Here is a 70,644-nt window from a genome sequence, read left to right as displayed (position 1 = left end):
TGGCTGAGACTAACCTGAGAATCAGTGGGGGGGCGGTGAGATTCGGGGCCACCTATGGGGGCAACAGGCTCTTCTCTGGGGGCAGGAGCGGTGGAGGTGGCGGCGGAGGGGCCGGCATGGCCCTCTCCAGGTCTTTTGGAATGGGCGGGGGTGGAAGAGCGGGACTCGGTATGAGAGGAGGGCTCGGGATGGGGCTAGGCATGGGGATGGGAATGGGGGGAGGCCTTGGGATGGGAATGGGGGGAGGTCTGGGGATGGGAATGGGGGGAGGAGGAGGTGGAGGCGGTCTTGGGATGGGAATGGGTGGACGTGCCCTGGCTCTAGGAGCCGGCGGTGGAGGGGTCAGTGCAGCAGGGTTCAGGGCTGGCGTGGCCCCACTCAGGGCTCGCTTGGGCGGCCGGGTCTTCAAGATCGGAGGCTATGGCTTCAACCCGTCTTTCCTGAGCTCCACCACTGCAGTGGGTGGTGACGTGGGTGTCAGCCCTGTGCCAAGCATCGACCCCTCGCTACCCTCGCTCGACACAGTCCAGGTGACCCGCCTAAAGGAGAAGGAGGAGCTGCAGGTCCTCAATGACAAGTTTGCCACCTTCATTGACAAGGTATGTCATGAAATATTACACTCTTCATACAGGCAATATCTTTAATGTCTATAATCAATAATCAGTGAAAATTGTTGTTGGTATTTAGCCACTATGCTTCATTCATTTTAATCCATCTCGGTAATATTTTAAGTGCACTTTAAGAATACAGTAATTAGCTATGCTTCTTATTCATGCATAAATATGGTCCCATGTGTAAACTCAATATTTGTACAGGTGCTTGAAGAACCAAATTAATTAAACTATGTACTACTGCTTGAACAAATTAATTAACATTATGTTGATCAGTATCCTCTACCCATCAACATCCTACACACCATTATCCTCTGAAGGCGTGACCTTTTATAACCTAGGTGGATTTCTCATACAGATGTGGATTGACCTATGCATAATTTATGTTTGTGCTTAAACCAGTTGAGGATAGTATCAGATTGTCCTGGTTTTGAAATTGATAGCAATGCTCATGTAGGCAGTCAACATTGTCATCATGCAAAAACATTATGCATGTATCGGTTGTACACAATGTACAAAACATTAGGAACACCTTCGTAATTTTGAGTTGCACCCCCATTGCCCTCAGAACACCCTCAATTCGTTAGGGCATGGACTCTACAAGGTGTTGAAAGCGTTCCACAGGGATGCTGGCCCATGTTAAACCCAATGCTTCCCACAGTTGTCAAATTTGCAGGAGGTTCTTTGGGTGGTGGACCATTCTTGATTCAGATGGGAAACTGTTGAGCGTGAAAACCCAGCAACGTTGCAGTTCTTGACACACTCAAACCAGTGCGCCTGGCACCTACTACCGTACCCCGTTCAAAGGCACAGAAATATTTTGTCTTGGCCATTCACCCTCTGAATGGCACACACACAATTCATGTCTCAATTATCTTAAGGCTTAAATATAATTATTTAACCCGTCTCCTCCCCTTCATCTACACTGATTGAAGTGGATTTAACAAGCGACATCAATAAGGGATCATAGCTTTCACGGAAAGAGCAGTGTTCCTAATGTTTTGTCTATGTTGTGCATATGATTTGATCTAAATAAAAAAGAACAGGCCCATTAGAATGTTCTGAACATCAATATCCAAAATCAATCAAGCTCATTGAAATTCAGATCCATTCTTGGAGAGGAACAGACCGTATTTCTATGTTGTAAACCCAATAGAAATCTATTTGTGTAGTGTATTCATCGATCTGGCCTCTCTCTCGTTCTCTCTCATGGTCTGTGGTCCCCAGGCTCGCTCTCTGGAGCAGACCAACGCTGTGCTGAGGGCCAAGATCGCCATGTTCACCAACCCGGACCAGAGCGGCCCTGCCAACACCTCCATCCTGCTCACCTCTGCCATCGGTACCTACAAGATCCAGATTGATGGCCTGTCCGCCACCAAGGAGGCCATCGTTGCTGAGATTGAGCACTACAAGAGCATCATCGAAGATGTCCAGAGCAGGTGGGTGGGGTTAGGGTAGATTACATCACAAAACAGTGGCGCCATACTGAAATAAACATTGACCCTATAATACACAATACCACACATTACACAATGCAGTATCATAAAGTGGGGGTCTAGTGTTAAAGTCACTAATCTGTCTGCTGTACCAGGCCTGAGGAGAGAAAGCTCTCAGCCTCGTGTAGATGTGGTGACTTTGCTTTATAATTACCTCGGCAGATCAATGCATTTAATGCTCAGTTGGAGCAAAATCCAGCAGCAGATTCTTGAGCCTTTTGATCTGAAGAGAATCTGCATCCTACCAACACACAGCTTAACATTCAATTGATGCTGCGAAAAAGAATAACAAATACCCACATTTGTTTCAGCCGAGTACACAATATATTACCCTTTAAACTCACGAAGCAGAATTGTAGACATCGATGATATATGAAACCTAATGCATACATTTGACTCAAAGTTAATTGATATAAAACCTTCTATTGGTTTTATGTTGAAAGGTTTGAGGAGGAGACAGTCCAAACCAAGTCATTAGAGATGGACTGGACCACATTAAAAGAGGTATGGATACATCATGGTGTTATCAAACTACCAAAGGATTATTCAAACTATTGAAATAATGAATAACATTCTGTTGTGGCTACTAAAACCACTACTCTCATGCTTTAACAGGAGGTAGACAATCTCTACATGAGCATTTTTGAGCTTCAAACCAACATTGGCGGACTGGAAGATCACATTGGTCTCTCAAAGCAGGTGTATGATGCTGTGAGTACATGATGACAAAATCTTTTACTGGAAAATTCTTGCTTAACTTGCTAGGGGAGGGGTGTTCAGTGCACATTTAAGCTCTATAAAATGAGCAAACATGAAAAATTGTAAACGTTTTTTTCCCCCTCTTGGTTCACATTCGGATTATAATTCTACATATGCACTGTTCCTTGTCTGCTCCTATACTCCACCAGTAAAAGCATTCCTTCCTGAGCCCTCTGGAGATGCTCCCTTGCCCAGGCGCTGCATTAAAATGTCTCCCCATCAATTATGGAGATTGAGACAAGCTGACAGCCAGCACTCAACACTAAGCACTACTGCTTCTCTCTCTCTCACTAAAATCACCCAGATGATCACCGCTGCAGAACCAGACCTTTCATAAGTGTTCACAACATTATGGATTCACATTACACATCCTGTGACTCTCTCAGTATCCTAGCTGCATCCTAAAATGGCATAATTGGTACACAGGAGGGACAATGTGGGCCTATTATTCTAACAACACGGTTGCAGTAGATTATAGTATACATGGGGATCAACAAAGAGTAGGGTACATTTACCAAAGCGATATTGGAAAGTGTTCAAATAAAGGCAACATGCCCAACAGATGTTCTGCAGTGTGTTTTCAGAGTTCAGTTGTGAGTCTCAATACAGTACTACGCATATTTTAAAGCTGTATTTTGTTGCCATAGCCACAAGGAAGATTAAAACAATTGCACAATAGGCATAACACATTTCCTGTTCTGCTTTGTATTGTAGAAAGTGAAGGAGGTGAGGAACATCGTGACGGGCAGTGTGAGGTCAGCCTTCTCCATCTCGGTGGACAACGCGGCCCAAGCCCAGGACCTGACCTCTGCTCTGTCGGACGTCAAGTCCCACTATGAAGCCCTGGCCCAGCGCAGCAAGCAGGACGCCCTTCTTTCTGTGCAGGACAGTGTATGTACCCTTCAGCGACCGACAGTATCTAGTCTGCATTTTCTCAACCAGTCTATTGGTCCATCAACTTTATATTGCATTAACATAATAGTAATCTCAAGTCTGTCAGGTAGTATCTAACGATAACTAGTTGCAAAAATGATTACTTGTTTTGCAAACACCATTGGAATCAGTACATTCATTATCTCTCATTCCTATCTATGTTGCGGTCTCCCCCAAGTGGATGTTCTTAGTATTGCACTCAGAATACACGATTTTAGCCTACATTGCCTTCCAGCATCCAACCCCAAATCTTATGTTTATTTCTCATGTTTGCGTAGACTAAGACGAGTGAATGCACCATGAAAATGTAACCTCCTTTTTCTTATTTCAAACCCCAGCTCTCCATGATGTCCATGACGTCCCAGCCCAGTACCCAGACTCTGACCCAAACCAAAGAGGAGCTGCGCATGTACAAACTGCAGATCGACTCAGTACAGAGGGAGATCGATAGACTCAAGACCCTGGTAGGAACATGACCTTGTCTACCCTAAAGCTCGTCTGAAATTATAGTCTCAAAGAAAATGTTTCATTGATTTCATAAATGACAGTATGAGGGTAAGTATCCCAGTACTATCTCCTGACAACCTAATGCTCGCCACAGTGTGTTAATACGCAGGACTGATCTCTCCCGTTGTAGAACATCCAGATGGAATCTCAGGTGGATGAGGCAGAGTCCCACTCCAGCTCCCACACAGAGACCTATCAGGAGCAGGTTCTGACCCTCAAGTTGCAGCTGGATGACATCAGAAAGGTAATGATGGGGTACAGAGTCCTCCACAAGTATACACCAGTAAAAAAAAAAGAAAAAACTCATGAGCCACTTTCATGTGCAGTTTCTAGGTGCAGCATAACCCATGAATCATGCTCTTCTTACAGCAAATAACACACTATGGTCAAGAGTACCAGGAACTCCTGGCCAGTAAAATGTCTCTAGATGTTGAGATCACTGCATACAAGAAGCTTCTGGACAGTGAGGAGAACAGGTAAGAGAGTAGGGTCTCATATCATCCAGATGTTCACCCATATAAGCGCTGATTGACGCTCTCTGAAGTTCTACGCCCGTCTCTATGATAGTCATGTATTTGTGATGCGTATGGTTTCAGACTGAAGTCAGGAGGAGGCGTGACCGTGCACATGTCTAAGACTGCCATTGGAGGAGGGGGAGGTGGAGCTGGGCTGGCCCTGGCCCTGGGAGGAGGTGGAGGGGGAGGCGGCGGCGGCGGCGGCGGCGGCGGCGGGGCTGGCATGGCCCTGGGAGGAGGAGGCGGCGGTGGCTACAGAATGGGCATGGGCGGAGGCGGCTTTGGAGGGGGTCTGGGCAGTGGCTTTGGAGGTTTTGGAGGAGGTCTGGGGTTAGGAGGAGGTGGAGGGTCCTTCGGAGGTGGAGGGTCCTTCGGAGGTGGAGGGTCCTTCGGAGGTGGAGGGTCCTTTGGAGGCGGGAGCAGCTACATGTCCTCCAGCCTGAGCAGCAGTGGACGTGAGTACAGCTCCCATCTCTATGAACTAGTTTTACTTTTATCTGTAATGCCTCCTTTAAAACAATACTATTACTGGCGCCATCTTAAAGGAATATCACACTCCAAAATCAAAGTTTTCTATCCTCAAAAGTATCATAATGTCAAGATAAGTCCATGTCACAGGCCATCCATGCTGTAGATCCACAAGCAAAAATGAATGGAAAAGAACCATGGAATTTCCAGATTTGTTGTACGTGTCGAGGCTTATAGCTGGGGTGGCAGGTAGCCTAGTGGTTCGAGTGTTGGACTAGTAACCGAAAGGTGGCAAGATCGAATCCCCGAGCTGACAAGGTAAAAATCTGTCGTTCTACCCCTGAACAAGGCAGTTAACCCACTGTTCCTAGGCCATCATTGAAAATAAGAATTTGTTCATAACTGACTTGCCTAGTTAAAGGTTAAATTAAATAGCGGGGTCTACACAACTGATTGCTTGGGACATGGACTCATCCTAGAGGTCTAAAAAGAAGTTAAACTTGGGAGTGTATTGTCCCTTTACCTTCAACCATAGATAATGGGTGGGACTTGCAACTTCATTGGCTGATCCCTCCTGATGTCATGTCCAACTGGATCATCAGGAGGGCTCAGCCAATCGTGAAGAAGAACATTTGCTATTTTAAAATGGATTGCCTCAATGGTGCTGCCCAGGCTGTCACAGACAGCATGGTCATGTGTTTTGTCCTATTTTATTTGTAATCCCCGTCCCCACTGGTGGCCTTTTGGTAGGCTGTCATTGTAAATAAGAATTTGTTCTTAACCGACTTGCCTAGGTAAAGGTTACATTTTAAAAAGACTATAATGGGACAGATAAAGATGAGTTTCTCTATGGGTGCAATGCAGACAACTCCTCATTGGACCACTCTTTTCCTTCCAGTCTCTTCAACAGTGTACTGAGGACAAACAGGACAAACCAGAGAATCTCCAGCGGTTTGAGATGGAACCAGGCTGAGATGAAACCCTGTTTTGGCAGAATTACTAAGAAAAATCAACAGTCTCAGATTCTGTTGTGTGACTTGCCATACTCAATGTAACATGTTTTATATCAATAAAAGCAGTGTTATTTCACCATGTGCAATACATTCAATAGGCTTGAGGTCTACTAGCATAATCCCAAAGACCTGGATTCAAGCCGACTACGTCATATCGGCAATGCTCCCTTGTTCGCCGAGAACGCATGCAAGGAAAATGGCGCATAGACAAAGCGTGATCAGATTGGACATTTCATACAAGACAATGACCAATTATTATTTGAATGCTTGTGAACACTCCAGAATTGTGCATAAGATTCACACTGGTGTGTTGGGAGGGGGTAGGGAAGCAAACGGAACATACAGCCTAAGGCCACAAACAAACCTCACTCTTCCTTTGTATCAATAGGCCTGTATTCCCCCAAAATGTTTTAGTTTTTTTACATAAATTACAGTGCATTTAAAATTGCAAAGTTCTCTCTGCCTCATGGCAAAATTGCAGGATATTCGCTTTAAAGCTGAACAGAAAATCTCTGCCCCATGACAAAACGTGTAGAACTGCAGGAAATTAGCCTAATCTGCAACATTCTCTCCGATGCCAAGAGGCGGGCTTTTAAAATGTTTCTTCCCAGGGCCCGAGACTTGGTTCGTCTGACCATGCACTGCCGAAGTAGTAAAACTCCTTGTATCTCACTCGAGTTGTGTTGTAATTATGAGGGGGTCCCTTATGAATTGGCTGTCACAAAAGGGGTCTCCGGCCCCAAACAGTTTGAGAACCACTAGCCAAGCTGCTCTGTTGGCATACTGGCACAGCAGTTTTCTTACCAATTATCTGAAATAGTGGAAATGCTCAAAGTTTCAACAGTACTCACACCCCCATCCCCCCCAAAATAGCTGACATATACAGTAGGTCTCAATGATATGAGTATTGTTGGTACAATTATTTCCCAATGACATGGCACTGTAACAGTAAGCATGTGGCTGAGTTACTCACATGTTTCATAACAGCCCAGTAGGTGTCCTCATTCTGTCCAGTCTTCCTGAAGCCCAGAACCTCTCTCATGGACTGAATAACCTTTTTGAGGGGCTCCAGATCCACAGACAGCTTCTGTAAAACACAGGAGACAAAAGTAGGTTAAAGAATCTGGAAAGACAAAAGTAATGGGGGGTGTGGTATTAAGTTGCTTTACCTGCTGGTTGACAGTTTTGACCAGGAAGAGACCGAGCTCCAGGGCTTTGACCAACTTCTCCTGGACCACCTTGTTCTTACCAGTCTCAACTACAGTCTCCAGACTCTTAGGAGAACATCCACAACCATATCAGTAACAAATCAGCAGCTCCAGGGAGAGATAGGTAATGTACAGTATCATCCAAGTCAAACCTAGAGATTAAACTGGATGGAAAAACATCCGTTTTTAATGTAACATGCTTTTGAAGAAAGTTTGGGGTCGTACGCACATCCCAGGTGGCACCTTAATTGGGGAGGACGGGCTCATAGTAATGGCTGGATCGTAATCAATGGAATAGTATCAAACATGTTTTCTTTTTTTTCTTCTTTTTTTTATCCCCTTTTCTCCCCAATTTTCGTGGTATCCAATCGCTAGTAATTACTATCTTGTCTCATCGCTACAACTCCCGTACGGGCTCGGGAGAGACGAAGGTCGAAAGCCATGCGTCCTCCGAAGCACAACCCAACCAAGCCGCACTGCTTCTTTAACACAGCGCGCCTCCAACCCGGAAGCCAGCCGCACCAATGTGTCGGAGGAAACACCGTGCACCTGGCCCCCTTGGTTAGCACGCACTGCGCCCGGCCCGCCACAGGAGTCGCTGGAGCGCGATGAGACAAGGATATCCCTACCGGCCAAACCCACCCTAACCCGGACGACGCTAGCCCAATTGTGCGTCGCCCCACGGACCTCCCGGTCGCGGCCGGCTGCGACAGAGCCTGGGCGCGAACCCAGAGACTCTGGTGGCGCAGTTAGCACTGCGATGCAGTGCCCTAGACCACTGCGCCACCCGGGAGGCCCCCCATCAAACATGTTTTCAATGCGTTTGATAGCACGCCATTATTATGAGCTCCCAATTTACCACAATATTATTTCCCCCATGCTTTGCAGTAATGATGTGATATAGAGATTGATTCCTGTGGTGTTTCACACAGTGACATGTTCTCTGATGTCTAAGCTTGGGTGAGGTGTTTGATGCCTACCGCTGCCACACGGCCCACCGCCTGCTGAAGCAGCCCTGCCCAGGGGTCGCCTGCTAACAGCTGCTGTACCTCCCTGCTCTGCAGCCCCCGCAGCACCATGGCACTGGCCTGGCTCTGTGGAACACACACGCATACAAAATTAAACACTCAATGGGAAGATGATTTTGTGCAGATCAGTGGTATTTACCGTCAATCTGAAAGGATCACTGGCTGGGAAGAGTGTGGTCCATCATCACTGTATTAAAAAGTTGGTAGAAGTTTAACCTAACTACAGGGTCAGATGCTTCTTTTTACTGTTAATTGTTGAGGTGGAGCCTGCTAGTCTTACCTGTTGGTGTTCTCTGACTCCTGTTGTGATGTGTTCCACTGCGTTCACCAACAGGTTCACACACAGAACCTACACACAACACAAGATAATCAACCAACAACAGCATCGCGTTACACCAGCCAACAAACTTCTTGACACTAGTTGTGGGGATTCTTAGAGAGCACAGAGCAACAAGAGGAAACAACGCATCTTCAAGTGTTTATGCAGTCATTTGAATCAATAGAGAGCAGTGTGGATGCGGTTGTTGTTGACTCACAGGGAAGCGGGTGAAGAGGTCGACAAACATTAGGCCTGACAGAGGGCTTTTCCTGCACGTCATGAAGGAGCAGAGTGCCCCTTTAAAGAGGGCCGACACCCTCTCCACGTCCACGTTACCCATGAACCTCAGCTGCAACACCGAGATTTCAGCAGGTTGGTTTCATACAAAAGACACACTAATAGTAAATACTCGGCGTACATTCAGGTTGAATGCTAAGGGTTGGTTAAGGAACAATTGTCACTGTAGTCAACTCTGAAAGGTAAAGAGGCTTTACCTCCTCAGTAGAAAGTGTTGTCTTGCCGTCTGCTGAGGCCCCCGGGCGCCTTGACCAGGTACAGAGATGCACTGAAGAAGTAGAGTGACACTGAGGAGTCAGACAGCTTCTGGGTTTTGGTCATGGAGCTCCCCCTGTCTGTCGCCTACGGTCTTACAGTACTGCTTGGCCCGGCACAGCTGGTTCCTGGGGGTAGGAGAGTACGAGGGTGACTGATCAGTGTGGCAGAATAATACTGGAAACTGTTGACATGACATGATAATCTGTCTCCCCAGACAGAATACATCCGTCTTCAATGCACCTGCATATGACAAGTTGTTCTTTCGAGGTTCATAAAGAGAAGTAGAGCACAAATCCTGTCTCACATCTCTAATACATTGCGAGGTGCTTTCAGTATTAAAGGAAAACTCCACCCCAAAACGTTAAGTATTTGTTTCATTAGGCCATTGTTGACATAGTTTCAAAATGTTTTTCTTGTCAGCAATCAAGTTTTCAAGAGTACATGTGTTCCTAAATTGAAAAAATGTGGAACAAAACACATTTGGGAGCACAATGAAAGTATTTGAGGAAGGAGGTTGCCGTGGCAACAGTGGAGAGATGATAGAGCCGACATGACACATTGGGCTGTGCGATATCGTCTTGTAAGGTGATCCACGTACCGGTATGGATCTTTACAATACTGTCTAAAAAAAGGTATTTTGATACAGTTTTACAAATTGCACTACTTCACTGTCAGTTTTGTCCTAGTATGGTTGAATATAAATCAAATCAGAATGGAGAAAGCCAATTAAAACCACTTAGAATGTAGAATTTGTTGCCATCCTAGGGTCATGGCCTACTCATAAAACGTACCAGTCAAAAGTTTGGACACAATTACTCATTCAAGGGTTTTTCTTTATTTTTACTATTTTCTACATTGTAGAATAATAGTGAAGACATCAGAACTATGAAACAACACATATGCAATCATGTAGTAACCAAAAAAGTGTTAAATCAAAATATACAGTATTTGCGATTATTCAAAGTAGCCACCCTTTGCCTTGATAGCTTTGCACACGCTTTGTTGTTTGTCACTGGCCTACACACACTATTCTATAATGTCAAAGTGGAATAATTATGTTTTTCAAAATGTTTACAAATTAATAAAAAGCTGAAATGTCTTGAGTAATCAACCCCTTTGTTATGGCAAGCCTAAAGTTCAGGAGTGCAAATCACATGGACTTACTCTGTATGCAATAATAGTGTTTAACATGATTTGTTAAATAAACTACCTAATTTCTGTACCCTACACATAATTGTAAGGTCCCTCAGTTGAGCAGTGAATTTCAAACACAGATTCAACCACAAAAACCAGGGAGTTTTTTCAATGCCTCGCAAAGAACGGCACCTATTGGTTGATTAAAAAAAGCAGACAATGAATACCCATTTGAGCATGGTGATGTTATTAATTACACTTTGGATGGTGTATCAATACACCCAGTCACTACAAAGAAATAGGCGTCCTTCCTAACTCAGTTGCCGGTGAGGAAGGAAATCGCTCAGGGATTTCACCATGAGGCCAATGGTGATTTTAAAACAGTTAGAGAATGTAATGGCTGTGTAACTGTTTAATGGGTCTGGAAAGCTCTTAGAGACTTACCCAGAAGTAGTCGCTGCAAAAGGTGATTCGAATGTATTGACTCAGGGGATTGAATACTGATCTAATCAAGATATATTAGTGTGTTATTTTTCATAAATGTTTTAACAAACGTTCAAATTTTTCTTCCACTTTGACAGAGTATTTTGTGTAGATTGTTGACAAAAAAAATGACAATTAAAACCCACTTTTTAACAACAAAATGTGGAAAACATCAAGGGGTGTGAATACTTTCTGAAGGCACTGTATGTGTCTGAGGGTATGTTTCTGACCCAGTGTGTGTCTAAAGGCACTAGCATGACGTACTTGAAGATGTCTGCGGCCTTGCGGAGGAAGTCCTGCTCCTGCTGGTCGCTCTCGGAGCTCATACCGCTCTCGATGACGCTGAGCAGGGGCTCCACCATGCCCAGCACCAGAGGGCTGCTGCCCTGCCTGACCAGGAACACCTCCACCAGGTCCAGCACCTGGAACACAGCAAAGAACCAGGGTCAGCACCCCATGAACATAGGGGGACCATCACCAGAAGAACAAGAGAGGCAGTGTTAGAAATAGCACTGCTAGAGTAGTGTTTCGCCTATATTCATTTTGCAGTGAAATCGTTGCCACCACTCCAAAATCCTTGCCACCACTCCATGTAAAAATAATAAATATATAAATTACGTAGAAAGATAATGGAGCTATATATATATATTTTTTTTTTTACAAGATCTATAAGAACTAACAATCACCAAAATAAAAACTAGATAGTCGGGGAGAATCAAAAATTCCAAAACTGTCAATGCATGGGGTCCCCATTGATTTTGTAAAGTTTAAGTCACTCAGATAGCATAACAACACAGCATAAGCCATGGCAAAATGTGTAGAAATGCAGGAAATGTGCTTTAAAACGGCAACATTTTGCCACTGCGGCCAAGAAAATGTGGGGTTGGCCACGCCGACTACCACACCTTTCACACTTACAACTCTATCCAAACAGGCGAGACAGCAATAGTCATCTTGTCATGTGAATACCTTGATCTTGAAGTCTCTGACAAGGGTCTTTTCCTTTTTTAGCTTGTCCTTCTCATCCTTCTTGGCCTGCATCTTCTTCTTCTGTTCAAGGAACAGTGCTACGACACTGCCGTCCAGCTTCATCATGGCTTCATCATCCAGTTCGTCATCCTCGCTGCCGTCCACTTCGGTGGCCTGTGACATGCAGCAAGAAAGACCCGGTCCAGTTAAAAACATCTAGAACAGCGCTGTGTATCAATGTCTCTGCTTTTGACCCCCCCCACCCTCACAGTGAGGATTTCAATGAAACCTGAAACCGCTAGACTAACACAAAATGCATTCAAAAAATTACGGCTAAAAACAATTATTTCTTGAGCACTAAAAGTGAAACCTTGAAAAATAAGAGTAAAGTACAATCCCAGAGCTAGAACAAAAGACCAATCACAAGACACCTACCAGAGCACCCTGGTTCTGTAGGACCTTCATCAGCTCAATGCGGAAGTTCTGATCCACCTCGCCCCCCTCCTCCATGGCCTCATCTTCACCCTCATCAGAGTCGTCGTCTGATGCATCCGACTCTTCCTCATTCTGGAGAAGCAAGTAATACATATATTTACGAAGAGATCCGAGGCACAAAAACATGAACTCACTTGATGGTTTCCCTGTTAAATCTAACGAGACCCTGCTGTAAAACATGCAGACACCAACTGATGATCAACATCAACTCACTAGGGTAATTAGATCCAACGTGGATCCTGGCACAACTGTCTTCGCAAACACCTTTTTCCCAGCACTTGGGCGGTTGCATCGCATACGCCATCACAACAGCTGTTTGTCACTTGACTGTCATTCAAAGAATTCCTTCCTGGATCAGATGATGACATGTGAAAATATCACAGTGTAATTAAACAGCTTGACATCAAATACACATCCAACTGTGTTATGCATAATTATTGAAGAAGCACGTTAATGACAATATCAATTTAGGTTTTAAGTATCAAGGTAAGGTGACTCAGAAGCATTCCATTTTGCAATAGCATACATTTTGGGGGATTTGTGTGCCAATGAAAACTGTTTCACCTCTTAACATAAAATGTTAGGTAGTTACAGTGCATTTCTGAGATCTCTATACAAAAAAACAGTGACAGCTAGATACAGGTTTCTTACAGGGCTCAAGTTCAATGTCTAATTTAACTGATTAATGTTTAATATATGATATGATGACAACTTACACTGCCACAAATGCAAGGACAGAAAAGTAATGTTTTATGTCACACGATTTTGGACAAATCCGTCAAGACACCAACCAAGAGAAGGGGTCGTCTAGCTATATTCAATAAAATGTAAAACCTATGTTCCCCCTTAAATATCTTAATGTAATGACATGGGGAAACAATGGCTAACTATTATCAATGACTTATCAATAGCTGTAACATGTTGTCCAGCCGGTACCCTAGTTTATAGAAAAACCCTGATGTAGATTTGTGAACGTGACCAGGTGTGAAAGAACTGAACTGATCATCTCTTCGTCGTCTTCATCATCATCCTCGCCTTTCTTTTTTTTGGTCTTTCTTCTTTATTTTGTCAGAGTCTTTATCATCCGTCACCACGATGGCACTGTCCTCCTCCTCTTTATCTGGGTCCAGAACCTAAAGACACAATGAGTCAAATTAATGGACATTCCTATAATATATCAAAATTTACTTTCACAAATCAACAGAAGTTTTACCTTCAGTGAACACAACGTAATATTTTTATGCAACATTTAAAAACTACAGCTCTGTAAGAGTACAGTATTCTCTAGTCTGGGAGACTTACATCCAAGATGGCGGTGAGGGCTCTGGCGGTGACGTGGAGACAGATGTTGGAGAAGACAGTCCTGCAGACGTGACGGATGTGTCTACTGGGCTGGGACAGGAGAGAGCAGGATGTCCCCACCTCAGCGGGGCTCCTCCTCTCCTGTAGAACCTGGATTAACACGACACGTGGTTACAGAGACATCCCACCAAAGGCTACCATACTGAACATAGAGGCTGGTATTTATACTAACCTTAAGCCGGGTGTACACTACACGACTTTCAAATTCCTGACATCGCTAAACCTCACAATAAACGACCATCTTCCATGTAGTTTTTTTTGTCACGCAAATGTAGTGGTGCGCACACTAAATGATCTGGCAGACGGGGGGGTCACACACTACAAGATTCTTCACTTGGTGTTGAGGATTGTTGATACCAACCACGCTGTCCGGCGAAAACAATGATGTGATTAGATTTAATGTAGCTACAATGACCTGTGGCTCAAAGCAGCCTCAAACGTTTTCAGTCAGACATTCACACTTGCCCTACAGTTGAAATATCTAGCCAACATTTTTAACATTGCTCAGAGCTGTAACGATTTGACACTTTGGCTTTGATTAAAGTACAAACGCAATCTAGTATTCATCGCTCCTTCTTGAGTCGACACATTATGGGTAATGGGAAACAACATAATCTCACTGGCTTCTTCTCTGGCGAGCTCTCATTGGCTATTGCTCATCACCGTTCTCAAAACTTGGCGTTGCACATCTCACACTACAAGAGCATTGCAGATTGTGCCGAAAAAAACAAACATACTTGAAAATTTTGGGACGTCTGGGACTGCTCAAAGACGAGATTGGTAGCCCTCAGATTGAGTCTCTGACCCACTCACATTTACCGAGCGGCAGTGACGGCCGCACGCCCGAGTTGACAACGATATTGGGATTTTGTCTCCGATTTCAAAAACTTGTCTGGGACAGCTAAATCGGGGCCAAAATCATGTAGTGTAGTGTACACCCGGCTTTACTGTCACTGTAAAACAGTATGGATGGGAAATAGCTAAATAGATGGGTTTTCAATATATGGAGAATGAGTACTTCTTTCCTTGTCACGGATTAAGACTGGGGTGGTTTTGGCAAACTCAACTCTTCAGTAAGATTCGGTTGGCTCTGACACATTCCCTATGGACAGGTGGTCTTACCGGTTACCGCATTCTTCTTCTTCTTGGACTTCTCTTGGGCTTTTTCCATGCAGTTCTGCAGATCCTGCATCAGGTCTACCAAATCCTCTGGAACCTTTACGGTACAAGCAAACATGTATACATAAACGTGGGATAAAAAGGACAAAGTAAAATGATGTATCTAAGAAATCTTACCATACTACTACAATCATTTTCATCTCTCATTTGTTTATTAATTGCGTACCTTGAAGAGGTGAATGCCAACCAGCAGGAAGAGTTGTTGGAAAGCAGAGGTCTCTGGAGTCTGGCCTTTCTTAGATTTCTTCATTGGAGTCCCCACTGACGCCAGCATACTACATCATAACAGGTTCACTATTGGCTTACATTTTTCTTTCCCCAACCTTTAAACCCCCCCCCCCCTCCATCTCTACCTCTATATGGTCCATGTACAGTCAGTGTGGTCCGTACCTGTCCCAGGCCTGTCTCTGCTCGGGGCTGAAGGGCTGGGTGCTCTGAGCGTACTTGGGCTGGTTGAGCAGGGTGTCAGCGTACCGCACCAGACAGAAGATCCACATGGAGCCGTCAGCCGTCACACCCTGTACGTGCCTCTGGTTGCGGGCTGACACCTCAGGGGAGTCGCCCAGCAAAGGCAGGTGGTTGATATGCTGCAGCAATCTGGAGGGGTTGGGAGGTTAGAGAGACATGTTAATTGGATGTGTAGTGTAAATCATGTCTTTTTTTTGGACTTCAGTTTTTGGACAAAACAAATACTAAAATAACCAGGAATTCAGCTAAAATATGTTTAATTTAGGACATTTGTTCCCAAATATTCCCACAAATAGATATGTGATCATGTCTTAATGTAATCAAGGTATGAAATTATTGTATTTGAAAATAATCTATTTTTGGGTTAAGTTGTGGTCAATTTGCAGTAGGGCTGGGTGATATATCAAAGTAATTTGAGTAATATGAATGTATGTTTTAGCGCAATGTTCCAAATGCCTTTATCACAAGAACCTAGGTTTTTATTGTGTTTGTTTTCATGAGCGTCGTCTCTTTTTGGTCTCGTCTCCTTCACTGCTTCTGTGCACGGTGCGCACCTTCCCACTTACAGACAGACACCAAGCCCCCCCCCCCCCCCCCCCCCCTGCCACACAACAATGACGAAAGATCACTTCTTCCTCTCTGGACAACAAGCAGTTTAAACTTGCTATTTGCATTGGAGGTTAGGTCCAACAGAATCGGACATACGGACACCGAAACGCTTAAGAGACATTCTTTTACTGTAATAGACAAGAACTTAACCGTCTAACGATACCCTGTTTATGTCTCAACTCTCAAAATGTAGAACAGAGCAGATCCTAATAAAACCAGAGTATCAATGTTGTAGAAAATGAATGCTCCATTTGTCACGCGCAGCATTTTAGCCACAGACTTATGTGCTAGTCTGTATAAATGCACAATGAGCCTAAAAAGACTCACGTATATAAGGAATTGGCAACTCATTCTCATTCTGAGAAATAAGCTTTTTAGTATCCAGGTAGGCCACTTGATTTCAACATCTAAACAAAGCGGACAGGCTGTTATTCAAACAGTTGGAGACGGACAGGAGGGCCTATTCATAACAGTTTAACCGTTCTCTACCTTGTTAGCAAGAAAATACATCCAAGTTGGCTAGACTTGAAATACAGTATAAAGACTCATTAGCACGTGGGCTTGTGTTAATGAGACCCGTGTTCATTTTCTAGAATGCCTGTCACAAGAAGTTGGTCATTATTAGTGGATGTGCATTGTGCAGGTTCAATTTGTAACAACGGCATTTTCATACAGACTTAAAAGCCAGATCAGTGATTATTGCAAAAATAAAAAAAGATAACTGGTTAAACTATTTTGATAAAATAATTACATTGATTTTTCTATTGTGTTATTGACTGTACGTTTGTTCATGTGTAACTGTGTGTTGTTGTTTTTGTCGCACTGCTTTGCTTTATCTTGGCCAGGTCGCAGTTGTAAATGAGAACTTGTTCTCAACTGGCCTACCTGGTTAAATAAAGGTGAAATAAAAAATATATATACGTGAACACCCCTTCAAATTAGTGGATTCGGCTATTTCAGCCACACCCGTTGCTGACAGGTGTATAAAAATTGAGCACACAGCCATGCAATCTCCATAGACAAACATTGGCATTAGAATGGCCCATACTGAAGAGCTCACCATAGTATGCCACCTTTCCAACAAGTCAGTTCGTCAAATTCCTTCCCTGCTAGAGCTGCCCCGGTCAACTGTAAGTGCTGCTATTGTGAAGTGGTAAAGTCTAGGAGCAACAATGGCTCAGCTGCGAAGTGGTAGGCCACACAAGCTCACAGAACGGGACCGCCAAGTGCTGAAGCGCGTAGCATGTAAAAATTGTCTGTCCTCGGTTGCAACACTCACTACCAAGTTCCAAACTGCCTCTGGAAGCAACATCAGCGCAAGAACTGTTCGTCGGGAGCGTCATGAAATGGGTTTCCATGGCTGAGCAGCCGCACAAAAGCCTAAGATCACCATGAGCAATGCCAAGCGTCGGCTGGAGTGGTGTAAAGCTCGCCGCCATTGGACTCTGGAGTACTGGAAGCGCGCTCTCTGGAGTGATGAATCACACTTCACCATCTGGCAGTCCGACGGATAAATCTGGGTTTGGTGGATGCCAGGAGAACGCTACCTGCCCGAATGCATAGTGCCAACTAGAGGTCGACCGATTAATCGGAATGGACGATTAATTAGGGCCGATTTCAAGTTTTCATAACAATCGGAAATCTGTATTTTTGGACACCGATTTGGCCGATTTTTTAAATTATTATTATTACTATATATTTTTTTAACACCTTTTGTAATCTTTATTTAACTAGGCAAGTCAGTTAAGAACACATTCTTATTTTCAATGACGGCCTAGGAACGGTGGGTTAACTGCCTGGTTCAGGGGCAGAACGACAGATTTTTACCTTGTCAGCTCAGGGATTCAATCTTGCAACCTTACAGTTAACTAGTCCAACGCTCTAACCACCTGATTACATTGCACTCCACGAGGAGCCTGCCTGTTACGTGAATGCAGTAGAAGCCAAGGTAAGTTGCTAGCTAGCATTAAACTTATCTTATAAAAAACAATCAATCAATCACTCATAATCACTAGTTAACTACACATGGTTGATGGTATTACTAGTTTATCTAGCGTGTCCTGCGTTGCATATAATCGATGCGGTGCGTATCGTTGCTCCAATGTGTACCTAACCATAAACATCAATGCCTTTCTTAAAATCAATACACAGAGGTATATATTTTTAAACCTGCATATTTAGCTAAAAGAAATCTAGGTTAGCAGGCAATATTAACCAGGTGAAATTGTGTCACTTCTCTTGCGTTCATTGCACGCAGAGTCAGTGTATATGCAACAGTTTGGGCCGCCTAATTTGTCAGAATTTTACGTAATTATGACATAACATTGAAGGTTGTGCAATGTAACAGGAATATTTAGACTTGGGGATGCCACCCGTTAGATAAAATACGGAACAGTTCCGTATTTCACTGAAAGAATAAACGTCTTGTTTTCAAGATGATAGGTCATTAATATGGTCGAATCCGGAAACTAAGGCACGTATTTCTGTGTTATTATGTTATAATTAAGTCTATGATTTGATAGAGCAGTCTGACTGAGCGGTGGTAGGCACCAGCAGGCTCGTAAGCATTCATTCAAACAGCACTTTCCTGCGTTTTGCCAGAAGCTCTTCGCTGTGCTTCAAGCCTATCAACTCCCGAGATTAGGCTGGTGTAACCGATGTGAAATGGCTAGCTAGTTAGCGGGATGCGCGCTAATAGCGTTTCAAACGTCACTCGCTCTGAGACTTGGAGTAGTTATTCCCCTTGCTCTGCATGGGTAATGCTGCTTCGAGGGTGGCTGTTGTCGTTGTGTTCCTGGTTCGAGCCCAGGTAGGAGCGAGGAGAGGGATGGAAGCTACCGGTATACTGTTACACTGGCAATACTAAAGTGCCTATAAGAACATCCAATAGTCAAAGGTTAATGAAATACAAATGGTATAGAGAGAAATAGTCCTATAATTCCTATAATAACTACAACCTAAAACTTCTTACCTGGGAATATTGAAGACTCATGTTAAAAGGAACCACCAGCTTTCATATATTCTCATGTTCTGAGCAAGGAACTTAAACGTTAGCTTTCTTACATGGCACATATTGCACTTTTACTTTCTTCTCCAACACTTTGTTTTTGCATTATTTAAACCAAATTGAACATGTTTCATTATTTATTTGAGGCTAAATTGATTTTATTGATGTATTATATTAAGTTAAAATAAGTGTTCATTCAGTATTGTTGTAAACATTTTTTTTTAAAACAGCCAAATCGGTTTCCAAAAATACCGATTGTTATGAAAACGTGAAATCGGCCCTAATTAATCGGCCATTCCATTAATCGGTCGACCTCTAATTTGCAATGTACAAATGATTATAATTATGTCCTGGTCTCCAGACCATCCACTCCGACAAATATCGGCCAGTGGCTTTAATCTAGTTACCTACCCCCGGTGTAGGGCATCTAGAGTGTAACGTAAATGAACACTCACGCTATGGAGTTTCATGCAATTGCCCCTTTAAAACCATACATGTTTAAAACTTAACTGACTATTCCAGCCACCTACCATTGTAGCCATGCTCTTCATCTTTGACTACCCCACAGCTTGTTTTTGGAAAGTGATAAAGAGTGTAAAGTAGTCTTATCTCACCCAAAGAAGGAGTTGATGATGACGACTCTGGCCTTCTCATCCAGGGGCACTGTCTCAAGTATGTCTGGGGTGGCCTTCTTAGCATTGAAGAACGCATGGAAAAAGACAAACCTGGCGCGATGGAGGACAAAACAATGGGTTAGCATCTATGCTACATTATGACTATAAAGTGCCCCTCAGAATACAATAGTTATAGAAATGTTGGGAAGATTATTACACACATCCAACTTGGCACAGGAAAAAAAAAATCACCCTTTGCTGCTCCCAAAAGTAATATCACCAAGGCATAATCTAAAATCACTTGGGGTAGCAGCAAACAGTGAGCGTCATGACATTTTCCCTGCAGTGAGATCTCTCACCTGGCTACATCCATCACTAGAGCCTCCTCTCTCTTCACCTGGTTGTTCTCCGCGATGGAGGTTAGGCGTGGAATGATCCACTTCCTCAGGCGGAATATGCAGTTCTCTCTCCTAAGGATAGAGAGTCAACAATTCAATGGGATACTTTTAGTTTAGAAGCCAGAAGGCATATATTAGTCATTCTAGGACATGCTCCAAGAGTTCTACTCACTGGACTCCGCCCTCCTGGTTCTCCTTCTGCCTGCGGGTGCTGAAGTCCAGGCAGCTGTCCAGCCGGGGGTTGAGGAACATGTCTTTGAGCCAGTCCACGTAGCTCTGCAGTGCTGTCGGCTGCAGGTGCTGCACAACCCTCCAGAAGGAGGGCACCACGGGGTAGCCCTGGTTGGTGAGCAGGGAGAAGGCCACCATCACCGCCAGCTGCTTCTCCGGGTCATCGCAGCCCTGCAGGAAGTCGCCAATGTACGTCTCCATCTCGGGGGCAAACTTAAAACGGTCTGGGAGCTGAGGGGGCGAGATGAGTGCATACTTGTAAGTCAATATATTTTAAAACATTTCCTTTTTGGATAAGTGAGCATCTTACTACATATTTTCTGTGACCAACTAAGATGCCAGCAGCTTCACTATGTATTTTCTATAATCTTGTGCAGTTATGAGTCGACAGACATTTGTAGGGAGACTGACCTGTGCAGAGACCACGTGTTCCCCGTAGGCCCTCATCACCTCTCCATTTAACACCTGTTTTAGCTGGGCCAGGGTCAACAAGGGCAGGGCACTACCCAACAGCCGGTAGCTCAGGTAACTGGGGCACAGAGAGAAGACAGCCCGATGTCACAGGAAGGCCAAAAAGATCATCAAGGACAACAACCACCCGAGCCACTGCCTGTTCATCCCACTATCATCCAGAAGGCGAGATCAGTACAGGTGCATCAAAGCTGGGACCGAGAGACTGAAAAACAGCTCCTATCTCAAGGCCATCAGACTGTTAAATAGCCAACACTAGCACACAGAGGCAGCTGCCAATATACATAGACTTGAAATCCCTGGCCACTTTAATAAAAGGAACACTAGTCACTTTAATAATGTTTACATATCTTGCCTTACTCATCTCATATGTATATACTGTATTCTATACAATTCTACTGTATCTTAGTCTATGCAGCTCTGACTTTGCTCGTCCATATACTTATATATTCTTACTTCCTTTGCTTAGATTTGTGTGTATTGGGTATATGTTGTGAAATTGTTAGATATTACTGCACTGTCGGAGCTAGAAACACAAGCATTTCACTACACCCGCAATAACATCTGCTAAACACGTGTATGTGACTAATAAAATTAGATTTGTTAGAACAGCTATGTACATTTACAGGAAGGAAAACAGGAACATACATGGGGGGAAATGCTTGCATGAAGTTAGAAAAATGACACGGGGGGGGGAAATTATTACATGGGTCTAGGCTACAGAACTTAGTTCAATCATCTAATATTCGGGTTCAGGGTCCAAATGTGAGTGAGGAGCCAACAGTCTTAACCCCAATGCTGTGCTTACTGTGTGGGCCCCGGCTGGTCTTTCAGCATGCCGTTAATGATGGTCTCCCTCCAGAAGAGCTCAAAGTTGTCCTCCCTCAGAGAGATCTCAACCGCAGGCAGCAGGCGGTCCTTCTTGACTGAGCGGGCCGCCATCTTCAGTACATCTGTCAACCTAGAGGAGAGGTTGGACAGGAAACACAGGTTTGATTTTACATTGAGTAAGTGTGTGTGTGTGTGTGTGTGTGTGTGTGTGTGTGTGTGTGTGTGTGTGTGTGTGTGTGTGTGTGTGTGTGTGTGTGTGTGTGTGTGTGTGTGTGTCATCCTGACCATGGAAAAAACCATAGCCCTAGTTGTAAAAAGCTGCTCACTTAGGGATATTGTCCATGGTAATGATTGTGGAGGTGCCCAGCAGCTTCTTCAGCTTCTTGAGCTTGAGCACCTGGGGGAACTTCTGCATGGCCACCAGAAGGAGCTGCAGCTGCTCAGGGGTGCTGAAGGCGGAGGACAGGTCTGTCTGCAGGGCTCCCAGCAGCACCTCCTCAAACACCTCCTCTGATGTCTGGAGAACCACACAGACCAAACAACACACAGGTCATACCGACTGCACCATTCTACACAAGGATTTATCACATTGAGACACCATTAGAAGAGTGCTACACTATGAAGTAGAGCTGGCTGAGTCACTCACCTCAGACAGGATGTCCACCATGGTCTTCCTGGGCAGGTCCCGCAGGAGTTCTCTATACTGCGATAGGCTCTGGAGGAGCTGGACACACTCCAGCACCACCTGAGGGTCCTGTCACACACACACAGGTGAGTAAGAAAACCAAACACACTGAAGTCTGAAAAGTAGAGACCGATCTAAGTCTGGCAGTAACAATAAGGGGGACATATGTGCACTTCAATTCTCTGTGCAAAACATGGTCTACCAGTCTTCTCTGCCAAGCCCATGGGTGATCTGGTGTCATTCTTACCTTTGGAAGGCGTGTGGACTGAGACAGGGCGAGCACACCAAAGAAGTTCCCAAAAGCAGCATTTCTGATGAGTTTCTGTCAACATGAATATAAACGGCAACATAAGATACTGTGCAATATAGAGACCTTCATTGGCTGATTACATTAAGTATATGGATGTTAGTGAAACGCTCCCGAGCGGCGCAGCAGACTAAGGCACTGCATCTCAGTGCAGGAGGCGTCACTACAGTCCCTGATTTGATTCCAGGCTGTATCACATCCGGCCGTGATCGGGAGTCCCATAGGGCGGCGCGCAATTGGCCCAGCGTCGTCCAGGTTTGGCCAGGGTAGGCCGTCATTGTAAATAAGAATTTGTTCTTAACTTACTTACCTAGTTAAATAACCGTTAAATAAAAAATGTATTAGAAAATTAGAAATTTACCACAGCATCTAACTTTAGTCACATCACATGCTTACCTTTTTCACGTTCGCCAAGTTGTGCTTCTCTTTGATTTGATCAAAGGCTGTACGCAGAGGTACCTCCTCAAACACGCTCAGTACCTGACAACCAAAACAATGACAGAAATGATACATCAGTAACAACCTCTTATATGTTATGTAGTAACACCTTAATAACTCCTTCGTTAGACATGTACAAAGAAATAGGATGTTGGTGAGCCATTAGATGTACTATTGACATTACCTGTCCCAAAGCCAAACTGAAGCCTGGCAGGCCAGCCTCTCTAGTGTGTGCCAAGCCATCCACCAGTCTCTTCAGGGTGTATGTCAACTCATCTGTCTAGAAAGGAAAGACAACACATACATTATAGCAAAATGTCAAGAACTCTATGGTCCCATAAATGTAACATGTATATGTGTGGTGGAACATACACCTTCTAAACAGACAGTATGACAGCAACTCAAATGCATATAAGTAGCATTGCAGCAATCAAAACTCAACACACACGTGGCCAGGTGTGAAATAAATTGTTTAGTTTACATCTGTGCCAAACTTGATATGGATTACGTTAATGCTATTGCCAGTTTCTCTAAAGTCCAACACCCGCCAATAGCATAAAAGTGACCATGTGCCTAGCTAACCAGCTACTGTAGTTGGTTTAGCAAGATAAGTAGGCTATGTTAGCTAACGAGGTAACTCCGTAGCAGCTAACTTAGCAACTGAGAGCTGTCCCAAACACACCAACCTTTTGACTAGTCTTCAGATATTGTATGAGATTTTCAATGGCCTTCAGCCGTATCTCTTGTTCAGGTTTAGCGATATCCCAGAAGAAGTCCTGGAACTCGCGGTTCTGTTGGAGAATACCCTTGGCATCAGTCATTTTCGGTCGCACTGGCTCATTTTCTATCTCCCACATGTCTACATGCATCGCATTCATGCCATTTGACAGTAGGGAGATAAGGGTTTTTAGTAGACGGGATACAGTTTTTGTCAGATTTGACTTTTCTTAGCAGGTTAGGATAATTTACGTAACAGGTTAACGTTGGGGAAACGAATAGAGTTAACTAAAATGCTAAAATATATATATATTTGAGTTAATTTGACAAAAGCTGTATCGCTTTTAGAAAAGTAAAAGGCCAAGCAAGAGGCATAACTGGGGCCAAAATCTGTCTTCTCCAGTAGGTGGCTTTTTAAAAATTGTATTCGCTCGTCAAGCGATGGGTTTTTATATGGAGGTCGTGGAGTGTCGAATCGAAGTTTCGTAATGATTCGGTTGTTACGATTGTATTGATATAAGTAGGACACGTGACATCCCGGCAACTTTGAGAAAAAACACGTTATAAAATCACTAGTTACCACAGCCACAAAGTCATAAACCTTCTTAAAATTTTACTTTAAACCTAACCTTAACCACACTGCTAACCTTATGCCTAACGCGAAATTAAGACCAAACCATGTTTGTATATATACGATATAGTAAATGTTGACTTTGTGGCTGTGGTAACTAGTGGAAACCGTTTTGCCTGTTGTTCCACACATATCTGTCCACTCATTGGCTAGAATGGCCCCACCTGATCATGTCTTCCATTTTTGAAGACTTTTCTTTTCACTTTTAGAGCGCCAACTAGAGTATCCGATGAATATTTTGGGTCAATGGTTCCTAAACTTTTTATAGTTCCGTACCCCTTCAAACATTCAACCTCCAGCTGCGTACACCCTCTAGCACCATGGTCAGCGCACTCTCAAATTATGTTTTTTGCCATCATTGTAATCCTGCCACACACACACGATATATTTATTAAACATAAGAATGAGTGTGAGTTTTTGTCACAACCCAGCTCGTGGGAAGTGACAAAGAGCTCTTATAGGACCAGGGCACAAACAATAATATTATAATAATCAATAGTTTTGCTCTTTATTTAGCCATCTTACATATAAAACATTATTTATTAATTGAAAATGGTGAATAACTCACCACAGGTTAATGAGAAGAGTGTGCTTGAAAGGACGCACATAACTCAGCAATGTAGGGTTGTATTGGAGAGAGTCTCAGTCTTAAATCATTTTCCACACACAGTCTGTGCCTGTATTTAGTTTTCATGCTAGTGAGGGCCGAGAATCCAGTCTCACATACACTACCGTTCAAAAGTTTGGGGTCACTTAGAAATGTCCTTGTTTTTGAAAGAAAAGCACATTTTTTTGTCCATTAAAATAACATCAAATTGATCAGAAATACAGTATAGACATTGTTAATGTTGTGAATGACTATTGTAGCTGGAAACGGCAGATTTTTAATGGTATATCTACATAGGCGTACAGAGGCCCATTATCAGCAACCATCACTCCTGTGTTCCAATGGCATGTTGTGTTAGCTAATCCAAGTTTATCATTTTAAAAGGCTAATTGATCATTAGAAAACCCTTTTGCAATTATGTTAGCACAGCTGAAAACTGTTGTTCTGATTAAAGAAGCAATAAAACTGTCCTTCTTTAGACTAGTTGAGTATCTGGAATATCAGCATTTGTGGGTTCGATTACAGGCTCAAAATGGCCAGAAGCAAAGACCTTTCTTCTGAAACTCGTTGATGTGATCAATTTGATGTGATTTTAATGGACAAAAAATGTGCTTTTCTTTCAAAAGAAACAGACGCCTCACAAGTCCTCAACTGGAAGCTTCATTAAATAGTACCCGCAAAACGCCAGTCTCAATGTCAACAGTGAAGAGGAAACTCCGGGATGCTGGCCTTATAGGCATAGTTGCAAAGAAAAAGCCATATCTCAGACGGGCCAATAAAAATAAAAGGTTAAGATGGGCAAAAGAACACAGACACTGGACAGAGGAACTCTGCCTAGAAGCCAGCATCCCAGAGTCGCCTCTTCACTGTTGATGTTGAGACTGGTGTTTTGCGAGTAACGGTTTACTCAAGTAGTATTTTACTGGGTGACTTTCACTTTTACTTGAGTCATTTTCCATTAAGGTACACTATATGTACAAAGGTATGTGGACACCCCTTCAAATTAGTGGATTCGGCTATTTCAGCCACATCCGTTACTGACAGGTGTATACAATTTGAGCACACAGCCATGCAATCTCCATAGACGAATATTAGCAGAAGAATGGCTTTACTGAAGAGCTCAGTGACTTTCAAAGTGGCACTGTCATAGGATGCCACCTTTCCAACAAGTCAGTTCGTCAAATTTCTTCCCTGCTAGAGCTGCCCCGGTCAACTGTAAGTGCTGCTATTGTGAAGTAGGAAAGTCTAGGAGCAACAAAGGCTCAGCCGCAAAGTGGTAGGCCACACAAGCTCAGAGAACGACAGACAAGTGCTGAAGCACGAAGCGCATAGAAATTGTCTGTCCTCGGTTGCAACATTTACTACCGAGTTCCAAACTGCTTCTGGAAGCAACATCAGCGTTGGGAGCTTCATGAAATTAGTTTCCATGGCCGAGCAGCCGCTCACAAGCCAAAGATCACCATGTGCAATGCCAAACATCGGCTGGAGTGGTGTAAAGCTCGCCACCATTGGACTCTGGAGTAGTGGTTCTGCTAGTCACATTCTGTTAAAGATCCCCAAAGCACACACATCCCTGGGTTGTTCGTCTTTTCAGTTCGCCACAGCTAGCGACTGCAACAAGCACTCAAACTGGACAGTTTTATCTCAATCTCTTCATTCAAAGACTCAATCATGGACACTTACTGACAGTTGTGGCTGCTTTGCGTGATGTATTGTTGTCTCTACCTTCTTGCCATTTGTGCTGTTGTCTGTGCCCAATAATGTTTGTACCCTGTTTTGTGATGGTACCATGTTGTGTTGCTGCCATGTTGTGTTGCTACCATGTGTTGTCATGTTGTATTGCTACCATGCTATGTTGTTGTCTTAGGTCTCTCTTTATTTAGTGTTGTGTTGTCTCTCTTGTCGTGATGTGTGTTTTGTCCTATATTTTTATTTTATTTATTTGTATTTTTAATCCAAGCCCCCAACCCCGCAGGAGGCCTTTTGCTTTTGGTAGGCCGTCATTGTAAATACGAATTTGTTCTTAACTGACTTGCCTAGTTAAATAAAGGTTAAATAAAAACAATTAAGTGGAAACACGCTCTCTGGAGTGCTGAATCACGCTTCACCATCTAGCAGTCCGACGGTGCCAGGAGAATGCAACCTGCCCCAATGCATAGTGCCAACTGTAAAGTTTGGTGGAGGAGGAATAATGGTCTGTGGCTGTTTTTCATGGTTCGGTCTAGGCCCCTTACTTCCAGCGAAGGGAAATCTTAACCCTACAGCACACAAGGACATTCTAGGCAATTCTGTGCTTCCAACTTTGTTGCAACAGTTTGGGGTAGGCCCGTTGCTGTTTCAGCATGACATTGCCCCCGTGCACAAAGCGAGGCCCATACAGAAATGGTTTGTTGAGATCGGTGTGGAAGAACTTGACTGGCCTTCACAGAGCCCTGACCTCAACCCCACCGAACACCTTTGGGATGAATTGTAACGCCGACTGCGACCCAGGCCTAATCAGCCAACATCAATGTCCAACCTCACTAATGCTCTCGTGGCTTAATGGAAGCAAGTCTCCGCAGCAATGTTCCAACATCTAGTGGAAAGCCTTCCTAGAAGAGTGGAGGCTGTTGTAGCAGCAAAGGGGGGACCAACTCCATATTAATGCCCATGATTTTGGAATGAGATGTTCGACGAGCACTTTTGGCCATGTAGTGTATCCTTACTTTTACTGAAGCATGACAATTGGTTACTTTTTCCACCTCTGTGTCCTATGGAGCAAAATATACATTTGGTCATATTCACAGATTCACAGGCTATTTTGGGGGCTTTTTATAATTTAAGAATATTCCCTTAAAGGGCAATTCCACCACTTTCAAACTCATTTTCATTATCTCCAGCACAATACCAGTATACATGTGTGAAAATGGTGCAATTCTATGTTTTGTAGAAAAAAATATGAAGTAAAAAAGTTATACTCGATGAGATCATCAAAAGTTTAAAAATTTTTAAAACAGTGCTTTCAAATTCGCGGTGAAGAGGGAGCAATAAAAGCTGTTGCAGGCTTTCAAAATCACTGTTTTGTTTGACTTTTAATCATAAATAAAAAATAAAAAAAACCTTTTTCATGGTATCCAATTGGTAGTTACAGTCTTGTCTCATCGCTGCAACTCCCGTACGGACTCAGGAGAGGCGTGCTTCCTCCAAAACACAACCCAACCAAGCTGACTGCTTCATGACATGATGCCCGCTTAACCCGGAAGCCAGCCACACCAACGTGTCGGAGGAAACACTGTACCCCTTGGCTACCGTGTCAGTGTGCATGCACCCTGCCCTCCACAGGAATCACTAGAGTGTGATGGGACAAGGACATCCCTGCTGGTCAAACCCTCCCCTAATCTGGACGACACTGGGCCAATTGTGCGCCGCCCCATGGGTCTCCTGGTTGCGGCCAGCTGCGACAGAGCCTGGACTCGAACCAGGATCTCTAGTGGCCCAGGTAGCACTGCGATGCAGTGCCTTAGACCACTGCACCACTCAGGAGGCCTTGACTTTTAGTCTTACCCTGTGATGTCACAGAGAAGCAGTTTTAGGACTTTTCTTCTTATCTTTTTTAAAACACAGATCACAGAAACGTGCTGTTTTCACATATGTAAACACTGGTTTGGTACTGGAGACAATAATGAGGTTATGGGGTTAAAAAGGTTAAAAAGTGGCAGAATTGCCTTTTAATTAAGAAAGAGCCAGGGCAGAATTTCCCAAACTTATTGGAGTAGGTATAGCCTATGCCAGCTGGCTTACACCTGTGTAATAATAACCTAATCACATTATAACGGCATCCATTTGGAAACATTTCTCTTTATAAAATTATGTTTTCTCCACAGACTTCTTCATACGCTACAGCAACAGGTGTTTCTCATGCTGTATGGCATTGTATAGTGTTTTTCGTCCCTGGTCCCGGAAGGCCACACAACAGCACCTGCAATGTGAGGACCCCCTAGGATCAGTATTGAAGAGCACTGAAATATGTTTACAATTACAACAAAGCAAATTACAAAGTCCATTTAAAAACCATGTTCTATGTGCATGGGGACTGTCCCTAAAGCAGGCACTGAGGGGTGTCATTTCTTGCAGCCTCGTTAAACCACAGTGATGTAGGGAACCTTTTAGAGGTGGTCCACTAGACTCTCCGTCCAGCCCGCGGATCGAGGCGGATGTGGTAAGGAGTTCAGTTAGAAACAGGAAGCTCTTTCTGCTCTCCCCCTTCACAGCTCTGTTACAGTAGCCTGTCTGCAAGTGGAGCTGTCAGTAAGATGGTGGTGGCCTGAAGAGGCTTTACTAAAGGTGAGAACAACACAATGCATGTATTTCTATTGTCTCATGTTCAAGAGTGTAGGAGCAGCTTGGTTGGGGATAGATAGACTATTTGAAGAGGTTCAATTTCAGAGACGCATCATGTTGTGTTATTGTCATCCTCATAGCAAGGTGAAGACTTAATTGGAATTATATTGGCTTTCAATAATGTATCACATTGTACAACTTCAGGATTCTGCTTTGAAATGTAAAAAATATCAACCAGCAATCATGGAGTCCCCTTGTTCAGTCCGCCAATTTATTTGGTATGATGAAGTTCAGCTGAGTGTGTAAAAAATGATGCTACGGTTTGAGTTTGATGCTAAGGTTTTTAACAATTAAAACAATGTAACTAATTCTGTTGAACTGTATACTCATATATGTTTCAAATCTCTTCTCTTTGGTATATCAATTATAGACCATTCATTAATACTTTATTAGTCTTTATTAGTATTAGTCATGTAGATCATAGTCACTATTTTGTTCAGGGTAAATACACATACAAAATGTATTCCTAAGTGTATTGTTAAGTTTGATCAATACCACGTGTTATGCCTCCACCCTATCTCTATACACTTGGCTTGTATCTACCTTTAATCACAAAATCGGCTATCATTTGCCCTAACCAAACTTTGTTTTATAAAAGCGGAAAGTATTCTTATCTTCTGATGCAGATACTGTATCCCTGAACCAACAGGGGTATTCAATACAATACCAACATCATTCTTCTTTGGACGTTTCAACTTAATAGCATAAGAACATGTCACCCCTCACTGAGTGGGATCAAGACATTACACAATGGTGTTTGGCTATAGCGCTGTGATGACCACACACATCCTGTGGGTAGCTGTGGGCTCAGGTTGTTTACAGGAACACATTACCAATTTCTACCAAATGAGGGGTTTATTTCCAACAGTTTAGTCTTTCTTTCCACTTAGTTTTGGTGCCTACAGAGATGATATGTAAGGAATCATTACACCCTTGGTCAGTATCTGATGAACTTGAGGTCTTTTCATGACAACATTGGGTGAGCAGGAGATTTGTGCTGTTACAGCTGAATAAGGAACAAGTTTGGCCAACACCTGTCAAAGAGAGAAGTTATTTTTAGTGAAAGTGAAAAACAGCAGTAAGCAACTATTATTGGTGAATTAATTATACAGAAGAAAACTATGGAGGATATAAATGAGATCATTCCAAAGGCAAATGCATTGTTGTTTAATTTTCCCATAGGCATGATAGCCATCTTCAGCCTACAAGGAGCTGTCTTGGCCATTGTGTCTGCGGCATCTCTCAGTGTCTTCTCTGCTTTCTGTCTGTGGTGCAGGAGCAAAACCAGTGAGTGGCACTGCATTACAAATTATGACATTTATTACATATTTACTAGGCTACATGTCCCACTAATCAACCTGTAAATCTATTCCAATATCATGAAATCTTCTTAAAGTAAAAATATATTTGCCACGTAGCACTAAAGCTAAATTAAAATACTTAATTTTCTACTTTGACTCGTGAAATAATTTTCTAGATCAATCCGTAGTGTGTGCCGTTGAATTAAAGTGTTCCACTTTTCCTTGTCTGTAGAAATAATACATGAAGAGAATCAAATTTATGACCCTCAAATATTGTAAGTATAACATTAACATAGATATTAAATAACTGATGCACTGTAAGACCAGGCATGATTTTATCGATTATTATAGATAAATAGCATAATATGTAATTCCTAATGTACAATTGAAATGTTCTATAATTCATAAAATAGCCGTTTCTATCTTAACATACATTTTTTAAACTCATGTTGTAAAACAATTTAACCTCACTATTGGCTACTATATGACAACATCATTTTTCATCACGTAACTCTGCCCAACTCAGCCAACGCGAAGGAAGCAGATTTGCAGTAATGCGATCTAAAACAGGTAAAATGACATTGTGATTCATCATACCCTTTGGGGCAGATTCCCGGACAGAACAAGCCTTTTCTACTTAAATTAATACAGAATTTTAAAAAATCTAAAAGGATTTCACAAGTGGCTTCATTATTGTGAATTCCCTTCTCATAGTGAATGACTGAATGCATCTATTTAATATGGTGATGGTTTTTATGGCTATCGTGTGCTGATCAACAGTAAATTATATGTTCTCACTACTGAATCCTTCTTGAATCTCTTGGGCTTTTTTAGTCACACGACCCAACCAGATTATAAGAGAGCTGCCTCCAACACCAGTGTAAGTAGACTACTCATACATTTAGGTCTTATGCCCGTCATGCTTTTGTCTTGTTCCAACATGACAGCTGAAATTACATTTTTTTAGTTCCTTAAAACTGGATGGGTAACAAAATATATACTTGTATAAATATATTTTATACACACGAACAAGAGTTCCTACAGTTGGAGAAAATCTAAAAGAACATTGGAGTTTAGTTTTTAGCTTCCAGCTCACACCTGTTGGTTGTCATGTGTGATGTAATGACCACAGACCCACAGGGCACACACTGGTTGAATCAATGTTGTTTCCACTAATTTCAACAAAATTACGTTGAACCAACGTGGAATAGACGTTGAATTGACGCCTGTGCACAGTGGGGATTTACCCCCTGACCAGATATTGGCCATGGTCTTGTGTTTACCTTAGGTGGCCGCTCAGCACTTTATCTTTGTCTCTAGATAGGCTAATAACAGACAGCAGATATGCAACACTCACAATAAATACTTTAAATGTAATTTATTTTACAGGGAACAAACACCACAAGGTAGGTTTTATTTCATTCTTAATGTCCAGCAGACCTTCCCATTCACTTACAAGGGGTCAGTGCCTAAAGAGTCTGTTGACAAAGCTTATAAACAAAACTGAACCAACTGGACCCAGAATTTGAACAGATTACAAACATTACAGATGTTTCAACATACAGGCAACTGCCAAAAAAAGGAAACACCAACATAAAGTGTCTCAATAGGGCGTTGGGCCCCCAGGAGCCAGATCAGCTTCAATGCACCGTGTCATAGACGCAAGTGTCAGGAACTGATTGGAGGGATGCGACACTATTCTTCCACAAGAAATTCCATAATTTGGTGTGTTGTTTATGGTGGTGGAAAACGCTGTCTCAGGTGCCGCTCCAGAATCTCCCATAAGTGTTTGATTGGGTTGAGATCTGGTGACTGAGACAGCCATGGCATATGGTCTACATCGTTTTCATGCATTGCTCATCAAACCATTCAGTGACCACTCGTGCCCTGTGGATGGGGGCATTGTCATCCTATGGGGGCATAGCCATGATAGCTAAAATAATGGCCTGCCCAGCATTTTTATCCACCCTAAGCATGATGGGATGTTAATTGCTTAATTAACTTTGGAAGCACCTGCTTTCAATATACTTTGTATCCCTCATTTACTCGTGTTTCCATTATTTTGGCAGTTACCTGAAGGTGTTGTATGTGTGTATCTTTACAGTTGTGAATGAGGAGCAAGCGAAGTATCAAAATGTTGCAACAGGTAAATGTTATCTGTTAGTAATTGTATTAGGTATATATTGAATGCCAAAAGTTTCCATTTTGGAAACACAGACCTTTCAATGTGGAAACAGTATCACTAATTCACTACAGTTTTAGCCTGCACCAAATTCCTCAGCACTAACTAAGACTTTTCAATTGTGTTATATTAGCTCAGATGGGAAGCGTTGAACCAACATATGTGTAAGTATCTATCAATGCTTGGTTGCCATTTAATTGTACTTACAATTAATCTGAATTTTAGTTTGCGAAAAATAATACATGTGCTTATTGTTTTTACAGAGATCCAATCCCAGCGTTAGTGTACCAGAATGTTAATGAGAGTACTAATGCAGACACCAGAGATTCAGAAACGGGTAAGTATGATTTATCCAATGACGTGAATACAGTATGTAGGCCTATGTCTATGGTTTTATCAGATGGAATAAAATGTAAAAAACTCAAAACGAACAGATAAACAACCCCCGTCCCTCTCGCCCACTCCCTGGGCCTTTTTATTCATCCAAAACATAAAGAAAAGAAAGATGGGAGGCCCCACCATTGATGCATTTTGTAGAGCCCGTTACTGTAGGGTGATACCCTCTCGGATAATGTAATCTGCTGCTGTTGAAAGTAATGTCAAGCTTCAGCTCAAACCACAACCATCAAAAGGTACAGGCGACACAGTACATGGCAGTCTACATACAGTAACACAATCTAACATCCTCTGAAGACAAGTGTGATCATTTATTCGTATGTGTTCAGATTGTCACTTGCCTTATTTGGATGTCAGAAGTGTTAAGTATCATTTGATAAACATATTTCTACTTTCTAGATGGTGATCAATATGAGAATGTTTTTCCATCTATTGATACAATCAGCCGTGGCTCTGGTATGTACTTTAGAATGACTAAATGTAGGCCTATCCCTCCTTTGAAATGAGCCATATTTATGAAGATCATGTTGCTTTTATGGAAGTTCATTATCTATTTGAAGTAGATTTCTTATATTTTATGTTGAACTAAGATTATTTCCCACCACCTCACAACAGATGGATCAGATTACGAGAACTCTGAATTCCTGGAGCAAGTGAAGATGGGGTTAGAACCGTTAGAGGATGGTAAGTCACCATAGTGCATTACAACGAAGACAACACTTCTGCTATGAACGTAGGATGAATGCACTAATTGTAAGTCGCCATGGATAAATTACTACAATGTAATGAACTAAGACTTGAGACTTCTAATTTCGTCACAGATGAACCAGATTACGTGAACGACACTGACTGATATGGGATCTACATGCTCTACGAGTGGATATCTATGGGAATGGACTTTTCTCTTTTGTTGAGCTGCCTGAATAAATATGAAGTTATAATGATATGTATGTCAATGTGCTATACCAGAGCAATGCCATTTTAGGGTTAATGCCCAAAGTTGTATTACTTCATCAGGAATTCCCTCGAGTCAAAACATGTGAGGAACCATGTACAGCAGGGATGGGCAACTGGCAGCCCATGGATCAATTTCCAAAACTCAGTCAGGGTTTCAATTGACTGTTGAGAGAGAATAGTATAATACACAAGGTTCACTTTTGAAATGTGCACTTGTGCATCAGCAGTTATGTCAGCCACTCAATTAGCCTATGCCAGCAAAATTCTTTTAGATTGGTAAATTAGACTAGCGGCCAGCTATCTAAACTTGTAGTAATCATGTTAAAATTACTGTCCGGGGCCACCATTAAATCATCAGAGATCATATTAACTGCTGTTTGTCTCTACCCTATGGCAAAATGTGAATTACCGAAAATCCACTTAACTGCTGCTACCTCCCCCCCTGTTCGGACTGCATGTATGGATGTGGGTATGCAGACCCGCGAGCCACTGTGGCCCCTCATGAGGAGTTCTAATTTGTGGCCCCCACCCCCATCAATGTTGCCCATCCCTGATGTACAGTATTTTTGATTGTTTGAGTGTTACTGTGTAACTGTCACCATCTAGTGGTACAAAATTAATACGAGACAGCTCCAAATGTAAAAAAAAGTGATTGTCAATGTGTATTATTAAATAAATCCTTACTACAAAACCTTTAAATGTACAACCTCTTTATAGACCAATGTGTTCTGTCAAGTCATAAAAAACATTGATTTATTACAGAAGTGATTTTCAATAGTATTTACATTACAGTTTTTCTCAATTGCTAAAACACAATTTCTGAAACCTTGCTCCATTTCCTGAAAACATTAAACACAAAACCTCATCTTCAAGCACTATTTACATAACCTCTGACTCATCTCGTAAAATGAAACATTCGCCTCAAAACAGTTTTACCTGTGTTCAAAATCAAACACTGCTCTCAAATCATAAACAAAGTGATCAAAATGATATACACTCTCAAGCAGTCAGTAAACAATACACCGAAAAATAGAAAACACATTGTTCAAAACATACAATTCTCAGGGAGAAGTACATTTTTAATCTAAAAAAATACCCATATTTTTCCGTCATTGTCTTTTGATGAACGAAAACCTGTTCTATCATAGTAGCTCAAAATTTATCAGAAATTACTACTCTGCTTTGCTCTTTGGTTTTTTGTTCTTCCTCCTCCTTGTACCCCTATTTTTACAGTACTGTACCCTGCATCTCACAAACTTGTCCTTTGTCTCTGTGATACTGTAATTCTTGTTCTTTGTTGATATGAACCTGCAATCAGTCAAAATCTATTGAGCAGTCAGTACTGTTAATAAATGGAAAGCACAATGTTCAGGGCCATACAATTTGTCCATTGTACAGTATACAGCCTACAATGCACTGTACTACAGTATACAATACTAAAAGGGACAAAAATCAAAGGAGTAAACATGTGATCAATGTGCTTCTACTTGTCTTTGGGCTGGGTCAGGCCAGAGCACTTCGTTGACATCACAAGCAATATTGTCCCTCCTGAGGCAACGGGGGAAGAAGCCTCTTGTGTGCCGTATCCAGCCATGACATGATTTCTCACCTATATCACCACAGGCTAAATCCATGGCTTGCAGCAGATTTACTCTGTGTAGGGTTGTCTATCATACACTTTCCATCTCCAAGAGGAGAAAAACTCCTCAATCGGATTCAGGAAAGGCGAGTATGGAGGGAGGTACAAGTTCATAAACTGCCCATTGATGTTAAACCATTCCCTTACCTGAGCAGCTCGGTGGAAACTGACATTGTCCCACACTATCACATAGGTGGGAATGGGATTCTCATTTAGCTCTTGACCCTGCTGCTCTTGAACCTGCTGCTCAAATAAAATATCTCTTAGATTGGCAATAAATCTTAGAAGGTGCTGGATGTTATATGGCCCGAGTGTAACATGGTGATGTAGAACACCATGGTTGCTGATAGCAGCAGATTGTGACATTGCCACCTCGTTGACCAGGGACTACAACATTGGCCCGCTGTCCAATCATGTTTCGGCCTCTCCTTCTCCTCTTTGTTAGATTGAAGCCTGCTTCATCGACAAAGATGAACTCATGGGGTCTGTCCAAGGATTCCAAGTCAAATATTGTCTGTGTAGAAATACAATATACTGTATGTAGGATTTTGTAAGTCGTACAGACAGTGCTATACTGTAGAGTACAATTAGGCTTCTGATTCACATACATTGTATGTACTGAAGAGTAATGTCATTCACACAGTATGTGTTAGTACTGTAGACAATCTGGATTACAGTAAATGTTTATGAATGTACACTTACTTGCACATACTGAGCTCGATGTTCTTTCACCCTTGGTGAGTTGTGCTCAAAAGGTACTCTGTATACTTGTTTCATTCGCATCCTGTTACGATGGAGGACACGGTCAATTGTGGAAATGCTCACACTGTCGATTCCCTGGAAGTGTGTGTTGTGTTGTATCACTCGTTCCTGGATTTCTCTGAGTCGTATTGCATTATCTTGAAGGACCAGGCCAACTATAACGGCCTCTTGCTCCCGAGTAAATATAGCTGTCCTTCCACCTGCATGTGGCAGCCTTGCAATTCTACAAAAAGTAGTTGTGCAGTTACAAAACATATTCATGCAGTACAATACATACAGTGATTAACTTTACAAATGTCTATTGAAACAGCTGCATCTAGTGTAGTACAGTAAATTTGCAATTACAAAAATACAGTAGTATACTGTACCTGGTCTCTTCTCTGAATGTCCTTACTATGGTGGACACAGAAAATCGGCTCAAATTGGGTTGCAGTCTAAGTCCTGCTTCCCTCACTGTCAGTCCATGGACAAGAACATGGTCTATAACTGTTGCTCGAATTTCATCAGATATTTCCACTCTTTGTCTTCCTCTTCGTCCTCCTCTTCCTCTTTCTTGCCCTCCTCATCCTCTTCGTCGCCCACCTCGCATACGCACTCGTCCTCTCACATTGTTTCCTCTATCCATTCTCAGACTTTCTCCTTCCCACCTTCAACAACCTGTTTGCTCTCTGAACTGGCTTATATTGGTTGTGTCGCATCATTTGAAACAGGTTAAATCAATTTTGAGTGGTTGTGTTCAATCAATGACATGTGTTCTCTGTTTGTATTTGATTGTTGCGACTTGTGTTTACCAGTATGGATGACATGTGCATTAGAGTGCAGAATGTGTTTTGAGAATGAGAATGTGTTTAGAGTTTTGCTGAAAAGTCTAAGTGAGATCTGCAAATTGTGTTTTATCATGTGAAATGGTTTAAGGTATTGACAACAGACTGCATAATTAGCTAAATGAGTCCAGGCAACTGAGAACTTTGTTCAGCCAATGGGTTTTAGTGTTTTAGTAATTGAGAAAAACTGTAACATGCTTGTATAAAATACAAAATGTATTTAACCCAGAAATGTTACATCAAACAACTCCCCAGGACTCTGAGTCAGTCATTTAAGGGTGTCACACAGATTGGTGGAATAGGGTTGTGTTCATTAGGAACGAAACTGCACTGAAACAGGGAAGGACAACCTGGACATGCTCAATACGTAACTCTTATGTTTCCTGTTGCAAAATGTTTAGTTTTCGTAATGAACACAACCCAGGAGAGAGAGAGACAGTGCTGAGAAGATGTGTAGGTGCGGTGTTAGCTGAGATCAGGGGCGGCCGTCTTGCTGCACAGTCGACCCAGGAGGCCTGCCATCTGCAGTAGGGAGTTCACGCCCTCCGCCACCTTCATGTGGGTGTATCCTATCTCCTGAGAAAAGGGACAATACCAAGTAAACAAGGAGAGCGATGCCGAGGCGAAATTGATTAATACTATGGCGTGGCTTACTTTCCTATGCCAAGTTTGGCACTTTTCTGCCATTTTGTTTCACCCAACCAAGATGAGGAAAACAACCAGAGATGTACATAATGTACAGCAACAGAAGTATTGGGACAGTGACACGTTTTGTTGGTTTTGGCTCTATACTCCATCACTTTGGATTTGAAAAGATACGAGGTTAAAGTGCAGTCTGTCAGCTTTAATCGTAGGGTATTTTCATCCATATTGGGTGAACCGTTTAGAAATTACAGCACTTGTTGTACATAGTCCCCTCCATTTTAGGGCAAAAATTCACTAGTAGTAAAAAGTTATGTATTTGGTCCCATATTCCTAGCACGCAATGACTACTTCAAGCTTGTGACTCTCCAAATTTGTTGGATGCATTTGCAGTCTGTTTTGGTTGTGTTTCAGATTATTTCTATTGTAAATAAGAACAGAATGTTTCTAAACACTTCTACATTAATGTGGATGCTACCACGATTACGGATAATCCTGAATTGTGAATGATGAGTGAGAAAGAGCACAAATATCATACCCCCAAGACATGCTAACCTCTCACCATTACTAAAACAGGGGAGATTAGCATTTTTTTTTTGGAGCTCACTGTACAACTGCAAATGTTTTACCATGTCTCTTACCTTGATGAACTCCAACTTGAGATACTCGGACATCTGGAAAGTCTTACACACTCTGAAGATGTTGCCGATTATGTCCTCAGGGGAGTAACCCAGGGCCCACAGCTGCTCAATAATCTAAGGGAGAGGTACACATGAATATTAAATCAGCTATATGGTCCTACTATATATTATAAACTGAGCAGTTATTGATCACTTTAATTAAGAACCATACTTAACGGCTAGAGAAATAAGGGTTATTCATCGAGAGGAATATTATACTCATTCTGTTTGGATTGTTATTGAAAAGTGGATCGCAATACCTTGTAAGCCTCATCAATGCTGGAATTGACACAGTGTTCCAGCATGCTTTTCACCAACAGTGGGTGTGGCTCATCTCACACCTGAACAAAAACCAACAAATTGACTTGTCTTTCCTTTGAAACCCTACGCATTGTCAATTTTGCCTTCTAAAATGACAAAAAAAAGATGGGTTAGGTAACAGAACCGTACCTTGAACACATTTTCACTATTGATGTAGCCAAAACCGGAATTTGTGGATTGTAGGTTATTCAGTGCCTGCTGATGCAAAAAAAAAAAACTCTAGTTATAGTTTCTCATGTCTCAGCCAAACTTTAAATTGGCCCTATGAGAAGCCATGGATCAGGGTTTCTGTGGAGCTGGACAAAGTAACCGGAAAGATTTGAATTTACCAACCCATTAGGATGTCCACCCACAGTGTTCAGAATGACAGAAATCACATTTACATTATGGTAATTTATCTTAACAGAACATGCAACTCCTGTAATGAAGCAGCCAATAAAACATCCTTTTCAAACACTTCCCAAAATGCAATTTGCAGGAAAACACCATTCTAAACAGTGCACCTGATGCAAGCGGTTCCATATGTGATAGAGATGAAAATCTCTGTTAGAAACTTAGAAAGAGGGGGACTCTAACGATACAACAACTATGATGGGTTGTTAATATGACTACCGTAGGATTGTGCCTTTGGCTCATGGACAACGAAAGAAAGTTATGAAAACCAAATAGGACAGGAGAGAAATGCTGGTTTCAAGTCTATAAAATAATTGCCTCCACGTTTCTATGGTCGAATTGAAGCACGGTAAGACATGCCTCATAATATGAAGTATACTGCCTCCAGCTCAAGTTCCAAAGTGGTGTGTGACGCGCTGATAGCCTGCCTACCGTTTCCTATGCACTTGAATGGTGAATGGGAGGCGTGCTTCAATTACCAGTTGGGAAAGAAAAAGAGCTATTTAATCGAGGTTATCAAAATTGTTCTCAACACGCGATTGCATTTAGAATTGTTGCGCAATAACTGGCCTGATAAAAGCACGTTTCACTCCAGCAGCAAGGAGCTGAGGAGCTGCAGCAGCGCTGTCTGACAAGTGATATTCCGCTCTGTATGCTGTGCGTGTGATAAATAAGATACATGACAACTAACGGAAATACACACGCCCCAATTGAATTCCCCAAAATGTTGCTCATTAATCAAGAGACCGATAAGCTTGACTGTCAAATGTATTTCCATTGACTAATATTTCCATCAATGAATGAAAAGCATTATTTTGCAATGGGATTGTTTTTTTCTCCCGGTCAATTTGTCCGGCAAAAAGCCGCAAACCCTCCCATGGATAGACACAGTGTTCAACAAACTTGATATTTTAAAATGGGTAACTTGTTGACACCAAAACTTCCAAATACATTTCCAATCTAGTTGGAATGGTAACAAGAAGGCTATTCTCATGGAACCCTTAGTGTCAACATGGAGGACAGTTGGCCCTTTTCCCCCACCTGTCTCATGTCTCCCTGGGCGGTGAAGATGATGGCCTCCAGGCCGTCATTGCTGGTGACCAGGTTCTCCCTCTCCACCACCTCCAGCAGACGCGTCATGACCCGCTCGTCCCTCAGCTTGGTGTTGCGCAAGACCGCGCAGCGTGACTGGATGGGCTCTGTGGAGGAAGGGGCAGAGCATCACGGAGGACCATCAGGACAGAGAAAAGACAACGTGACTGGATGGGCTCTGTGGAGGAAGGGGCAGAGCAACACGGAGGACCATCAGGACAGAGAAAAGACAACGTGACCTTACACTTGGGTTCCTATTCAATACGACAGCATTATTGTATTGTACGGTTAGGACCCTCACCGATGATCTTGTCGGAGGCGTTGCACACCAGAGCGAAGCGTGTGGTTTTAGAGTAGATCTCCATGGTCCTCCACAAGGCCTGCTGGGCTCTGTCTGTCATGCTGGAGACACAAGAACAGCCTTTACATACACAGCCATTATAGGTACACTAGATCAGCTTAGCTGTCGTGACCCTCAGGGGGTCTTACCTGTTAGCCTCATCCAGGATGATGATCTTGTGTCTCCCTTTAGGGAGGGTGACTTTCTGCTGGGCAAACATCTTGATCTTCTTTCAAACTACATCGATGCCTCTGAGGAAGATGGATGACAATGTGGTGGTGTAGGCTTCACTTTCTAAAGCAACATGATTTTAACCCGAAATGCAGCTCCTGGACTCACAGGTTGTGCACTTAAAGGAAAGACTCACCCATTTTTGATTTGTTATCGTATTTGTGCATCTCTATGTAAGAATGGTGTTCATCGACTACAGCTCAGCCTTCAACACCATAGTGCCCTCCAAGCTCATGACTAAACTTTGGGTCTGAACCCCGCCCTGTGCAACTGGGTCCTGGACTTCCTGACGGACGGGCCGGGCCCAAGTGGTGAAGGTAGGCAACAACACCTCCACCAAGCTGAACCTCAACACGGGGGCACGTGTTCAGCCCCCTCCTATACTCCCTGACCACCCATGACTGCGTGGCCACACACAAGTCTCCAATTCAATCATCAAGTTTGCTGACAACACAACAGTGGTAGGCCTGCCTGATTACCAACGACAAGACAGCCTACAGGGAGAAGGTGAGTGCCTTGGCGGAGTGGTGCCAGTAAAATAACCTCTCCCTCAACGACAACGTGGACTGCAGGAGAAAGGAGAGGGCGTGCCCCCATCCACATCGACGGGGCCTCAGTGGAGAGGGTCAAAAGCTTAAAGTTCCTCGGTGTGCACATCACTGACGACCTGAAATGGTCCCTTCACACAGATAGTGTGGTGAAGGCACAACATCACCTATTCGGTTTGGCACCTAAGACCCTTGCGAACCTTTAGCGAGGAACTATTGAGAGCATCCTGTCGGGTTGCATCACCGCCTGGTACGGCAAATGCACCATCCGCAACTGCAGGGCTCTCCAGAGGGGGGTGCAGTCAGCCCAAGGCATCATCAGGCGCACACTGCCTGCCCTCCAGGACATCTACAGCACCCGGTGTCACAGGAAGGCCAAGAAGATCATCAAGGACCTCAGCCACCCAAGTCAAAGCCTGTTCACCCCACTACCATCTAGAAAGTAGAGAGTACAGGTGACCGAGAGGTTGATAAACAGCTTCTAACTCCAGGCAATCAGATTGTTAAACAGTCACCACTAGCCGACTACCACCCGGTACTCTACCCTGCACCTTAGAGACCGCAGCCTACATAATCATTGAACACTGGTCACATTAATAATGTTTACATACTGTTCTACCCACTTTATTTGTATACTGTATTCTAGTCATGGCTCATCCTATATAACTATTGCTATACACACACACACACCTTTTCTATTCACATACTGTCCATACACACCATTCATATACATATACACCGAGTGCACAAAACATTAGGAACACGTTCCTTATATTGAGTTACACCCCCCTTTGCCCTCAGAACAGCCTCAATGTGTCAGGGCATGGACTCTACAAGGTGTCAAAAGCATTCCGCAGGGATGCTGGCCCATGTTGATTCCAATGCTTCCCACAGCTGGATGTCATTTGGGTAGTGGACCATTCTTGATACACAGGGTTAACTGTTGAGTGTGAAAAACCCAGCAGTGTTGCAGTTCTTGACACACTCACACCGGTGCGCCTGGCACCTACTACCGTACCCCATTCAAAGACACAGAAATATTTTGTCTTGCTCATTCACCCTCTGAATGGCACACACACAATTCATGTCTCAATTGTCTTAAGGCTTAAAAATAATGATTTAACCCGTCTCCTCCCCTTCATCAACACTGATTGAAGTGGATTTAACAAGCGACATCAATAAGATATCATAGCTTTCACCTGGTCTGTCTGTCATGGAAAGAGCAGGTGTTCCTAACGTTTTGTACACTCAGGACCGGAATCTAATTTCGTGCAATTCTATCCATTTGGCTATGGGGTTTTGTACTGTGTATTTATATACGGTATTCTTGACATAGCTCCTAATATTTCTACTACTGTACATTGCATTTTAGCTACAGCGTTTATGCACACTGCATATTTATTGATATAGAGCAGATGTCAAGAATCCAGTATCTACTGCTGTACATATCATTCCTACTATATCTTGTGTAAATTAATTTGGTGTAGATACATATAGATTGCATTTGGATTACTGTTACAGTGCTATTTGTGTTGTTAATTGGATTCGTTCTGACATGTTTTAAAACCTTTTTAGATTACGTGTGTATTGTTTTCTATTGCTGGGTATTGATTTTGATTAATACAATTTATTTAAAGCCCATATGGGCTTACAAGACACTACTAGAACCAGTATTAGTACTACACTGTTGGAACTAGAAACAAGCATTTCACTGCACCTGAGAAACATCTGCAAATCTGTGTATGCGACCAATAGACTTTGATTTGACCTCTGAGCGATGTTATATTAATTCCCGGGGTCATTTCATGGATTCACGTGTATCTAAGCTATTCAAGCAGACAGAAATAAAGCTAGTATAATGATGAAAAAATGCACCATAAATGCACGTATTTATGCCTGCTTGAACGGAGAATAGCTCAGTTACACGTGAAAACATGAAATGACCCCGGGAATCTATAGAACGCCGCGCAGCGGTACACAAATACGATATAACATTCAAAATGGGTGAATCTTTCCTTTAAGTATGCCAGTGTGACATTTTTCATGGCAGACATCACTTGCTCTCACCTGTCATTGGAAGCATTCAGTTCCTGGACAGCATCTTTCATGGCTGGGCCTAGAAGAGTTCGCGCCAAACACAGAATACTAGTGGTCTTTCCTGTACCGGGGGGACCCTATAGTAACGATACTTATGTTTAAAAGAGAGGTTCCATATGAAAGATGGCATAACATTACTCCGCTGCACCAACATGTCAGTATGTAATATCAAACCGTTATGATGAAAGAATGAATTGGGTCAGTCACTCACTGCAATAATGATGTTGGGTACATTTCCCTCTCTGGCAAACACCTATAAGAGAGAAGGAAAAAAAAAAATCATAGTTAGCTATTATTTATCAAAAATATTATTGAAACTTAAAATATTGAGGATACTTTACCTCCAATCTGCTAACAGTCTCCTCGTTGCCTACTATTTCATTCAACTTCAATGGTCTGTATTTTTCAACCCTGTGAAATATTCAGAACAAGCATAACTATCAGCAACTAGCTTTGATGGCAACTAAGCGAGTCCCAACAGACTCACTTCATTGCCACCAAAGCCAATCAACAAGCAATTCATAGTGATTTACACAATTACTTGGACTAGTAGCGCTAGCTGTTGCTCCAATGAGATGCTTAGAACGTAACATTACATAGCTACATTACATTACAACGCTAGCTAACTGGTTACTTTTTGAGAGTCATGCATAATGGCTGTTTTCATAGCTAATATAAATGTTAGTGCTATTAGCTAGCTAGCAACAATGCTAGGATCTTACGTGGTGGAACTAAGACTTGAAACATGAAGCTAATCGATCCCTGTCGAGGGAGGAGCTGATTTTTTGTATATTACATTTTTTTAATGACTATAACATTTGTTGGCACCTTCAATTCTTGTACTTTCTCATATTTCAACACGGCTGCTCAGGCAAATTTGCGGAACTACTAAACTTGGAACCAATCAGAACTCCCCTACATACCCCTTGTGATGAAGGCAGCCAATGGCCTGCTTCTATCTACAATGCTAGCTAGCTCCCAGACTGAAATAAGATTTATTTTATTTTATTCAACTGCACTTGAAATATGCAGCATGCAATACGAATTGTCTTGATCATATGAAGAGGTAACTCAGTTGACGATTTAGCCAATTTAATGAAAGCTAGTCAATGTTACAGACTAGCCAGCTACTGTAAATGTTAATTTGTGTTTGATTAGCTAACGCTCTATCAGTGCATTTAAATGCTTAAATCATGTTTTGGCATGATTATATGTCTCGTTTCAAGTAACCAGCTGCAGGCTTAAAGAAACATTCAATCATATACTTTGCATTGAAACACAAATAAAAGCATGTAGATAGATGTGCGTGTCATGCATACTAGAATATAGGTTTTAAAACGACAGCTGCATTTGCTTATTAGTCAATACATATGACATAGCCCACAAATATAGCATATATTGTAATACAATATATATATATATAAAAAAAAACAGTTTGATTTCTAAACCAGATGAATTCTCAAATAGCAGCTGCCCAATACTGTGAACGCTGCGTGTAACACATCCGGTATCAGGATAAATAGAAAAGCAAGGTCTGCTAACTTTCTTTCATTATGTTTAATTACCGCAAGCAACGAATGGCAAATGCAATTTTCGTATATACGGGTTCACTGTATCTCCGCGCAGGGTATATCAGGGAACTGGCAGGAAGTACGTAAACAGCTGTTCTTATACCGTGATGACGTAGTTCCAACGCGTCTGTTGGCCTATCACAGTAGAGGCTGAGCGCGGTTTAGACTTTGCCCAGCCTATCACCGTTACTCAGACTGGTCCCCTTCTTTCAGATGTCCGCATCTGGTCGTTGTGTAGATTAGATCCGTTTTGTGTCTGTCGATTCTACACTGAAACAGTTCCTAATATGGTATTGTCCAGTAATCTAACCTCCCTGGTTGGCCTAGAGAGATGCACCCCTCCCCTCTCCAGATTGACCACAGTTTTTATGGCCTGTGTTGGTCAGTCCTTACACACATCTGTATTGTTTGTGTGTGTGTGTAACAAAACAATATGCTAGCAGGCTATAGTGCATAAACATAAATCCTAACAATACCATCGTGGGCATGCATAATGTTGGATGCATTGGAATATAAAGTATGGAGAATGATAGAGGCTGTAGGATTATATACTGTAAAAGCAGTTGAGGAAATAAATGTTTGAGTTTCAAATACTAAATGTTCAGTGAAATGTGAGTATATTTAGGTGGTTTAGATCAGGGTTACACAAACTTGGCCCTGCTCCCCCGTGCTTGTTTTGTTTTTTGCCCTAGCATTACACAGCTGATTCAAATAATCAAAGCTTGATGGTAAATTGGTTATTTGAGTCAATGTAGCTGACTGATGTAGAGACATTTACATTTGAGTAATTTAGCAGATGCTTATCCAGAACGACTTACAGGTGGAACTAAGGCACAGACCGTCTTCACCTAGTTGGCTCAGGGATTCGAAACAGGCAAATGCATGTGGTCTAAATGGTGACAGCAGGGCTAGTTCAAACTGCAGTAGGATGGTTCTCCTGACAGGTGAATTAATCAGCCCATGGTTGATCTCTGGGAGTAGGACACAGGAGAGCTGAATAGATCATGTAAGACAAGAATGAATGAAAGAAATCATCACAGCAAAGGAATGTAGTTTGTGAGCTAGAAAACTAACATCCTGACAGTCTGAGGCAGGGCGCTCTGCAATCATCCTACTATTGACAAGGATAATGTGGCATTTCTTATTTGTCAGTATGAATGAAATGAGTGGGTCCTGCCTTGGTGACTGTAGTAGATTTACACTACTTGTCCTATAGGTTTTTGTAGTCTTCAATTATTACTTGGAATAAACTGAAAGCTAAAACACTCCTTGTCCCAGAATGACATGCTAGCTAGTGATAAATCTATCTGCTCCCGCTAGCTAGCAACACATCTGCTTGTTGTAACTAGCAAGCTAGCTACATTACTAAAAGCTTGCTGTGTTCTAAGTTGGGAGTCATTTTACAGCTTGCATTGATGGTATCACATTTATATATCTATATTGAACAAAAATATAAAATGCAACAATTTCAAAGATTTTACTGAGTTACAGTTCATATAAAAGCAAATCAGTTAATTGAAATAAATAAATTAGGCCCTAATCTATGGATTTCACATGACTGAGAATACAGATATGGATCTGTTGGTCACAGATACCTTTTAAAAAAAAGGTAGGAACATGTATCACAAAACCAGTTAGTATCTGGTGTGACCACCATTTGCCTCACGCAGCGCAACACATCTCCTTTGCATAGAGTTGATCAGCCTGTTGATTGTGGCCTGTGGAACGCTGTCCCACTCTTCCATGGCTGTGCGAAGTTGCTGGATATTGGCAGGAACTGGAATATGCTGTCGTACACGTCGATCCAGAGCATCCCAAACGTGCTCAATTGGTGACATGTCTGGTGAGTATGCAGGCCATGGAAGAACTGGGACATTGTCAGCTTCCAGGAATTGCATACAGATCCTTGCGACATGCATTAACATGAAACATGAGGTGATGGATGAATGGCACGATAATGGGCCTCAGGATCTCGTCACGGTATCTCTGTGCATTCAAATTGCCATCAATAAAATGAAATTGTGTTCGTTGTCCGTAGCTTATGCCTGCCCATACCATAACCCCACCATGGGGCACTCTCTTCACAACGTTGACATCAGCAAACCGCTCGCCGACACGTCGTCATACACACTGTCTTGGAATAAACTGAAAGCTACAGTTGAAACCCTGGATTTCTCCAGCGTGCCAGAAGCCCACTGACTTCTACAGTGCTCATTTGCCCACTGAAGAAGTCGGTTAAGTCACCTAACTGCAGTCGGGACGATGAGCTCCCCGAAGCGGTTTCTGACAGTTTTTGCAGAAATTCTTCAGTTGAGCTAACCCACAGTTTCATCAGCTGTCAGGGTGGCTGGTTTCAGGCATTTTTTTATTTTACCTTTATTTAACTGGGCAAGTCAGTTAAGAACAAATTCTTATTTTCAATGACGGTGGGTTAACTGCCTTGTTACTGCCTCCTACCTTGTCAGCTCGGGGATTTGATCTTGCAACCTTTCGGTTACTAGTCAAACACTCTAACCACTAGGCTACCTGCCACCACAATCCCACAGGTGAAGAAGCCAGATATGGAGGTCCTGGGTTGGCATGGTTACACGTGGTCTGCGGTTGTGAGGCCAGTTGTGGACATACTGACAAATTCTCTCAAACGACATTGGAGGTGGCTTATGGTAGAAAAATGAACATTCAATCCTCTGGCAACAGCTAGGGTGTACATTCGTGCAGTCAGCATGGCAATTGCATGCTCCTTCAAAACTTGAGACATCTGTGGCATTGTGTTGTGTGTGTTGTGCATCTGTGGCATTGTGCACATTTTAGAGTGGCTTTTATCGTCCCAACACAAGGTGCACCTGTGTAATGAGCATGCTGTTTAATCAGCTTCTTGATACGCCACACCGGTCAGGTGGGTGGATTGGCAAAGGAGAAATACTCACTAACAGGGATGTAAACACATTTGTGCACAGCATTTTAGAGAAATAAACTTTTTGTGCATATGGAACATTTCTGGGATCTTTTATTTCAGCTCATGAAACATGGGACCAACACTTTACATGCTGCGCTTATACACTGCTCAAAAAAATAAAGGGAACACTTAAACAACACAATGTAACTCCAAGTCAATCACACTTCTGTGAAATCAAACTGTCCACTTAGGAAGCAACACTGATTGACAATAAATTTAACATGCTGTTGTGCAAATGGAATAGACAAAAGGTGGAAATTATAGGCAATTAGTAAGACACCCCCAAAAAAGGAATGGTTCTGCAGGTGGTGACCACAGACCACTTCTCAGTTCCTATGCTTCCTGGCTGATGTTTTGGTCACTTTTGAATGCTGGCGGTGCTTTCACTCTAGTGGTAGCATGAGACGGAGTCTACAACCCACACAAGTGGCTCAGGTAGTGCAGTTCATCCAGGATGGCACATCAATGCGAGCTGTGGCAAAAAGGTTTGCTGTGTCTGTCAGCGTAGTGTGTCCAGAGCATGGAGGCGCTACCAGGAGACAGGCCAGTACATCAGGAGACGTGGAGGAGGCCGTAGGAGGGCAACAACCCAGCAGCAGGACCGCTACCTCCGCCTTTGTGCAAGGAGGTGCACTGCCAGAGCCCTGCAAAATGAACTCCAGCAGGCCACAAATGTGCATGTGTCTGCTCAAACGGTCAGAAACAGACTCCATGAGGGTGGTATGAGGGCCCGACGTCCACAGGTGGGGGTTGTGCTTACAGCCCAACACCGTGCAGGACGTTTGGCATTTGCCAGAGAACACCAAGATTGGCAAATTCGCCACTGGCGCCCTGTGCTCTTCACAGATGAAAGCAGGTTCACACTGAGCACATGTGACAGACGTGACAGAGTTTGGAGACGCCGTGGAGAACGTTCTGCTGCCTGCAACATCCTCCAGCATGACCGGTTTGGCGGTGGGTCAGTCATGGTGTGGGGTGGCATTTATTTGTGGGGCCGCACAGCCCTCCATGTGCTCGCCAGAGGTAGCCTGACTGCCATTAGGTACCGAGATGAGATCCTCAGACCCCTTGTGAGACCATATGCTGACACATGCACATTTGTGGCCTGCTGGAGGTCATTTTGCAGGGCTCTGGCAGTGCACCTCCTTGCACAAAGGCGGAGGTAGCGGTCCTGCTGCTGGGTTGTTGCCCTCCTACGGCCTCCTCCACGTCTCCTGATGTACTGGCCTGTCTCCTGGTAGCGCCTCCATGCTCTGGACACTACGCTGACAGACACAGCAAACCTTTTTGCCACAGCTCGCATTGATGTGCCATCCTGGATGAACTGCACTACCTGAGCCACTTGTGTGGGTTGTAGACTCCGTCTCATGCTACCACTAGAGTGAAAGCACCGCCAGCATTCAAAAGTGACCAAAACATCAGCCAGGAAGCATAGGAACTGAGAAGTGGTCTGTGGTCACCACCTGCAGAACCATTCCTTTTTTGGGGGTGTCTTACTAATTGCCTATAATTTCCACCTTTTGTCTATTCCATTTGCACAACAGCATGTTAAATTTATTGTCAATCAGTGTTGCTTCCTAAGTGGACAGTTTGATTTCACAGAAGTGTGATTGACTTGGAGTTACATTGTGTTGTTTAAGTGTTCCCTTTATTTTTTTGAGCAGTGTATTTTTGTTCAGTGTAAATAGTTAGATTACAAATAAATAAAAATGGCTTATCTGATAGCAGTTTCTCGAGATGCCACCAGCTGTCTACTACCTTCGATTTGGATAACGTAATTGGCAGACGTGATCAGCAGATAATACCGTGGATATTACACGAGTTTTGTTTGGTTTACAGTTTAGTATTCGGTGGCGTTTGTCTGTCCAACTAGCGAACATAAATGTAAGTATTTTGAAAAGAAATTGCAATAATTTACTTTGCCAACAAACAGATGTGTTCAGAAGAAATAAATATACACAATATGTAAAAAACAGCTCTTTCCTCGACACAGCTCGATCATCTCGAAAACGAAAGAAGCTAGCTTGATACGGCCCACCACCTACCTACTCAAATGATCCATTACCACTGCTAGCTAGCCATGATGAGCCATTGAAGTCCTCTAATAAATACAAAAATACTGCAACTAACTAGCTTGTAAATCTTGCCATGGCAGATCATATCCATTGCTATTTGAGTCCGCTAATAAATACAAAAATACTGCAACTAACTAGCTTGTAAACGTCACCATGGCAGCTCATATCCATTGCTTGACACTTTCGCAGTGGCCTCATCTTTCTTCTGTTTGAATTTGCTCAGCATCTGCCTCATTCATCGCCACGTCCATGTTTTCGGCTGTAGTTCTTCCCGCCACGGCAGGAACCAAACAACTGGCGCTAAACTGACGTCATTTCCTTGAAGATGCTAGCTGTCCTCCATCAGTAGATTTTTAGCCAACCGGTTGTATGGCCAGACATCGAACAACACAGTGGACCAAAGCTACGCCAAAAACCTGGCTTTGAGACATCGCATGTGTGTGATTGATTCAACATTGATGCCAAACTGAACTCAGCAATACGAGATGGCTGTTACAAAGAGGATTTGCTCCGGGTCACCCAGGTAAGATCGCTTGCGCATCACTACGATCTGTCAAGCTAGTTAGAGTGAGGAATGTCAAAATCTCAGTTAGTTGTTCCATGATGTCAAATCATCACAAAATGGAGGCATACACCCTATATTGTTCAAAGATGCCACCCCTAATTTTTGTCCCACGCTTTTGGCAATGATCTGGGATATCCCATTCGAAATGGCTGGGTGGAATGAAACATCATGCAGCATCAGGACCATTCCTAAAGAGACGATCACACGCCCTTGCGTCATACACAGGGATAGGTCAATGTAGACTATGTATCTCTCTATATTGTGTACGCACTTATGTATCTATTATTTCGGAGAGAAATAAATCAACTGATGATGGTTTGATTTGCATTTTGCAATGTGCACTTTAGGAGGGCTATGCCTACTCACCACTGTCCAAGTTATTGTAGGCGTCACCACTACGCAGGCCCATTGTAGTATAATTAAAACAGCAATTATTATAGATTGTATTAAATCAACACCCGTTGTACAGTACATTTAGCCTACATCGATCCTAAGTGGGAGAGAAGTAGCCTATTGTATTTAGAAAATAGGCTAGGGAAGACAGCCAATAGGCCTATTCATTGTTGTGTTTTTATAATATTTAATTTGGGTTTCTCTCAATAAGATGCCATGTACAACAGAATACCACGCATTATTCATTAGATTAATGTATGACGATTTTAATACAAAATAATGACGCATTAATTGCCTTAAAATAATGATAGTCTACAAAAAAAAAAAATCTGAGAAATTACTAGTTAATTTTTGCACTGATCCACCATTACACTAATCAGAGACCACCATTTCACAATTCATAAGCAATACTAGACAAACTAGTATGTGACTCACAGGTGCGCTGCTACTGTACTTTATTTTGGTACAATTTCAAATACGGGGCGTGTGCTTCTTGCGAGGTTGGCAACAGGAGGCGATGATAGGCTAGGCGAGGAGTGGAAGCGCTGGGGAATGTTGCTGTGTCGGGTTCTTCCTGGAGTTTGCTGTTACAGAAAAGTCTCTTGGTAGCCTGTATTTCTCGTAGAATTTTCTAAAAGGCCACACAACAATTTTCTGTGCGTAGGCCTACCTGTCGACAGGTAAGCATTTTCATGTTATAAACTTGTCGACAGGTTTCTTTTAGAGAGCCACAGAGTTGATACATTGTTACAGTTCCGTTGGTAAACAACATGCCGCATTTTCATATCAGGAATAGAACTTCAAACTATTGCCAGAAACAGAAACTGCAGGCGCATCGTAATTTCCACCGACGTTTTAGCGTTAAAATCAAATACAGCTAGTAATGGTTGTAAATAAAATCCAGGAAGTGGGATTAAGTTAACACAAGATCAGTAGTATGATCTATGATTAAGTTAGAGGCAATGGACCAAAGTTTATTTGAAAATGACAACACACTGTAGGCTTAAACTACAATAGCTATCGAAAACCCTTCTCCGTATAAAGGTGTGTAGTAATTTAACCTTAAAAAACATTTTATTTCTCACTAATATGAAAGATACATTCATTATGTTTCCAAGCTACATTTTATACTGTATGTATAGGCTATCAGCATTCACCTCACACATACATTTTAACAGTTAAGAAGTCTCGATTTTCTAACTTCCCCATTTGGCCCCTTTTAACTGAGGGAGAGTATCAGGCATGCATAATTCTAGCCCTGATAACAATGACACACAGCACTCTCATTGTTCCTGAACTCAGTTGGCCACCGATCTGATCATACATTTGTTCCTGTTTGCTCCTACTGTGATTCAGTCCGAGCGTAGGAGCAAATTATAGGCCATAATGGAAACAGCTCTGAATGTAGCTAAGAGTTGTGTTGAAATTGTGAGTTTTTTTCAGTGAATTAAAGTCCACAGGCTATCAGTTGTTTTCATTTAATTCATTTCAGGTTGTGCTTTACTTAAAAATTTGAAATGATGGCTGAAGGTTTCTTGGCTCTGTCCTATTTGAGTACAATCATTCCCCTGCGCACCACTGATAGAATCTCCGGCACTTGATTGCAGCAAAAGGAATGTAATACAAAGTCTTTATAATCTTGGGTTTGATTATATTATTTATTTAGAGAGTGAAATATTGCCCCTTCAATGTTGATTGTTCCAAATGTAAACATTTCAGGTAATACAGAATGGGATTACAGTACATACACATCTACATAATTAATCTGAAAGCAATGCTACACTATTCTGCAATTCAATTTCCCTACTAGGCATCTTTTGTGATGTAAGTCCGTAGAGTTAGAATTAAGATTCTAATTCCATGAGAAAGTGATGTAATTTCCTGGGTATGTATTTTGTGTGAACAGGCAGGAGCATGTGGACATCCTGTTGTAGCTGGTCCTGTTTGGAACCCACCGCCACAGTGGAAGAAAACGGCAGCTCATGGCGCCAGGCCTACACAAACTCGGGCAACAGCCAATCCCCGATCTCTCCCGAACTTTTGTGCAAGGCCTGCGGAGGCCATTTTGACACCATCGCTATAAAGGTAAGAGGCACTGAACCAATGGGTAATAGCCTGATTAATATTGTAAAGGAGGGCCGGCTGGCCAGCTCTCGTCTGAAATGTGGGTAGCAGAGTGTGACTTGAAACTCTGGAACAGCATAGATCCAAGAGGATTTGATACAGATGTGCTGCTACAGACTCCAAAGTAACAGATTTGCTTGTCAACAGAATTACTAGAATTTAGACTTTTATGATTCACAGATTCACTATATCAGTAACTGGGCCTGTACTAGTCAGTCTTAGAACACAGTGATGCTCACATTCTGGATTGTCAAATACAGCACTAGTCGACACTTCTACAATAGTGACTGTATTTCTGAATCAATCAAAGCAGGAAGTTGAGGGCTGTTTAAATCACTAACAGATGTACAGTTCAAAAGTTTGGGCTCACTTAGAAATGTCCTTGTTTTTGAAAGAAAAGCAAAAAAAAAATGTCCATTAACATAACAGATTGATCAGAAATACAGTGTAGACATTGTTAATGTTGCAAATGACTTTTGTAGCTGGAAACTGCTGATATTTTTTTATGGAATATCTACAGAGGCGTGCAGTGGCCCATTATCAGCAACCATCACTCCTGTGTTCCAATGGCACGTTGTGTTAGCTAATCCAAGTTTATAATTTTAAAAGGCTCATTGATCATTAGAAAACCCTTTTGCAATTATGTTAGCACAGCTGAAAACTGTTGATCTGATTTAAAGAAGCAATAATACTGTCCTTCTTTAGACTAGTTGATTATCTGTCTCATCAGCATTTGTGGGATCGATTACAGGCTCAAAATGGCCAGAAACGAAGAACTTTCTTCTGAAACTCGTCAGTCTATTCTTGTTCTGAGAAATTAATAGTACCCGCAAAACACCAGTCTCAACGTCAACAGTGAAGAGGCGACTCGCGGATTCTGGCCTAGGCAGAGTTGCAAAGAAAAAGCCATATCTCAGACTGGCCAATAAAAATAAAAGATTAAGATGATCAAATTAACACAGACATTGGACAGAGGAACTCTGCCTAGAAGGCCAGCATCCCGGAGTCGCCTCTTCATTGTTGACATTGAGATTGGTGTTTTGCGGGTACTATTTAATGAAGCTGCCAGTTGAGGACTTGTGAGGCGTCTGTTTCTCAAACTAGACACTCTAATGTACTTGTCCTCTTGCTCAGTTGTCCACCGGGGCCTCCCACTCCTCTTTCTGTTCTGGTTAGAGCCAGTTTGCGCTGTTCTGTGAAGGGAGTAGTTCACAGCGTTGTACGAGATCTTCAGTTTCTTGGCAATTTCTCGCATGGAATAGCCATTTCTCAGAACAAGAATGGACTGACGAGTTTCAGAAGAAAGTTCTTTGTTTCTGGCCATTTTGAGCCTGTAATCGATCCCACAAATGCTGATGCTCCAGATACTCAACTGGTCTAAAGAAGGCCAGTTTTATTGCTTCTTTAATCAGATCAACAGTTTTCAGCTGTGCTAATATAATTGCAAAAGGGTTTTCTGATGATCAATTAGCCTTTTAAAATGATAAACTTGGATTAGCTAACACAACGTGCCATTGGAACACAGGAGTGATGGTTGCTGAAAATGGACCTCTGTACGCCTATGTAACTATTTCATAAAAATTCAGCTGTTTCCAGCTACAATGGTCATTTACAACATTAACAATGTCTACACTGTAATTCTGATCTATTTGATGTGGTTTTAATGGACAAAAAAAATGCTTTTCTTTAAAAAACAAGGACATTTCTAAGTGACCTCAAACTTTTGAACGGTAGAGTAGGTTGGGTTTTTCTCACCCAACAGGCTTTGCCCTCCTGACATGTTTGCCTGCCAGTTGCCACACACAATCTCACCTGCAAAGTAAACAACAGCCACGTGTTTATTTGCTTGTTATTACTGTACTTACATCTAGGGCTATCCCGACTGGGGGGGGGGGGGGGGGGATCTTGGTCGCCCGAAAGTTGTCTGTTCTTTCGACCAATCAAGTGGCTGACATTTTGAAACGTGTATTTTTCCATATATATATACACATCCTATGTGTTTTAATAAAATCAACTGTATTTTTGTCTGATGCTGTTTGATGAAATAAGACACAAATTACTCAAGAGGGAGCCAGAGATGAAGAGAAAAACGACCATCCTCCTCCTGCTGGCTTTCGTAGACTCTGCCATTACTCTCTTGAAGTTGCCGGTAATAGGCTACACGAGGAGTCGGCAACCTTTCTCATGTGGAATGCCAATTTATCTTACCATTTCTACCGATCTGCTTGCCGCTTATGGTTTTCATATGCCAATTTTCGTGGAACAGTTTAATTTAATTTATTATAACGCCTTTGAATCTCAAAATCATTGTCATGTGGTTAATCAAAGTTCTAAATGAAAATGATACAAACCTAAAAGTATTGCCAATGCCAACGATGTAAAAATAGCCTACATAAAGCCAACAAATAAAAACATTGCAGCCTGCAGGTAGAAAATATCCTGATTAAAAAATAAATATCCTATAAATCACATTGGCTACACATGGCCTGTCTGCAACAAACTTGAAACATTGTATCAACTAGTTGTGTCCAGCCTGAAGCACTTGCTAGCAAACTTGCAACATTGTATAAAATATTTTGGGCACTCAGAATTTCCTGCACCAGTGAGCTCGGGACAGACACAGCTGTATAAGATCTCATCAGGTAGATCTATTTTATGACGTTTCCACTCGAACAGAGCATGACCTTGTTCCCCTTCACACCAAGTGGTTATCGAAAGGGAGAGCTGGAAAGATTTTTCTAATACATTGAGGAAATATTATCATTCTCGATTGATGTAAAAATAGACTTTGTTTGCTTGCTGTTTGAGGGGAAGAAAGCATTACTTTGAGAAGCTCCACAGCTCGTTGGTCGTGGTGCGTTAAGCCAATCAGAAATACTTTCAGATCCCCTAATGAGAACATTTATATGCCTACATTTGTGCGCAGGCCAGGTAGCCTATAGGCCTACTTCTATGCGTAATCAGGTGCGTGTCCTTACTCAACATTTGACAGTAGTACTTCAAACAAAAGACAATGGACTAAATTGACAAAACTCGTAAATGGAAGGAAATAAACCAAAACTTGTTTCTCACAAGTGTAGCATAGGTTGTGGGCTCTGCAAACAACGTGTCCACTCTGACAATGAGAACGGTAAAAGACTGGACTAATAATATATTGAATGCATTAACAGAAATTACCATAACCATACAAACATTGTAAATTAGGAATTATTGGTAAATGTAGGCTACTACTGGTTATATGTAATGGGGAATTGATAGACACTAACAATCAAGGCAAACGATTCACAAAATGAGGTTATGAAACAATGAACGTGCACAAATTGTCGGGAGCGAGACTTGTGTTGTGCATCTTAGCCACACTCCCCTTCTTCTTCTTGGACTGTGCCATCCACGCGGCCTCCGCAATGGATTAGTTCACTGAGATGGGCGCGAATCAGACAGGTGTCTCGTGCCATAAACTGTTTTATATATATTTGCTACTGCTTGACAAAAAAAAATATCAGTCAACCAACAGCCTATCGACCAAACTATCTACCAGTCGACTAATTGGGGTCAGCCCTACTTACATCACCAGTTTACATGGAGGTAAAATCTCATCTTTGCTATAAATTTGCCAAGAGCTGTGGGCCAGAGGTTAGTTATTTTTGTGAGAAGTTTTTGAATAGGATTTATTACAGTATAGATGCGGTAAAGAGGTAATGGAACGCAGACCGTGGGGGACAGGAGGACGCCGGATTGGCACACATTCAACAAATCTCATCTAACAAAGTGAATATTCGTCAAATCCGTCATGATTGATGTATTGTAACAGGCCCACAATGTGGTTACTACATTTTATTTTGATATATTGGCAGTTTTCGCTGCATAACATTTAGAAGTAGTCCATTTTCAGGTTTAGAAGAAGTGACTGCTAAACGCTAACTCCTGTTCGTATAAGCTGGTAGCATAGCTAGCATAGAGAAATTGTGGTGGTAGTCAAAGTTGTATTTAACTGCAATGCAGTTGATTGGTGACGATGACATGAACATGTATTGGTGTTGACAAGCATTGTACTCTGATTTTTACATCAACATAGTGTGAAATACACATACTGTATAAACAATAGCCTAAATGTAGGCTAATTTTGTTTGGGGGGACAATCAGGAAATTCGGGATCTTTTCCCCCATGGCATCTTTCCTCCACGCGTTTCCATGTCGTTTCTAATGTTTTGGTCAAGTTCCACTGACCTCTTAACCGCATCTTTGGCGAACACTTTTGATTCAACTTCTCAACAATAAGGTTCTAGTCTAGTGCTCAGCTGGAACAAAAGGCTGTGCGGCGCACACACACCGGAGTGTTATTCTTTCAGTGATCGTTCATTTCTTGGTAAGAGTTTCACCCTCACCGTGTCTTGTCCTCCTTTCTCCCTACCCCAGCATGTCTGTGTGGACTGCAAGAAGAACTTCTGTGGCCGCTGCTCGGTGCAGCTGGAGCCGCCACGCCCGCGCCTCTGCCACACATGTCAGCGATTTCACGGAACCCTCTTCGACCGCGCCCAGTTGATGAGACTCAAGGTGTGCCGCTTTTCTTTTCTTTTCTTTTTGTATTTTTTATTTTAATGGCAAATAAACAAGGACAAATGCATTGGGTTAAGCTACACGTCAAACTACATATATTGTAGCTAAGTCAGGTGAAAGCTAAAGCAGTAACACTTTTCATTCTATTACTCTTATCTGTGTAATAACACTTTAATTACACTAGTTACCAAATTGTATTAAGATGTTGTCATGATGACACGATGTTACATGAGTACATTAGTAACTGCATTATAAGCATGGTAATGTAGTTTAGTTTTTTTTTTACACAAGAGGAGTAGGAAAAATATAAATAGTGTGTGTCAGATGAAATTCAACAATAACCCCAAACACTAGGTGCGGGAGCTGCGTGACTACCTCCACCTGCACGAGGTGCCCACCCAGACATGCCGGGAAAAGGAGGAGCTGGTTGAGCTGGTCCTGGGCCAGCAGACCCCCAGCACCAGCAGAAGCAGTGAGACCGTGTCCTCCCAGCCCGGGGCTCACAACAATGTCCCCTCCCCAGACACACCGTCCCCTCCCCAGACACAGGGCCCTACCAGCCCAGACACATTGAGCCCAGAGCAGCCAGAACAATCAGCCCCTGAGGCAGAGTCAGAGCAGATCTCTGATGAGGAGGAGGAGGAGGATGATGAGGACGAAGAGGTAAACACTAAGCTCAAGGTTTTGGGATTGATTAATCAGTAGCTGTTAGATGGAGGGATGCCTACGACCACCAAGAGGATAATCGATGTCAGACAGCAGCAGAGACATGCAAAGACCACACAAAATACAATGTTATTATGATTCCAAAAAAAATCCATGTTTTAAAATGTAGCATACCACTGTTGTTGACAAACTCAAAGATGTGGCAAAATATACACTGGCCAGACAAAAGTAAAAGAGACCAGACAAAATACACATTACTATTCTGACCCACCTCCATGGTTGTCCTGTTCCTGCAGTCATCGGACAGCGAGGAGACCCTGATGCCCGGCCGCAGAGCCTCTCTGTCTGACCTGAGCCGCGTGGAGGATATCGAGGGCCTGAGCGTGCGCCAGCTCAAGGAGATCTTGGCCCGCAACTTTGTCAACTACAAAGGCTGCTGCGAGAAGTGGGAACTGATGGAGAGGGTCACCCGCCTCTACAACGACCAGAAGGACCTCCAGAACCTAGGTGAGCATTTCCAGGATGTGGTCATGTGAGGCTCATTTGGTAAAAGCGCTAGCAATCCCAGGGAAGTGGATGCGATTTCCCGCTGGGGTCACATGTATTAAAAAATATGCACTCACTGTAGGCTACTGTAAGTGTCTGCTAAATGGCATATACTGTATTATATCTGGGGATGACTGATGTGGAATTTTAGCCTGGATTTAAAAAAATAATAATATCAGTTCAATTCTTTGTTTCTTTTTTCCAGTTTCAAATACAAAAAATGAAGAAGGTAAGGGTCTTGTTTCAAGTTCAAAAGACAAGAGAATCGGTGATGAAAACCATTTTACTGCCAAAGGGCTGGAACACAATTTGAGGAACACTTGAAGTTTATGTAAATCATACATTGATCCGTAGTAAAAATTTGGTCCCACACTGCTTAAATGTAACATGTTATGGGCAACCTGCCAAATATAAAACAATGAAAGATGACCCAAATAGAGTTATTTAGACCACACTCAATAGAGACCTCTCCTCTTTTCCATGTCGTTGTGCCATAGACCCTGCAGCTCCCAAGAGCCAGGAGGAGAACCTCTGTCGGATCTGCATGGACTCTCCCATTGACTGTGTGCTGCTGGAGTGTGGCCACATGGTCACCTGCAGCAAGTGTGGCAAGCGCATGAGCGAGTGCCCCATCTGCAGACAGTACGTGGTACGGGCGGTGCACGTCTTCAGGTCCTGATGCATGGCCACAATGAGGGACACAGTGGATACCAAGGACAACATGGCATTGCTGCCACCACTGCTCAGAGATGGCATATCTTACAAGAATACACTCCTCTGTAATGCACACTCTCACTCATTCAATCAGTCTTCCTCTTGCTGGCATTCCAGAGAAATAACCTGTCTCCACTTTTCTGGGTTCTCTGTTTTTCTACGCCACCTGAACCTATTGTTTCTACACTTTCAGCATTTTACAAGACCTCAATATTTCAGTACTATAACTTCGTTGTTCAAAAGAGTTAGGTATCATGTATTCACATTGGTGCCAGTCAGACACCAAACTATATTGGCACTTTGCATGGGAGGGCAGCAGTACCTTTTCAAATTCTGAGGTTATTGGGTAGAGATTATGTTTCTTTCAACCCCACACACATGCAAGGTTATATTGCATTTTTTTGTCTTTGCATTTGTGTGCACGGGGAAACAACTGAGTTCCATAGCTGAGAAACACAACTGAGTTCCATAGCTGAGAAACACAACTGAGTTCCATAGCTGAGAAACACAACTGAGTTCCATAGCTGAGTAACACAGGGGATACTACAGAGGGCATCGAATTGCAAGCAATGAATATAAAAAACGTATTTGTTCTAGCAATGAATGAAATGCTGAATCCTGGTAAGAGAGGGAACATGTTAGGCTACTCTGTTATGCATATCAATAGCAAAACAGACAGTGGCCAGAATGGTGCTATTTTACTAGTGATTAACAACACTCGTAACAAAACAGAATGGCCAAAATGGTGCTATTTGACCAATGGTAAGCAACACTCAGGGCCCCATTTTGACAGTGCAAGTAAGCGGTGTTAGTGTCGAGACCAAAATATCGAAAACCTCAACCGTTTATTTCAAACCTTATCCCCCCAAGCAAGGCTTGGATATGACCGTGCTAATATTTGATGCAGGCAATGCAGTAGTTGTGAAATTGGTGCATTAAGTGCAGCACGGAATACTTGAAGTGGTAAGGTCTGTTTTGCGCCCTCCAATTGTCACACTCAGAGTTCAGTACCTGCAAACCAGCTGTTCTGTTAATTGGTTTTGTGGTCCAGAGAGCTATCTTTAGGTTGCAGTCCACTTGCTAAGCATAGAACCCAGGCCTTATGTCTTATTGGCGATCCTTCAGACACAGAGCTGTGTGATGGTTGAACACAAGAGTCTGCTTGTAGCTCACTGAAAGTACTTGAGGGTCAAGGAGGGGATAATGCTTGGTTTCATTTGCCCTTTTATGGTCAAACTACCCTTTTAACTTGCAGATATTGTATCAAAACTGGAACAGAACACGCATTGACTTGACAGTAATAGTTAATAGTTCTTTAAATTAGCCACAATGGGGATCTTTTCTGAAATGTAAACCCTACACAGTAGATATGCAGCTTCTTTTTTATTCTCTGGGGGTCATAAATTGTTTGCTGTTTGAAGTTGGTTCCATGACTTTACCCCAAATTAGGTTTGGGGTAAAGAGAACTGACCTCGTTTAGCAGAATGTCTCCATTCCCAGGCTCTCACCACCTCTCTCTTATCAGCAAGTGCCCCAGAACAGAGTGCTCATTAACTTAGCTGACGTAGTGCACTGAATACACTCATTTCCTAATGCCGAGTTGATTAAATGTGGTATCTACTAGTTAAAAAACAACAACTGTTTTCTGCAAATTTACTTTGTTTGTGGGGGTGTTTTAAAAGCTAGATTTCATAATTGAAACAATAACAAAGAGCGACCCCGCCTCTGTTTCAGTATAAAGCTGAGGGATGGGCCTGGAAAAATGTAACCACTCTCAGATTCATAGACAGAGCTAAGGACTGACCATCCATGATATCAAAGTTATAGTTTTAACCATGTTTTAAGGCTATACAGTGTTTGTTTAGATTTACATTGTTTATGCACATTGAAGTAAAACAAGCTTATATTTTGGATTCTCATGAGGTATGACAAGTTAAACTAAGCTCATGAGGTATTTATACGTTATAATGTTCAATAATCAATGGGTATATATCATTCATTAAATGGATGTAGCAACTAAGGATTCTAGCTTTAAGGAGGATCTTGGTTAATTCTATTCCAATTCTAGGCAATTCAGTAAATGGATTGAAATTGAATTTATATGAAATTAGAGACAATTTTATTACGATGCATTTCTCAAATTGCCTGGAATTGAAATGGTTTGGCAGCCCTCTGCAACTTTTTATGGAACATGTTTTAAAATGATAGAGAAACATAATGGTTTGCATTTAAATGGTCTTTCTACTGTACATCTTGTTTTATAGCTAATGAATGTACCATAAAACTGATCATGAGGAAAATGCACTTATACTAATTAATGTGTCTGTTTTAGGGAATGCATATCCGCTGGGATAGACTCCATTTATCCCAGATACTTGGTCTGCCTGAACTGAATGTAACTGGTTTAAGTTGTTTACAATAACAAAACCATTTCTTACTGTGACTGCCAAATTGCCAATATCGCAAATAGATTTTACACTAGTCCGTTTGATATGTCTTTTGTCAATAACTATGCTAATATCATGCAAGAACAATATGAATCATCTCATGTAGTTTGTAGAGAGCAGGTGAAATAAGATATGTCAGTGTCGTGAGACTAGATCTGGATCTTTTCACAAACATCTCGTCACCCATCTTGTTTTTATCCTGGACAGTTTATACAAGCCAGGCCGTCAGTCAAGTCACTTCTCTCTGAGGAGTGTTTTCTGTGCATGTGAAAACGTGTGCATACATTTAGCGAAACCCAACCCAAGATCTAAACATTCCAAACAGTAGAATTTACCTTAACAGAGCACTCTTCAACAAAGAAAGCTAATATTTTCCACATATACTATAGCCCATGTACATGTGTAATGCTCCTTGAGTACCTGATTTAAAGGCTAGGTCTGATTAGAGGTTCAGTGCAGACGTGTTTGATCTCTATCAAATAATTTCCGGGTAACAATTAAGTACCTGACCGATTAGCTTCTTAGCAAAGAGCAATTTCTCAAGCAAGAATTTTGCAAGGACTCTGGGAGAGGTTTGAGTGGGGAGGGGAAAACTGAAAATGTGTTATTATTGGCAGAGGTTTGGAACTTAACTAATTTACCCCATGGTGATGACACCATGGAAGGCCAAAACTCCCACCAAAACAGGCAGAAATTTCAGGCGGTCTTTTCAGACAGCTCTTTCACAGTATTATTCCAGCCTCATTGTGGAAATGTATATATAAAACAAAGGAATATCATGTTTTTGACTGCACTGGGCCTTTAACAGTATATCAAATGTGTAGCAGACTACTAATTAGAGTATTTAAAGAAATGTCTTCTAAATAATGCCTTCTTCCTGATGGAATTTCAATAGCCTCAAAAGGCATAAGATAAAACCTTAATGTCATGCGTGTGTGGGATGTTGGTGTCCCTAATCTGCCACGAGAGTCCTGTAGTTCTTATTGCTGTCTGAGGACCTAGATATTAATTGGTTATTGGTGACTGGTTATTGGTGACTTTAAAATGGAGGTGTTTTGGTATTTGGAAGACTAATCAATCTACTATTGTGAAATGTTGGACGTGTTTAGAAAAATCAGACAATCTATCGTATCTTTGATTCTTTAACAGTGAGTTATAATTTTGGCAAATGCCTTGCTATGGAGAGTTGTGCTAAAGGTGTTTAACAACACCTCCACTAGTTATTAGATTAGAACAGGGAAATTAGTCTGCACTATCCCACCCCAGGGGGAAAGGTTCATTATTAGCATATGAAGTTCAACTGTAATGGAAAGATTTGCATGTGTTTTTTTGGGGGGGGGGAGAAGACTGCTCTGACAAAAAGCAGTTTGAAAACACTTGGAATGACTCATAACTGTATGTGTGGAGAATTATTTGTGTTTCGTATACTCTGATGATTTAACTTTGTTCAACTGTGAAATTGTATATAATAATCCCATGCGACAGTATCATTTTAAATATTATTGAGCGTGTTGTACATTTGTCAAATTACTAGCATGGACTATTGCTTTTGTTGTAGTTTAAATATGTATTCAGTAGTATTGGCTAAATGAGCTAAATGCTGGATCAGTTCTTAACTACAATGGAAGCTAATAGGATTTATAAATCAGAAAAACCTATATTTTTGAAAATGTATTAAACATATTGATGTTCTTGTGCATATATTTTGTTGGACATTTTTTATATTGATAAAAATATAATAAAGTACCCCAACAGACTTAAACTCCATTTGTACATTGGGCTTTTCTATGACCATAGACTATAATTAAACCTATGAAAAACCTCTAAAAATAAGAATTGTGCAAAAGGAGATGTCAACCGCTTAATGGTTTTCCGGTTGTGATTGAATAATGTCAAAAGGTCAGTGATCCTTGGGATGTCCCTCCCTGCACTAAATCTGTCAATTTCAATGAGGTGACATCCCAATGATTCCGTATAGCAATGCATCAGTGCACCCAAAGAGGCAATCCACAACAAAGACAGTACAGTTTGAAGAAATCCCAGATCGCGAATCACGGCGACGTTGGCAAGCTAAATTTATGCGTAGAATCACGTCATCGGGTCTAAAAGTCTCGCACCGAACTGTGCATATGCAGGCCGTCAAATCAACGTCACTCCATTATAAAGTTGTTTTTGACGAAATTGCAAATGTGTCAGTTTGTCATTTCACGAGAATGGAGTAAAACCATGTTCAACTACTTAGATAGGTTGTGCCATTAGATTTCAAGACAATTAACAACTAAGGAAGATTTTTTAAATGCTCTCAACTTCTCAAACCCTCAAATCCAGCCTGGTCTGTTTCGCAAAAGTTCCCGGAAGTTATAGGATGTTACGCCTCTGGGTTTAGAAAATCTGTGACCGGAATCTCTGTTGCGCCTCACGTGTGGTGACCCTAATGACCTTCTGGCTACATTCGTTGTGGGAAATCTGTCCCGGCAAGCTACCTACATTATTTATAGAGTTAAATGCTAGCACAGTGTAATTGAAATTTGCAATCATCTTTCGATGAAATGATGTCAGCAAACGGACTGTCGACCAAAATTCAGCAGTTTATGGATCCCAACGCGCTGGCACGTACTCCGGTAAAGAGATGAATGGGAGGCTAGCCAGTGTCAAAATATGGCTCTGGCTAGCGCTAGTTATCGCCAGCGAGTTAGTTGCATCATGTGATCTCACATGTTAACAGTTATTTGCTAAACTTCACACCTTCATATCAATAGGGAGGTTTCATACACCAATCTATTGAGGATTGGTTACACTTTAAGTTGTATTAAATAAATGTATAGAAATCTGTGTGCGTAGTTTTCTCGCTAGCAAGCTAACTAGCAAAGACTAGCCAAATATATTGTGCTGCTGCAGCCTTGCGAGCTTGATCTCTGTCACGCCAAATAATTTTTGCTCCATGTGCCACCTTGCAGAATTTATTTTCAACTAGCTATTTATCTAAAATATAAAACGGTGTTTTGACAACTCGGTTTTTTTGTGCCCTTTTGTTAAACAATTTTTAAGAAGGGTTGAAAACAATCAACTAAGGGTCAGGGATGGTGTCAACTTTAAAACTTGTGTCTATTGTTGTCAGAGCCCTTTCCACCGCCTCGGCCAGCAGATGCAGGACATCCTGGGCGATGGAGGGATCCTGAAGGAAGTGGTCCAACCAGGAGAAGGCCCACCAGTACCAAGAGATTCATCTGTGTCAAGTACCTTCATAGAATACTCCTTTCTTTAGGTTCCCTTACAACAGGGGTCTCCAAGAGGTCAATCGTGAGCTACCAGTAGTTCGTAACCCACCTATGAGTAGCTTGCCAAACAATTCTGAAAGTATATGCAATTTGACCAGTATCAGACACTGCAAGCTCCCAGCTACTATCTAATCCATGGGGTGTGCCCTGGCGCTACACAGCTGATTCAAATAATCAAAGCTTGATAATGAGTTGGTTATTTTAATCAGCTGTGTAGTGCTAGGGCAAAAATAATATACACGGGAGGGGGGCTTCTTAAAAAGCCAAACCTAACACAATATCTGACAATTCATTTCCAGCAATTATGCCCCCGTCTGTCTGTGTGGTGCGTGCATTTCTCTGTCACTCTGTGTGTATCCAGTTGATGTGATAACCATCTTGTGGGTTGACAGAAATACTTTCTCCAAAACCTTGTCAATTAAATGCATGCTAACCTGGCAGAAGTACACTACCATTAAAAAGTTTGGGGTCACTTAGAAATTTCCTTGTTTTTGAAAGAAAAGCTATTTGTTTTGTCCATTAAAATACCATCAAATTTATCAGAAATACAGTGTAGACACTGTTTCTTTCAAAAACAAGGACATTTCTAAGTGACCCCAAACTTTTGAACGGTAGTGTATATCATGAGGAGGTATATCATTTGTATCTATTATTAACTTTGCCATGAAATGAGCAGCAGCAGTACAGAACCTTCTCTAGACCGACACATTTCTCACTTTCTAGATGCACAATTAAAGGGGAATTACACTGAAAAATATATTTGTTAGTTTTATTCCAGACCTAAAAAAGTAGTATTCTGATGTGATTTAGCAATTGACATGGACTCAGAACATTTCATTTTGTTGTTTCTCTATGAACAATTGTAATTTTGAGAGTAAAAATCTAAGCATCTAAAACCTGGAAAGATAAAACTGAGAGAACATAATTTGGGAAAACAGTGCAGTACTTTCTCATGTCAACTACTGACCTGGGGAAGAGTTGCAGGGGAGAGAAGAACAATGTGCCTCTGACAGCTAGAATTATTTTTCTGGCTCGCAACATGTTTAATTTTTTCAATGAAGCCTCATGCTAGAAAAGGTTGTAGACCCCTACGTTACAATGTAGCCAAAAGCATATGTATTGTATATTTATTGGGACAAAATGCAATCAATCACGCCTTAGGGACACACCACATGTTTTTTGTGCCGATTTGAACCCCTGCTAATATTCCTTCAGTCCATTTCTCTGGATTTTTGGAGTACTCTGACCGACCATTTGAGACCACCAGCCATCTGAAGTACCCTCGAATGATGAAGCTTGGAAGAGGTAAGCTATAGCCTATGGCACTCGTAGATAACTGGTTTTCATATGTGGCTTCATAAACACCTTACCTTACAGACGTGACTCTGTGTGGCCTTGAGCTTGGTATTCTGACCATGAGGAAGGGAGAGTTCTCTCGTTTTCTCTTCCTGCCTGAGTACGCCTATGGAGCGATGGGCTGCCCTCCACTCATTCCTCCTGTAGCCACTGTGCTCTACGAGGTGCAGGTCCTCGACTTCCTCGACTCGGCCGAAGTGGATGAGTTCTTCGCAATGAGTCCGGTGAGGACACTAGGAGCCTTTTATTTAGTCAGGGCGGTATCTCTCAAGGTTGGTGGCGATAACGTCCAGGACCAGGTTTTTTTTTGTAACAGATAATGTCAACCTACCTAGTGGAAGGAGCTAAGATATGTTATTGGGTTAAATAGAGATGCAGAAACATGTTGCGGTTGTGACATTTTTCTGAAGGGACTATTTCTGGTCATGCATCTCTGCTTACTGGGGATTAGTTGTGACATTGTTGGCTGCCGCTCCCAAACCCCTCTGTTCCGCCAGGAGGAGCAGAACACGGCTCCTCTGTCCATGCTCCTCAACGTGGTCGACACAGAGCGCAGCTTTGGCAACCGCTGCTTCAACCACAGTCGCTTCGAGGACGCCAAAGATCGCTACAAGCAGGTAGCGTCAGAAAAACGCGTCAGTCACGTCCTAAATGTTATGTCCTCGAATGAGCCCCTTCATTTTAGTTTCAGCACTATTTTATGATGAAGCATCACTTCAACTTTCCATGTATGTGAATGAATGAGAGGGGTGATGGTGATGCTTAAGTTTTGGTTCCCTGTCGTAAGTGTTGAGTTTCATAAGCACACTGCCGTGTGTGTGATATTTGACAAGCACACTGTTGTGTGTATGAGTGCGTTTAGTGTGTACACGCACTACTGTGTGCGTACAAGTGTAAACTTTGTGTGAACTTTGTGATAAACTTTCTACGTATTGATGTATAAGTACAGTTGAAGTCGGAGGTTTACATACACCTTAGCCAAATACATTTCAACTCAGTTTTTCACAATTCCTGACATTTAATCCTAGTAAAAATTCCATGTCTTAGGTCAGTTAGGATCACCACTTTATTTTAAGAATGTGAAATGCCAGAATAATAGTAGAGAGAATTATTTATTTCAGCTTTTATTTCTTTCATCAAATTCCCAGTGGGTCAGAAGTTTACATGCACTCAATTAGTATTTGGTAGCATTGCCTTTAAATTGTTTAACTTGGGTCAAACGTTTCAGGGTAGCCTTCCACAAGCTTCCCACAATAAGTTGGGTGAATTTTGGCCCATTCCTTCTGACAGAGCTGTTGTAACTGAGTCAGGTTTGTAGGCCTCCTTGCTTGCACATGCTTTTTTCAGTTCTATAGGATTGAGTTCAGGGCTTTGTGATGGCCATTCCAATACCTTGACTTTGTTGCCCCTAAGCCATTTTGCCAAAACTTTGGAGGTATGCTTGGGGTCATTGTCTATTTGGAAGACCTGTTTGCAACCAAGCTTTAACTTCCTGACTGATATCTTGAGATGTTGCTTAAATATATCCATATCATTTTCCTACCTCATGATGCCATCTATTTTGTGAGATGCACCAGTCCCTCCTGCAGCAAAGCACCCCCACAACATGATGCTGCCACCCCCGTGCTTCACGGTTGGGATGGTATTCTTCGGCTTGCAAGCATCCCCCTTTTTCCTCCAAACATAACGATGGTCATTATGGCCAAACAGTTCTGTTTTTGTTTCATCAGACCAGAGGAAATTTCTCCAAAAAGAACAATCTTTGTCAAATGATGTCAATTAGCCTATCAGAAGCTTCTAAAGCCATGTCATAATTTTCTGGAATTTTTCAAGCTGTTTAAAGGCACAGTCAACTTAGTGTATGTAAACTTCTGACCCACTGGAATTGTGATACAGTGATCTGTCTGTAAACAATTTTGGAAAAATTACTTGTGTCATGCACACAGTAGATGTCCTAACCGACTTGCCAAAACTATAGTTTGTTAACAAGAAATATGTGGAGTGGTTGAAAAACGAGTTTTAATGACTCCAACTTAAGTGTATGTAAACTTCCGACTTCAACTGTACAACCTCTCCATATGTCTGGCCAGGCGGTCACTCTGCTGGGGAATCGGAAGGCGGAGGACGAGGAGGAGAAGAGGAGCATTGTGGCGGGGCAGCTGCCCATCTACCTCAACCTGTCGTTGACCCAGCTCCGCCTGGACAGGCCCCTGAAAGCCCTGGAGTACGGCCACAAGGCCCTGAAGATCGACCCCAACAACACCAAGGCTCTGTTCCGCTGTGGTCAGGTCAGACCCTCAGGGCGGGGTGAATTTATATTCATGTGTGTGCCTACCATATATGTGATTGTTTTTGGCATCATGGTTTGGCCTATGGATATGAAATATAGGTGAGCTGAAGGGGATCCACACAAATGTTATCTTTATTTAGTAAGAAAATAAATCTTTCAGGTGGTGTAGTTAGTATGACCATATGTTTAATGGATAACCTTGCATTAATAGCGTCTGAAAATGATCCGTACATGTTCCCTTTTTCACACATTTGAGTTTTGCATGTTTGGTGAAAGCTCACTTGTGGAAAGAATCAGTCACAGGGAAGATCTCAATTGTATTCTCCTAGCGTCCTCTCTCCTTGTCTCATTCTCAAAACCCATTGGAGGAGAAAGCCAGAGGTCCCTCCCCTCTTACCTTCTCCTCCAATGGGTTTTTGAGAAGGAGACAAGGAGAGAGTACGATGGTGTATGCAATTGAGATCTTCCTACAGATGTTTCAACCAGAGGGTTTTCCTCAGGCCTATTTGGAGTTGTTTGACTATGAGAAAGCCCAGGATTACCTCACGATGGCTCAGGCCAACAAACCTTTTGACGTCGACATCAACAATCTCCTAAGGAAGCTTGCCATGTAAGATAATAGTCCTGACATTCATTGTTTTTTCACCCTTGCGACACATGACTCAACTAAAATATTGTTATTTTTGCAGACACTACAAGGACTGTTTGGACAAAGAGAAAGAGCTGTGCTCCAAGATGTTTGCTGACTTTGTGAAGAAGTGAAGGTGACATGTTTGTTAGCAAGTGTGTCTTTTGTCATGTAAATGGATCCATCCGTTTCCACTCTGTGGTAGTTATTCCTGTTCTAGCCGCAGGAGGGCGCTGTAGGAACAATGCAATCCAAAAGCATTGATTGATTGATTGCCACATACAGTACATATCTTACTATTGGTATCCAGTTCATATAGTTGCCCCTTTTCACTCCGTTTTAGTAAGAGATAATGTTCCATCGGTGCACATCTAAGACAACCCAATCTAGTGGGTTTTAATGTCATATTTGTATTGTCATATTTCCATGTTCCTGGCTGTATACAGTTTGTCTTTTTAACGAAAGTAGGTGACCATTATTACAGGCTTTAGTGCAATATATTTGAATTTGATTTGTATCATTTTGAGTGATTTTTAGTAGCGTGTGTTGGTTTATAGTGGTTGGTAGAGATGCCTTAGACATGCCCTGTATTGCATTGGAATTCTATCCTGATTTAGTATCTGATCATGCACGATAGATATTCAC

The 70,644-nt window shown here is 42.2% G+C and overlaps 5 protein-coding genes, 1 long non-coding RNA gene and 1 pseudogene across 7 annotated transcripts in view; 4 read left to right on the top strand and 3 right to left on the bottom strand.

Annotated features, from left to right (window-relative positions):
* The window catches only part of si:dkey-183i3.5 (uncharacterized protein LOC566445 homolog), a 7,481-nt gene extending 1,103 nt beyond the window's left edge, over positions 1-6,378 (top strand). Inside the window, exons 1-10 of the mRNA XM_038976773.1 lie at positions 1-599; positions 1,839-2,050; positions 2,551-2,611; positions 2,723-2,818; positions 3,581-3,757; positions 4,138-4,263; positions 4,437-4,550; positions 4,676-4,782; positions 4,903-5,276; positions 6,188-6,378. The exon at positions 1-599 is cut by the window's left edge and continues 1,103 nt beyond it. Of these exons, the coding sequence (XP_038832701.1) occupies positions 1-599; positions 1,839-2,050; positions 2,551-2,611; positions 2,723-2,818; positions 3,581-3,757; positions 4,138-4,263; positions 4,437-4,550; positions 4,676-4,782; positions 4,903-5,276; positions 6,188-6,207 (1,886 nt within the window). The 3' untranslated portion in view covers positions 6,208-6,378. The remainder of the gene's footprint in view (positions 600-1,838; positions 2,051-2,550; positions 2,612-2,722; positions 2,819-3,580; positions 3,758-4,137; positions 4,264-4,436; positions 4,551-4,675; positions 4,783-4,902; positions 5,277-6,187) is intronic.
* A 1,986-nt stretch (positions 6,379-8,364) lies between these two features.
* Positions 8,365-23,950, bottom strand: LOC120043862 (myb-binding protein 1A-like protein). The gene is given in 25 exon segments (XM_038988466.1): positions 8,365-8,604; positions 8,819-8,887; positions 9,075-9,208; positions 9,373-9,470; positions 9,472-9,537; positions 11,294-11,451; positions 11,999-12,172; positions 12,434-12,559; positions 13,488-13,529; positions 13,531-13,626; positions 13,796-13,945; positions 14,985-15,071; positions 15,201-15,309; positions 15,425-15,631; positions 19,733-19,843; positions 20,092-20,202; positions 20,303-20,592; positions 20,773-20,890; positions 21,641-21,793; positions 21,990-22,180; positions 22,310-22,417; positions 22,596-22,670; positions 23,052-23,135; positions 23,278-23,373; positions 23,780-23,950. Coding segments are annotated over 25 exon segments (3,168 nt in total). The 3' UTR covers positions 8,365-8,460.
* A 5,325-nt stretch (positions 23,951-29,275) lies between these two features.
* Positions 29,276-34,950, top strand: LOC120031135 (linker for activation of T-cells family member 2-like). 2 transcript variants are annotated; one of them, XM_038976733.1, is made up of 12 exons: positions 29,276-29,371; positions 30,611-30,715; positions 30,962-31,004; positions 31,256-31,299; positions 31,564-31,609; positions 32,119-32,135; positions 32,834-32,875; positions 33,045-33,075; positions 33,175-33,248; positions 33,707-33,763; positions 33,923-33,991; positions 34,129-34,950. In XM_038976733.1, the coding sequence occupies exons 2-12, from the start codon at positions 30,613-30,615 to the stop codon at positions 34,158-34,160; spliced, it is 558 nt and encodes a 185-aa protein (XP_038832661.1). In that variant the 5' UTR covers positions 29,276-29,371; positions 30,611-30,612; the 3' UTR covers positions 34,161-34,950. The 2 variants fall into 2 exon arrangements, with proteins under 2 accessions (XP_038832661.1, XP_038832669.1); XM_038976741.1 differs by lacking the exon at positions 32,834-32,875.
* A 45-nt stretch (positions 34,951-34,995) lies between these two features.
* On the bottom strand, positions 34,996-37,448 carry LOC120031152. Its single transcript, XR_005473710.1, has 3 exons — positions 37,034-37,448; positions 36,606-36,888; positions 34,996-36,417 (listed from the first exon to the last, which is right to left on the bottom strand). It is a non-coding gene; the product is annotated as an uncharacterized LOC120031152 (long non-coding RNA).
* Positions 37,449-37,611: 163 nt separating this feature from the next.
* LOC120031128 lies at positions 37,612-50,686 on the bottom strand (annotated as a pseudogene).
* A 1,286-nt stretch (positions 50,687-51,972) lies between these two features.
* LOC120031121 (E3 ubiquitin-protein ligase rififylin-like) lies at positions 51,973-64,185 on the top strand. The gene is made up of 7 exons (XM_038976708.1): positions 51,973-52,073; positions 53,300-53,478; positions 57,934-58,071; positions 58,429-58,737; positions 59,037-59,247; positions 59,492-59,515; positions 59,784-64,185. Exons 2-7 carry the CDS (start codon positions 53,308-53,310, stop codon positions 59,963-59,965), a joined length of 1,035 nt encoding a protein of 344 aa, XP_038832636.1. The 5' UTR covers positions 51,973-52,073; positions 53,300-53,307; the 3' UTR covers positions 59,966-64,185.
* Positions 64,186-64,999: 814 nt separating this feature from the next.
* LOC120043861 (inactive peptidyl-prolyl cis-trans isomerase FKBP6-like) lies at positions 65,000-70,133 on the top strand. Its single transcript, XM_038988465.1, has 8 exons — positions 65,000-65,068; positions 65,566-65,683; positions 66,941-67,030; positions 67,103-67,305; positions 67,579-67,698; positions 69,172-69,369; positions 69,872-69,981; positions 70,061-70,133. The coding sequence occupies exons 1-8, from the start codon at positions 65,000-65,002 to the stop codon at positions 70,131-70,133; spliced, it is 981 nt and encodes a 326-aa protein (XP_038844393.1).
* The last annotated feature ends 511 nt before the right edge of the window (positions 70,134-70,644 follow it).

This window comes from Salvelinus namaycush, chromosome 3, assembly GCF_016432855.1.
Source record: "Salvelinus namaycush isolate Seneca chromosome 3, SaNama_1.0, whole genome shotgun sequence".
NCBI lineage: Eukaryota > Metazoa > Chordata > Actinopteri > Salmoniformes > Salmonidae > Salvelinus > Salvelinus namaycush.
Note: the sequence above shows the minus strand (reverse complement) of the source record. Positions and strands in the feature narration are given on the sequence as shown.

Excerpts from the sequence above, each read along its gene's own strand:
- LOC120031121 (XM_038976708.1), top strand. The coding sequence starts at position 53,308 with ATGTGGACATCCTGTTGTAGCTGGTCCTGTTTGGAACCCACCGCCACA. Across the intron at positions 58,072-58,428 it reads CCCAGTTGATGAGACTCAAG|GTGCGGGAGCTGCGTGACTA; the intron begins GTGTGCCGCTTT and ends CCCAAACACTAG. Across the intron at positions 59,516-59,783 it reads AAATACAAAAAATGAAGAAG|ACCCTGCAGCTCCCAAGAGC; the intron begins GTAAGGGTCTTG and ends GTTGTGCCATAG.
- LOC120031135 (XM_038976733.1), top strand. The coding sequence starts at position 30,613 with ATGATAGCCATCTTCAGCCTACAAGGAGCTGTCTTGGCCATTGTGTCT. Across the intron at positions 31,300-31,563 it reads AGTAATGCGATCTAAAACAG|TCACACGACCCAACCAGATT; the intron begins GTAAAATGACAT and ends GGGCTTTTTTAG. Across the intron at positions 33,992-34,128 it reads GTTAGAACCGTTAGAGGATG|ATGAACCAGATTACGTGAAC; the intron begins GTAAGTCACCAT and ends ATTTCGTCACAG.
- LOC120043861 (XM_038988465.1), top strand. The coding sequence starts at position 65,000 with ATGTCAGCAAACGGACTGTCGACCAAAATTCAGCAGTTTATGGATCCC. Across the intron at positions 65,069-65,565 it reads ACGCGCTGGCACGTACTCCG|AGCCCTTTCCACCGCCTCGG; the intron begins GTAAAGAGATGA and ends TATTGTTGTCAG. Across the intron at positions 67,031-67,102 it reads AATGATGAAGCTTGGAAGAG|ACGTGACTCTGTGTGGCCTT; the intron begins GTAAGCTATAGC and ends CTTACCTTACAG.